Genomic DNA, 72,089 nt, shown 5'->3' on the forward strand with positions numbered 1-72,089 from the left:
GATATACCGACGAATACTCTTGCCATAAAAGTGCATACTAATTCCATTCATAAATGTGATTGATCTGATTAAGTGCTTGCTCTACACACCATCGCTGTGTAGAAATAAAGACCTATTTCTAATTCGTACATTTGTGTTGGATCCGTTTCATCTACGTGACAGTGTTCATCATAATATATTTATGCCGTGTACTGGGTGGCCGAATATTAAGTACAAAGGTAGTGGTAGTAAGTATCATATCTAGTAATACAGTCAGGGAATTGTACCCCTCAGTTACAATTGGTCCTTCGAGCCGGAGGGTAATTAGTGTAATATTAATATAGTGTTATTAATATTGAAATGGCCTATGATGAACACTCCACGAAACGATCCTCCTAACCAACGCCCGCAGCGCGAACGACGGCTCCCTCAGTACTTAGAGGCTTACGCTGTCAGTCAACAACCTAGTCTTCTACTAACAGTAAACGCGGTAAAACTAGAAAGTAAAAGTATGTCTAACCCCAACGCCCAGACTACCCCGACCATAGAGGCCCCTACGGGCTCTAATGTAACTGACCAAGTTCACGGTGGGGACCAGTGGGAACCAGACATGACTTCACACCCCGCCAGTACTGAAGAAGTAGTCCCCGATGAGTCCCGGGAGGAATACAACGCTACCGAGAGAGAACTCGGCACGGAAGAAGACGGGGAGAGCACCGTGGAGATAGAGCTCCAAGGCTCCGCAAGGAGTACCCCGAGGGAAGGCTCCCCTATACAACCGCCTTCTCCCAGCGAGGCAGAGAGGACCCTACAGCAGGCCTTCCTCATCAGCCTGAACGCCGCTGCTGAACGCGACCGACTGCAGATCCAGCAGCGAAGCGAACACGAGCAGATACGTCTAGAAATAAGACGCATTCAGATGGAAGAGAATGTGGCCCGAGAACGAGCCGGTGCTCAACGGGACGCAGCGCGCGACAGACAGCAGTCGCAACTAATAGAACAGCTGATCAGACGGACAACACCCTCTCCCTCCGCCAGAGGCTCCAGGAACTCGTCTAGACACACCTCCAGGGCGGCATCCCCTAGCCGAGTAAACAACCCTGAACTTGACCAACAGACGAGGTCTATACCCCCCACAGACCACCTCCCCCCACCGGTCCAAGCGAGACCTAGCAACCGGGAAGGAGCAGCATATCCTGTGGAGAGGCTAAACCAGAGACTACAAGCACTGGATGACCTAACTGAAGACGAAGAGGAAGAGGAGGAGAACCACGCCCGAAGACAGCACAGTACTCTACCGGACCAGGAGGTCCGGTACAGCCCAGGCTATACTCCCGCGGAGCTGCGCTACAGACCCCCGACTCTATACACGGGTGAGCACGACGCACGACCCGCACCGAGGAACAGCACCTGGACAAGCGGGCCATGGTACACTGCCGGTACCAGCCCATACCAAGGAGCGGGAGGAGACTCGCCTAGGAGGCCTCTCCCCCAACGCTCGCCGATGTATCCACAGTCAGCGTCATACATTGGCACGCCTATGGTACCCGACTTCACCCAAGAGAACCGGGCCCAGTATACAGAACTCCGCATGTGTCTGGAGACCATGTTGGTGGATGTATTGGATGAACGCCACAAATACGCCATCCTACTGAAGCACTTAAAGGTACCCCGCGCACATAATATAGCGCTCGCCTACGCGACTTCCACCACCCCATACACAGCAGCGCTGGTAGCATTGGACCAGAGGTATGGGCGCATATGGGATTACGTGATCCAGGAGATCCGACACATCGACCGCTTACCCCCAGCAATAGACAATCGAGCACTGGACGACCTGTCCATCAGAGTGCAGTCCCTGGTAGGGATGTTGGGAGCGCAAAGAGAGAAGGGGAGGCATGAACTTTACGCCAACTCAAATGTGGAAAAGATTCTGGAGAAGCTGCCGCCCGCTCGTCAGGAGCGCTTTAGGCGGCAGAGGGACCACAGAGACCCGAATGGCCCCGAACCGAACCTCCTCGATCTAGCAGACTTCCTGGCGAGAGAAGTCAGCAGCCTACGGCTAGATACATTCGGACGGAGCACCCCTGGCTCCAGAGAAGGAACCAGACGACTAAATGATGGAAGAAGATCGGTGACTGTGATGCACCAATCGGAGTCAGTACCGAGCAGCAGGAGCCACAGTACCCCCTCCAGAACGGAGAAGTGGAAGATAGTGTGCCCCTACTGTGAGAAAGAACACTGGCTAGCGCAATGTGACTCCTTCCCCAAGCTGAACGCGGAGGAAGCAGGTCAATGGATAAAGTCCAACAAGCGCTGTTTTCGCTGTGCGCGCTCACACATGGCAGCCGAATGCCGCTTAAAGAAAAGGTGCACCAAGTGCGATGGAGCCCATCTGGACATACTTCACGACAGTAACAGACGGCGCCCTTCACCCGCACCATCCAGCCGCAAAGCGAGCGTCATGTACATCGATCCCGCCAGCAGCAGTGGAGCCCGAGTACTCTTAAAAGTAGTGCGTGTGACACTAAGCTACCAGAATAAAGTCCTGGACACTTACGCCGTCCTCGATGACGGGTCAGAGAAGACCCTGCTGCTCGCCTCCGCTGCGGCCCAGCTAGGGCTGCGGGGAAGCGAAACCCAAATGACAATTCGGACAATAAGACGAGATTTGAAGACGATAAAGGGCGAGAATGTCTCATTCTCTATCGCAGCAAGCGGCCAGCCTGAGCGACGGTACCAGATTGCAGACGCTTTCACCAGCCAAGAAATAGGACTGTCGCGGTACACATACCCCGTCGCCAAGCTGATGGAGAAATATGCACATCTGCGCAAGTTACCGATCCCGCTCATAGACAATGCTATGCCGACCCTGTTGATAGGCTCCGACCATGCAGACCTCATTGTCCCGATAGACCGGGTTCATACCGGACCCCGAGGCTGTCCTGCAGCAGTCGAGACCCGTTTGGGATGGACTCTCCAAGGCCCGCTCGCCAAATCTCTCAACCGAAGTACAGCCACTAGATGTCTCCACTCCCGAGTCACAGAGGGAGAAACCGCACTCCTGCAACACGTAGAGCGGCTATGGACCTTGGAACAAATGCCCTTTAAGAACGGAAAGAAAGACATTCGCTCTAAAGATGACATTTACGCCATTCACCTCCTCGAGACAGGGACCAAGAGAGTCCCGGTCAACGGCGTGTTGAGATACGCCACGCCACTCCTGCGGCGAGAAGGAATGCCTACTTTCCACGCCAAGACAGACGCCACAGAACGGTACCTGCTGAACACGGAGCGGCGCTTAGCCAAGAACCCCGCCCAAGAGAGTGTATACCGCGCTGAGATTGAGAAGCTCATCACAGCGGGACACGTCACAAAGATGGACATTAAAGAGGCTGACCAGACCACTGAATCGTGGTACGTGCCCCACCACAAGGTCCATCACAACGGTAAAGACCGCGTAGTATTTAACTGCAGCTACCAGATCGGATCCCAAAATCTGAATAAAGAGTTACTGCCCGGTCCCACACTCGGCCCCTCCCTACTCGGCGTTCTACTCCGCTTCCGCCAGGAAAAGGTGGCCATCAGCGGGGACATTAAAGGAATGTTCCTGCAGGTGAGATTAGTAGAGGCGGACAAGCCCCTGTTACGGTTCCTATGGAGAGAGAAGCCAGGAGATGAGCACCCAGCCATCTACCAATGGGAAGTCCTCCCCTTCGGAACGACGTGCAGCCCCTGCTGTGCTACATTTGCACTACAGAAACATGTAGCAGAGGACCCAGCAGCGGACGAAGAGGTCCGACACAGCGTAAAGAACAGCTTCTACGTAGACAACTGTCTACAAAGCCTTTCAACCCAAGAAGAAGCCGAGGCTCTCCTGATTAAACTCCGCGCCTCATTGATCAAAGGCGGCTTTGATCTCAGGCAGTGGGCCAGCAGCGATCCGCAAGTACTGCGCAGCCTCTCCTCCGAGGACAAGGCAGCCAGCAGCGAGACCTGGATGGCTACAATCCCGGGAGAAGCCCAGGAGATGACCCTGGGATTGGTGTGGCGATTCAAAACAGATTCGCTTCACTACAGACACAAGCCCCTGACTACGGAGCAGGGAAGGCCGGCGGCGGCGCCGACCACCAGACGGAGTGTGTACACAACACTCGCCCGACAATATGACCCGCTAGGATGTATTCTACCGTACACCACCAGGGCAAAAATGATTGTACGAGCATTGTGGGACAAGGACCAGGGCTGGGACGACCCCATTCCCGCACACCTTGCATCCACCTGGAGAGAGTGGGAGATGGAGCTCCACTCACTCCCAGGCGTTAATATGCGCCGAAGCTACTTCCCACCCACGGTGAGGCCAGAGACATGTAAAATGGACTTACACGTCTTCAGTGACGCCTCAGAGGTCGCATACGGATCAGTAGCCTACTTGCGGGCCCAAGACCAGGGGGGAGAGATCTACACAGCATTTGTCCTCGCCCGCTCGAGAATAGCCCCACGCAAGCAACAATCTATCCCACGTCTAGAGCTCTGCGCAGCCCTAGCCGGAGCGCACCTAGCCACGCTCATCCAACGTGAGCTCACCATACCGGTGTCTAGAACAATCCTGTGGTCAGATTCCACGACAGTACTCGCCTGGATCAAATCGGACTCATGCAAGTACAAAGTCTTCGTGGGAGTCAGAGTCACCGAGATTCAAGACTTAACCGAAGAGTTAACCGGAGAAACAGAGTGGCGCTACGTTGATACAAAACAGAACCCAGCTGACGTCATCACCCGGGGGATGCCCCTGGATGACCTCACCCGTCACAATGCTTACAGTGACGGCCCCGCATTCCTAAGACTCCCGGAAGGACAGTGGCCCATGCCTATCCCGAGGGAAGCAAGTCCAGAGGAGGTGGAAATTAAGAAGTCTGTGTTCTGTGGATTGAGCACCGTAGCCTCCACCGACCCTAACATAGACGATTGCACGTCCATAGAGAGTGCACAACAAAGAACATTCCTGCGGTACCACCCGGAGTGCAAGTCCCCCGCTGATATGTCAGCAGCTAACTACGAGGAAGCAGAATTGCTTCTACTGCAGCGAGCCCAGAGAGACTCGTTCCCCGATGAATTGGCCTGTCTACAGGGAGGAAAGCCCGTCCCATCCGACAGCAGATTAATTCATCTGGCCCCCGAGAGCGACGCTCATACCCTCATCAGAGTGGGTGGTCGCCTACGCAGAGCCCCCAATCTACCGGATGACATTAAACACTACCTACCGTCTCTACAGACCCGCCAGAAGTGGGTAAAGGAGAGAGACAATTTGACAGAAGGAACAGTCGTCATGATTATTGATCAATCACTGCCCAGAGCTATGTGGCCGGCCGGCCGCGTAAGCAAAGTGATCACCGGTGCCGACGGCAAGGTCCGAGCAGCTGAAGTGCTCGTCCAGGGTCGCACTTACACCCGTCCCGTGGCGAGGCTCATAGAACTGCCTCGACTCCCAGACACAATCGATGATGACCATGACCCTACAACCCTATGACTTTGTGAAGTTGACTGACCCCTACAGCAAACCCTTATGTGTAAATAGACAACGCGATTAATCTGTCTCTGTTTAACTGATTAGGTCTGGGACCAATCAGGGGGTGGCTGTTGTGAAGGGCCAGATTAAACCGAATATATATATTTATTTATATATATATATTTAATTGTATTTGTATATTCTCTAATATTCCCTGATATCCCTTGTATATTCCTTGTACAATATGCATTGAATATCCATTCTAGCCTACTGAACATCCCATAATAGTCTCCATTCTACTATTGGTCGAGACCTTGGTGCCAGGCTGCCATACCCCTCAGACCCAGTTCAAACGTACCGCTCCACATGTACGAACAAGTCCTAGTTCCGCGTAGGAATCTGGCTACCGCACCACTAATGGGACTATTTGTTCATAGTGCGTATATATACTGCGCTACTAAAGTAGGACTTTTCTTTTCAGTCCAGTTTCTTACCCTCCAATAGAGTCACAGACGTAAAGCCTCCCCGCGACGCCACGTGTGGGAGTAAGGCCAAGTTCGCCTACCATCGGTATTGAGACATCGTGTATATTAATATTTGAATAGTCATATTTGGCACTATATCGTCGAGTTGGACGTAGTCTATTAAGCTAATAATAGTCTGTTAATATATAGTGCTTCGTGCGGTGAGAATACTACCGTAGTCAGTACCCCATCGTTTCGGGCAGAGTACTGGCTGCTTACCCAGGGTGGTTGACCCCACGTGAAGCTGCACCCGAGGAGCCCCAGAGCCGACGAGCGAGTGGACCTGTATACCGGATTATTCTACCGACGACAGCCCGCCTTCCCAGGCACGGATTATGCTTTGTATACTTTGATTATTCCATGGATAAAGACCCCCGACACTGCCGTGTGTTGGAACCCCCCCCCCCCCTGGAGAGGACGCAAGGTGAGGAGACGCTCTGCAAGACGAGGTCGCTTCACGTCTCTCCCCCGTGGACCGGAGAGAGCCGGCCCACAAAGAGTCCACCTGCTTTCATCTGTGGTCCAAGGATCGCCGGCGCATTGAACGGCACTACAGTGGGTTCACCTGGGATACCCTTGGCCGGATGAGGCAGCCGGATTCTACCCCCCCCCCCCCCTCCTACTCCTGTCGGCTTACAAGCGACCGGATTAACCCCCCCTAGTGTGTCCAGTATATAATCATTAAAGTATCATTGCTGTTATTCCTTAAACTATTCCAGGTCGTATATGTACCACCTGCGCCTTCAGAGATTGGACATTATCTATTGATATACCGACGAATACTCTTGCCATAAAAGTGCATACTAATTCCATTCATAAATGTGATTGATCTGATTAAGTGCTTGCTCTACACACCATCGCTGTGTAGAAATAAAGACCTATTTCTAATTCGTACATTTGTGTTGGATCCGTTTCATCTACGTGACAGTGTTCATCATAATATATTTATGCCGTGTACTGGGTGGCCGAATATTAAGTACAAAGGTAGTGGTAGTAAGTATCATATCTAGTAATACAGTCAGGGAATTGTACCCCTCAGTTACAGTGTCTTTACTTTACTTTCCGTGGGACCTCTGTTCCTTGTTTGAGTGAACTTTCCCTTTATACACACATCACATTCTTTGTTAGGTCTATGCTTTTCACCATTAATGTGCATGCCTACTGTCACCGCTTGCAGCTTCAGTATATCCTCGTAATTACAATGACCCATGATCTCATGCCATGTCTGGATATCATGACTGACATTACACATATCATTTTCGTTACATTCTGTTTGTAGATAATACATTCTCTTGTACACCTCAATGTTAAATCTCGTACCGTCAGGCTCTACAAGAACATCTTTACCTTCATTGAAGAACACTTTGGCACCGTTTGCAGTAGCAGATTTTACAGAGAATAGTTATTGTGGGAACGAGGGTATGTAGAGGGCGTTCTTTAACGTCACTGTACACCGGCGCCCCTCACTGTCTATGAGGCATACCTGTGCGTCTCCTCTCCCCTGCGCCAACCCGAATGTGTGCTTCCCGTCTGCCAGCTCCATGCTGTGTCTCTCCGGCTCGAAGGTGCTGTCAAAGTTCTTGAATCGGTTCCTGTCATTGATAATGTGGGACGACGCACCTATGTCCACGATCAGTCCCTTCCTTTGGACCTGCTGCTGCTGCGTTGACTGGGTGACGTATGCTGTCTGCGCCCCGAAGGTGAAGTCCTCTCTTCCCGCTGCTCTCCGGGCGTTGTCTCGACTCGCCTCACGTCCACCGCCGCCGCCATCTTGCACACAGCCGCCATCTTGCACGTGCGCGTACCGAGCGCTCTGTTCGCGCTTCTTTCTACACACTCTGTCCGCGTGTCCCGAAGTTCCACAGAAACTACACCAGACTGTTTTTGTGCATTTATCTTTTCGTGACCCTTTTCTCCACATCACCAACACGCCATCTCCGTCAGGGGTCCGGCCTTTCTCTTTGGCGCTGCTCGGGCCTTCATTACCCTTTCTCCCGCCTCTTCGGCGACCGGGTCTGTGTCTTCTGAGGCCTCGAAGTTCCGCAGCTTGGCCTTGAACCTGGACCGCTGAAATAGATGGTCTCGGGTGCGCGCTAGTGGGAGCGGGGGGCGTGACACACACAACGTCGTTACTGTAATGCTTTCATGCTTGCTTGAATTTTGGGCAGATAAAAATACACAGCAACAACTGGACAATACCCACAAAAACGATATTTATGGGCAATTTGCGAGTTCAGACCTCAACCAAACAAGCATGTGGAGCCTCACAGCTGAGCTCAGTGGATGAAAACATGAAGCCACGTTACAAAGCACAACACTTCCCTGGCTCGCATTAGGCCTGGCAATTTTTTTTGCCATTGCTATGTCTATACATTGGTTTCTTGTTCGAATGCATTTATTTCTATTAGACCAGTGGTGCCCAACCAGTCGGCCGTGATCGACCGGTAGATCAATGACATTCAATATAATTGATGCGAGCAATGTTACTAGTAATAGGCTAAGCTAACTAGCGTTAGCCGTTAGCTTAGCGTTAGCGTTTGCCATTGCTATGTCTACTATACTTTCTTGTTCGAATGCATTTATTTCTATAGACCAGTGGTGCCCAACTGCTCAACCAGTCGGCCGTGATCGACCAGTAGATCAATGACATTCAATATAATTGATGCGAGCAATGTTACTAGTAATAGGCTAAGCTAACTAGCATTAGCCGTTAGCTTAGCATTAGCGTTTGCCATTGCTATGTCTACTATACTTTCTTGTTCGAATGCATTTATTTCTATAGACCAGTGGTGCCCAACTGCCCAACCAGTCGGCCATGATCGACCGGTAGATCAATGACATTCAATATAATTGATGCGAGCAATGTTACTAGTAATAGGCTAAGCTAACTTAGCGTTATCGTTAACCCTGCAAAACGCTCTAAAACGGACCCCTGAACACCAGTTCCATTTGTGAGAAAAGGGGGGTGGGTTATATTGACATGGCTTGACAACAGAGGTTCAAATATAACTTTTTTTTTTTATATATATATATATATATATATTTTTAAACATGACATAAAATTAGACACACGAGCATTAGCAGTAAACATCCAACGTAAATCACAGAACTATACATTCCATTTGAATCAATATAAATGTAATTTACGAGATATATACCCAATACTTGCAATCCAATCCAATACATACATATGCTCTTGCTCGCTCTTCCCCCCAGGACCCCCTCTTGGATAATCCATCCATTTTCATTCGTTTCTAACCAGGAATTACAATTCATATGCTAGCCTTTATTCTCTCCACCACTTTTTTTTTTTTTTTATTGATCTTTTTTCCCCTCCATTTTCCTCCGATTTTCTCTCATCCCAATGTTAGTCGTTATGCCAATTCCCAATCCCCTTCCTGGTCGCTGCGCACTTACCCCCCACAGTCGGTCTGGGAGAGTGGAGGCTACCACGTGCTTCCTCCGACACACGTCCAGCCAATCACCGCTTCTTTTCACCTGGCAGCGCGGATATTCTCTGAGAGGGCGTAGCGTGTGGAAGGATCACACTATCCCACTCAGGTCCTATCCGCGCTTAGCAGGGGCCCCGACCGAACTGTAGGAGTCGCTGTTTACAACGACCCGGACCCACCCCGCCAGCTTCTCCCACCCTCTAATACTGCCAATTGTATTAGTGTGAACGGCCAGCCAAGCTGGTGACAACCCCGGAGCTGTGAGCTGGATTCGAACAGGCGAATCCTAGCGTCTCCGGGGTTGGTGACGAACGCAATCTCCGCTACGCCACCTAACCGCCCTCTCTCCACCACTTCTAACCAGATTGCAATGCTGGTTTCACTGACACCTAAAATTCTTGCTGTAGATATCTCCAGATAAATCACATCGAGATAGGTAAGAAGTAAGAACCCATACCTTCCGGCACATTTTATCCGGTTGAATCCATCGTGATGCTATCAGCTTTTTAGCTGCTGTGAGACCGGACAAAACTAGTCTCTTTAGCTGTATAGAGGCTGCAAACTGAAAAACATCATTCAACAGCAATACAGAGGGATGTACAGGTATGTTCAGGAATACAAATTCTGATAATTGCAGTGTCACTTCTTCCCAGAATATCTTAACATGTGGGCAATCCCAATACATATGCATAAATGTACCCTCATCACCATTTGTACATAAGGAACATAGATAATCTTGTCTAAGTCCCATTCTGTTCAATCTTATAGGAGTCAGGTATGTCCTATGAATATAATTAAGATTAATTTGTTGATGATCCGGGTTGCGTGACGCAATTCGAACGTTTGCCCAGACTTCTTGCCAATCAAAATCTACTTCCAGGTCTGGTATATCCCTCCTCCAGACTGAGTCTCTTTCATAGAATAATTTGTGATATCTGTGGTGCTCAATTGGTATTTTTAATGGGACTCCATGAGCCTTCAAACATTCCAATAACTGTGCATAGAAATAATATGTGGAACTGGTGAGGTTAAATTTGTTACGTATATCTTGATAGCTACAAAAACCCCGTTTGTTGAAAACATCTCCCAATGTATGCCCTGCTTTTCCCATTTGGGGTATCTGATAGGTTGTTTTCCAATAAGGAGTGCATTGTTATTGAATAGGGGAGTATGGCTATGCCATTTATGTTGGTTAGAATATTTTTTCTGTGTTTCACGCCATATCCGAATCACATGTGTAATAAGAGGGCCAAATTTCAATTCGCATTGCTTAGTTCAAATATAACTTCATATTTATTGGTTATTTGTTTATTTTATATCAGCATCCAGTCTCCACCGCAGTGTTAACACTCTTCCTGTGTTTACATTTTCGAGCATGACATCATCACCTACGGCAAGCTTACAAGCTCAAAACGCAAACCGTAAACAGAACCTGGAGCGAACCAAGACTGAAGTGTGTACACAAACTAGAGGGGGGAGAGGGGGGGGGGGGGGGGGGGGGTTTGCACCCGAAGACGGAACGAGACGGAACGGAGCTGATTCGACCCCGATGGTGAGTGAGAAAGCACTCTTAGACTCTCTCGGCCTTTGTCCTTTGTGTCCCGGAATATCAGCCCCAAGCTCGTGTTGTCTAGGAGTGGTGCTAGCTCGCAGTATGCGTCAGCATTCAGCTTTGTATCCAGGGCTTGCACGGCCGCCGTTATTTCTCCCGTGAGGCCCGTCAAGATGGTTTTCTTCAGCCCCACTCCGTGCATACAGCACAACATTCGCTCTTCCCAGAGCTCGTATTCTTCTGCCCTTCCGTTGAACGTGGGCCACTTGCTCCTTCCTCTTGTCGCCATCTTTTGATGGTAGCGTAGCTTAGCTGCCCGTTAGCTTAGCTTTAGCATCGCGCGGCAGGGACGCGAGAAGTCCGCAGGGAGTGGGGGTGCTGAGATATCGATAGTTTTTGATTCGTTTTTTTGATTTTTGATTAGTTTTTGATAAAAAAAAATTTATATAATTTTTTTTTAATATAAAATATATATATTATATAATTATACTTGTAGTTGTATTGTCTGCGAGACATCGCCACCACGCAACACGTCAAAATGCTCGCTATCTGCAAACAGCTCCACTGTCTGTCACGTCATAACCAACACTCTCGTTCACTAGAAGATATTATGATGAATTGAAAATGGGGGACGGACGGTCCCTGATGTAAACAAGACGAAAGTCTTTCTCTGGTCTGCATCCCCTTAACAATTGTATGTATTGAGCTGTACTGTACTGTACCCATTCTGCAATCTGTTAATAAACTTTTCAATCAAACTTTTCAATCAAAACCGCTGCCCAACTCCGCGCTCTGAGCGTTCTGATGCACACATCACAGCCCAGCTTACCCCATCTGGCTGTTGCGCCCTCCCTCTGCAATTCGTTCCCCGCATACATGATCGCCGGCATGCAAAAGGTGTTCGATCACCCTCCCGGGGGCTCGGATAGTTCTGCTGGCTTGTTCATATATTCCTTTACTGCGAATTCAGCGTCCCAAAAGTTAACTATCCCAGCCAGGGCGCAGCCGCTGTGTCTATTTTTTTTACCAACGGATTTCCAGGCCGCGTCTATTCGAATCCCAACCGGTTCATGCGTCGGCTACACGCTGATAATAACACTGCATTATCGAGACAGCGCCCCTATGACGATCTGAATGAATTCCAAGAGTAGGGTAAATCTGCAGTGCCGTTCCGCTCTGTGACATGAGTAGCCTCGGTTACAAATTTGGAATAAAATCCAAAACAACCTTGCAGTTGCAGTTACACTCCCATCCAGCAGGGGGTGCTGCAGCCCCTGCCGCACCCCCCCCTTCTCGTGTCCTTGTGACGCGCGGTTCTCCCGCTGCTAAACTAGCCTATACTTTTCAGCTAACTAGCTATCCTTATTTTTGCTCTTCCGTGATCTGGGCCCATAACCTGTTGACAGTCACCTGGGGAGCAAACAATAACTGTTCATGACGACAAGGTCCTCTTTAGCCTTAACCGGCGTGGTTTATTTTCTTATGCACATTTGTACCACGAGACCTACTCTCCGTGAGAGTTAGAGTGAAAGAGATAGAGGGGGAGGGAACATTCCCTTTTATACCTTCTACCTGACGTCAGCTACAATAGCTGCGTCTCCTTACGCCTATAGCACCCTCTTGTGGAACAGTTAAAGTGCAGTTACAATCATATTAACACTTACACGCCCAGCACTGGGGGGGGGGGGGGGGGTACTAGACATCACTCAGGTGTATTATTGATGCTCTCATTGATACTATGTTTGTTTCTGAAGTGTGTGTGTGTGTGCGTGTGTGTGTGTGAGATATATATAGAGAGGGGGGGGGGGGGGGCTTTGGTAGACTATTGCATTGGTCCATTCATTGAAGATGAACGCAATGCGACATCCTTTACTAGGCTACCCACCAACAGTGCAGGTGCTGAACTGCTGATCCGAATGTATAGGTAAAAACCATATTATGCGTTTTCATCAATAAATAAATGGCCAAAAAAATTCTCTGGGGGCCTACAAATACATTCTTTCAAGGGGCCCAGATTCTACAGCTACGCCCCTGCTTACACTTGACTTAACACTTTGGTTTGTGTGTGTGTGAGATGTGCCTGTTTGCGCTGTTCGTGTCTGTGTTCTTGTCCCATCTTTGTACCATCAGAGGATCAACTATGCATCTATATGGCAATTTGTAAGCACGTCATGTTGTCATGACTAACGATTTAATGGCCCGGGCCCCGGCGTTCGAGACGAGTGCTGCTGGGGCTATCCCGTTCCGTCTCTCTCACTCTCCCTTTCTCCCCCCCTCTCTCTCGTAAACAACGTGCCGGTCTGCTATTACTCTAGGTTGGTTTACGCAACGTCCCTATTCCCTTGATCCTCTTAAACCGATGTAGGCTATACCCTCTTAGATGACTCATCGTCGCTTCATAACGGCGAAGGAGATAATAACACATTTTAAATTCTGTTATTTTCACAATACAATAAGTTTGATGATGGACTGGATATGTGAGTTGCCAGCGGAACATTTACCGGACAGAAATAAATAATAAAACCAACAAACCAACAACGGGATTGTGTAGGTCTCCGGTCACTATCCAGGAGCTCGCTGCAGAGTGTGACGGCAGGGTTTCCAGCAGAGCAGGAGGACAGACAGCGAGGAGGTTTATTCTAACGGTTTATTCTAACGGCTGGTGTTCCAGCAGAGCGCGCACATCGAGGGACAGCGAGGCGAACATGTAGAATATTGCAGCGGACCAGCAGGAGCGGATCAATGCGTCATTGGAGACCCAGCGGAATATGAGACAATTCTTCTGTTTTCTTTAAAAAATATATATATAATTTCAGTTCCTCTGAACATTGACACGATAATAACAACGATTCACCGCGTGAACACACCGAGCATTCCGGGAGATTTAGATGTCAACTTTTCTTATCCGCTTCTCGTTGGAATTTCCATGAGTGTTATATCGGGTTCACACTTGCTGCTGAGGAATTGTTACCGGGATCATGATGTGGACCCCGACAGAAGACGAGAAGATAGGAGTGGGTGAGTTGATGAATGGAGCATTTTTGCACACTATTTTTCTGTCTGCACACACACTCCACTGTAGCCCAGATAATCCTGAATTACAGCAGGCCTGTGCCACTGGCTGTGTCCATTTATTATTCTGAGACCGTTTGAGGCTATAGTTTGGTTAGGTTCCATATTGGGCCAGAGATTATTGACAGTGAGCGATGTTGTAGGTCAGCAGTTGAATAATCGTATCCCTCTCTTTTAGAACTATAGCGAAACATGATTTTGTCACGCACATTCATGTTGCGCTTGGATGGTACGCCCTTGGTAAATCGTTTATGAATTGGATAGCACTACTATACAACAGGTGCGTTTCCCGTTGACGAGGATAAACATGGCCCTAACATTATATTTATTTAGCCCTATATAGGCTGTAGGCTACAGTAGTATGCTTGCTGGATCAATGCAGGCTAATAGAATGGACATGTGAGGTTGGGAATAGATAACATGTTTTATGTATGTATTTAGGGGTGAGTGGTGGGCGTTAATTTAGCCTGCATTAATAATTTCAATAGAAAGTGTTGAAATCAGTGCCGGTATACTTGTTCAGCCAAGACAGGTTTAGCCTACTGTAGGTGTAATCTTAATAAAATAAAGTGCTCTCAGAAAAGTACGAGGGATGGGGAGTCATGTCTGATGGAAGGCAATCTGCGGGCCAGGAAGGGACCAGTGTGAAGGAGCTGTAGTAATGTTATTAGCATGTGTGTTCTCTCTCTCTCTCTCTCTCTCTCTCTCTCTCTCTCTCTCTCTCTCTCTCTCTCTCTCTCTCTCTCTCTCTCTCTCTCTCTCTCTCTCTCTCTCAAACACACGTACACACACACACATACTGTACACACACATGCACACACACAAACACACACACACCCCACCCAACCTCTTCCAATGTACAGTTTTTACGTCAAATGTATACTCTCTTTTCTGGACTCTTTTGTATCACAAACAGTACTGTATTTGCAAATCTGGTATGTCATAAATGTATAGATGTAGCAGTACTGTCTATCTGTATGTCATGTATGTCATAATTATGTCCTGATGAATTGAAAATGTGGGACCCTGATGTAAACAAGACGAAAGTATTTCTCTGGTCTGCATCCCCTTAACAATTGTGTGTATTGAGTTGAACTGTATTGTACCCATTCTGCAATCTGTTAATAAAGTTTTCAATCAATCAATCAACACACATAATGATAACCTTTTCAGATCCTGGCACATACAGTACCATCTTCTACAGAAGCAATGGTTGAATTGGTGTACTGGCTTGTTGGTTGGTCATGTCACTGTTGCCAAGGGGTTTTATCTTTAAAAGACAACCTCTAAGGAAGTGAGGAAAACATTATTCTCAAAGTGACAAACATAATTCCCCCCCCTAATGGTCCAATTTGTTTTGATTGGGTGTCATGTGACCTACAGTAAGGTTATGGAACGCAGCACACCAAGGAATGTCACAAGTAGAATCATGCACCCTGCCAACGTTTCACGCTATTCTATTCTATTTAAAAAATAATAATACTTATGACCCCCCTTAGCTGATGTCATAGTGACTGCTAGTCTCACTGGCGTTATGTACAGAACAGAAAAACACACAAACACACAAGTAATATAATAGGAATAGTAAGCCTTGTATAATATTAGTGTTCCATTATAACACAGTATATTGGCAATAGTATTAGAGTATCATAATCACATAACAGTCAATATTGTTGTCGAAGTAGTACTATAGTAGTTGTAGTAGTAGTTGCGGTAGTAGTAGTAGTAGTTGTAATAGTGGTAGTAGTATGGCTAGATTCATAGCAGTAGTATACCACAATAGTAGCCTATACTAGTCAATAATAGTCAATGTAAATGGTAAATGGACTGCATTAGCACTTTTATCCAAAGTACTTTACAATTTGTTCCTCACATTTGACCCATTCACTCACACATTCACACACAGACGATGGAGGCAACCATGCAAGGTGCCAACCTGCTCATCGGGAGCAGTTAGGCGTTAAGTGTCTTGCTCAAGGACACTTTGACAGTGGGAATCAAACTGGGAACCTCCAGATTACCAGACGACTGCTCTACCTCCCGAACCACTGTCGCCCCAATGTAATAGTATAGTATAATTGTCCAGCATGTAATAGTGTTTTAATAGTAAGAATGTATAGATTATATGAATAAGAAATATTCAATACTATTCTATTCTATTCAATTCCATTCTACTTCTTTCTAAAGAGCCCAAGGTTCCCACAGTCAGCATTATTGATTGGCAGCTGTCAGCCTGTTAAATGGACCAATCAGGGAAATTCGACACCAATGACAGCGGTGGGTGGGAGGGAGCAGGGACATGCTGACAGGAAGTCGATCCCGAGGAATCATGATTGTGGCGTTTTGTTTATTGAAGCAACGTTTTCTGAATTTGAATGAGAAGTTATTGTTTTTTTTGTTTTGTTTTTTTTATTACTGTCAGCCGCAGCTGTGTGTGTTTGTAGGACGTTATTGGGTTTATACAAACTTGTGGTTGTGTGCCACTGTAACACCCAAGTTTACAGCTGTACAGCCCTGGCCTATATTTTATTTCATAATTATACCATATTATATTGTGCTCAACTTAGTTCATATTTCATTTTATCTTACTCCACCTTTTTATTGTATTATCTGTCTGTTAATGAAAACGACCAAAGCAAATTCCTTGTATGTGAAAACTACTTGGCAAATAAAGACCTTCCTGATTCTGATTCTGATGATGCATTTCCTTCTTTTGCCTGTGGGATTCACTAAAAACTAGAGCTGTGAATCTTCACTGGCCTCACGATTCGATTCGATTACGATTCAGCTGTCCACGATTTGATTCTACGATGCATCTCGATGCAGCTCAATAATATATTAGATCCTCAATTTTATAATCTATATTACTGCACATGGCAAATTTTTCATCAATTAATACAAGCAGTCAGATAAATTAACTTTTATTTAGAAAGTTCTTAAATCAGAATGTCAAAATAAATGTCTTTACTAGTGTTGCATGATACAGATACTAGAACGGTATCTCGATATCCAGCTGTTAAAAACGGTTCAATACTCTTTTTATTAGTAGGGGAGAACGGGGGACGTTGTCACACTTTTTACTCTAGTGTGAATTGCTCATAATCAAAACATCTTTCAATAGTCATTCCTACATTTAATTGAAGCTTAAGATGTTGGCTTGAAATGTGTATCCCTCTCATTTTCCAATGTATTGTAACAAAGAGTTAATCACCTATCAAAGACACTCTGACACATTGTGACAACCAACCCCATCATGGGGATGGTTGTCACACACTATGGGGTTGGTTGTCACCATGTGTTTTAAAACTTTTAATGGGAAAATCTTAAAAAGAAGACAAGATTTAGATTTCAGATAATGATTGAAGAACTGCGTCTTTAGTCGAAGGCGAAAGATTGGACGGGTTTCGGCTGTCCTAACTGGGGTGGGTAGTTCATTCCACCATTGTGGGGCAAGGACTGAGAATAGACAAGAAGGCAGAACTAAATTTTAAAGTTGAATTGCATTGACAAGTTGACAAATACATAACTTAATGTATCTTAACATGAACATAAACAGGAAACATCTTTAGGCCATCTTATATAACAAAATAAGAACACATTAAATCGGCCTAACAATAATAGCCTACACAACATGTGACAACCAACCCCAAATAAAATGTGACGACCAACCCCAACTGGAATGTCTTGATAGCATCAAGGCTAACATCCATCTAACAACTAGTTAGCTAGCTAACAACAATCTAAACTATAGGTATCCCTTCACACTTTTTAAGGGTAATAATTGTTTCATTATAAACCAATTGTGTAAAAGCCTAGAAGAAAAATACTGAGGAGCGGAATATTTACAAATGGACATGAAAAACACAAAAAGTCCTTTCACCTCAAATTCAGCTGTTTCGCTCCAAATATGACAATGTAGGTGAACTCTGACCCCAATTCTGGACATTTAAATACCAAAGTATGGGAGACAGGATCCTCTGGTGGTAAAATATAATGAATGTGACAACCTACCCGTGTGACAACGTCCCCCGTTCTCCCCTATCAGTATCAATACTTTTAGAATAGCCTGATGCTGTATTTTCTATGAGTTGAGTGGATGCATGACCAGAGCACTAGCTTTAATAATACAATAATATAATAATAATAATAATAATAATAATAATAATAATAATAATAATAATAATAATAATAATAATAATAATAATAATAATAATAATAATAATAATAATAATAATAATAATAATATATTTGATTTGTAGGGTGCTTTATAGTTGTGGAGCAAATCCCAAAGTGCTACATTTTAAAAGAACATAAAAGCTAGCAAGAGAGTACATTTAAATTTTTTATAATCGATTATGTTCTATCACTGCATCGATGCAGAATCGTCCACATCTGCATTGCGATGCATCTTAGAATCGAGAAATGTCCCTACTAAAAACGTGGTATCTTGGCATGTACTAATGAGTGGTTCAGGTGGAGCATGATGTTCAATGAGGTTAAGGTCAGGGTTAAGGTAGGGGTGAGTTTATACATGAGAATACAAATATGTACTGTAGCATTGTGCTGAAACATGCTGGACTGAAACATGCTGGACTGCACCATTTCAATCAGATGTTTTGTGTGTGTGTGTGTGTGTGTGTGTGTGTGTGTGTGTGTGTGTGTGTGTGTGTGTGTGTGTGTGTGTGTGTGTGTGTGTGTGTGTGTGTGTGTGTGTGTGTGTGTGTGTGTGTGTGTGTGTGTGTGTGTGTGTGTGTGTGTGTGTGTGTGTGCGCGTGTGCGTGCGTGCGTCAATATGATATGCTATAGTATCCTTATGTATTCTGATTAACTCTTTGGCAGAGTTGGATGCAAATAGTGAGAAGCGACCCAGGATGCAATAGGTCAGATGATTAAGGATGGCCTGCCCATAGTTAACACAAAATTATTAAATATGGGTTCAAATATCCTTTTCAGCTGTAGAACCTCGAGTAAATCTGAAGGAAACGAACAGCTGACCTGCCCACCACCCCCTTATGTTCAGATAAAACTTTTTCAGTCTATTCTTTTTGCCAAAACATACATTTGTGTGGAACTTGAGCGTTTTTAATGAGGGATAGCACATCTCATGTTTGCACAAATTATTAAATAGCCGACATCCCCCTTGTCACCCAGTGAAGCAGCCTTCGCTGTTTCCGTGTGTCTTCTGCTTTTCAAAACCCAACCATTTCCGCAAAGCTGGAGAACACTTTTACATGGGGGACACTTCCTGAGGGACACCTCCAGCTTGCATGATTGAACTCATCCCTTTTCTGAAACAATGTGCCATAAATCTATGGGGGAAAACAATAACACACCCACACTTCCATTGCTCAGGCACAAACTTTCTTCACGTGTGTTTTGGCTTCCTGCCAAAACACAACTACTTCTGTGAAGCAGGGGGGCAGTGTTACATATATAGACGCCTCCTGCCTGCACTATAGGGCTGTCTGTGAAAGACATTTTTAGTCAAGGACTTTGTTGACTAATCAATTAGTTGATATAATAAATATAAAATAATATAAAAATCTGTCAAATTAGAATTTTCCGCATGCAATAATGCAAAAAGCCTCTTTAAAGGGGAGATGAAGCAGTGAACAATGTGATCCTAGTTTGTTTGTTGTGTACCTTGTGTAAGACAGGGTCCTATAATAAAATGTGAAATCCTGCTTATGTCTGAAAAATCAAATATAATTTCCCTGTTTTCGCCATGGGCGCGGCCATTTTGTTGCTGACGTCATGGGGCTGGTTTGGTGTATACACTGCTGGTTAGCTGCCTATAGTGAATGGGTCAGTCAGTAAATAAAATGTTGCCTACAAAACAACGGGACCGCGGTGGTTCTTTTTGTATTGCTCCTGGCTGTTCAAACTAATTTTACCTTGTGAAAGAGAGGAAAGTTGGTTAATTTCCACAAACTACCAGTGAAAAAAACAGTGTTGTTGGCACGTTGGCTCAGGCTGGCTGCACTCAGGCGGCGCGACCAGCCTGTTGGACAGGGAAGGAGGATCTGCAGCGAACACTTCATTGCCTCGGATTATGTTGTTGGGGGTGGGAGGTTTGTCCAGAAGACCACTAATCAGCTGAAGCCGGACGCGGTTCCCTCGGTCTTCGACAGACAGACCGGCCCAGGCAGTTCAGCGTTGCGGAGCATTCAGCCTGCTGGCTACCTAGCTCCACTTCAACCAGCGTCGCGGAGCATTCAGCCTGCTGGCTACCTAGCTCCACTTCAACCAGCCGAGCGTCGGGAGCTCCAGCAGCTTGTCGATGTGCTAATAGCCTGGAGCTAGCTACCGTTAGCTTGCCGAGGCTCCAGCACACCGACAAGCTGCTGGAGCCAGCTACCGTTAGCTTGCCGAGGCTCCAGCACACCGACAAGCTGCTGGAGCTAGCTACCGTTAGCTTGCCGAGGCTATTAGCACACCGACAAGCTGCTGGAGCCAGCTACCGTTAGCTTGCCGAGGCTATTAGCACACCGACAAGCTGCTGGAGCCAGCTACCGTTAGCTTGCCGAGGCTATTAGCACACCGACAAGCTGCTTGAGCCAGCTACCGTTAGCTTGCCGAGGCTATTAGCACACTGACAAGCTGCTGGAGCCAGCTACCGTTAGGTTGCCGAGGCTATTAGCACACCGACAAGCTGCTGGAGCCAGCTACCGTTAGCTTGCCGAGGCTATTAGCACACCGACAAGCTGCTGGAGCTCCCGACGCTCGGCTGGTTGAAGTGGAGCTAGGTAGCCAGCAGGCTGAATGCTCCGCAACGCTGGTTGAAGTGGAGCTAGGTAGCCAGCAGGCTGAATGCTCCGCGACGCTGGTTGAAGTGGAGCTAGGTAGCCAGCAGGCTGAATGCTCCGCGACGCTGAACTGCCTGGGCCGGTCTGTCTGTCGAAGACCGAGGGAACCGCGTCCGGCTTCAGCTGATTAGTGGTCTTCTGGACAAACATCCCACCCCAACAACATAATCCGAGGCAATAAAGTGTTCGCTGCAGATCCTCCTTCCCTGTCCAACAGGCTGGTCGCGCCGCCTGAGTGCAGCCAGCCTGAGCCAACGTGCCAACAACACTGTTTTTTTCACTGGTAGTTTGTGGAAATTAACCAACTTTCCTCTCTTTCACACGGTAAAATTAGTTTGAACAGCCAGGAGCAATACAAAAAATAGGTCATTGGACAATGTAACTGCAAGCATTTGTTTGGACATATGATTTTATTTGAACAGAAACATCTAAAATAACATCTAATCCAAAATGTCAGTAGTGTGGTGTGTGCTAAAATAACATCTAATCCAAAATGTCAGTAGTGTGGTGTGTGCTAAAATAATATCTAATCCAAAGTGTCAGTAGTGTGGTGTGTGCTAAAATAATATCTAATCCAAAGTGTCAGTAGTGTGGTGTGTGATAAAATAACATCTAATCCAATAACATCTGTCCCCACCCGAACATCCCACCCGCCCAGACAAGTACAAACTTAATTAATTAAATTGTAGAGCACTGTGATATAAAGTGTTACCAATATTTGCTTCGATGTCTAGTCCTCTATTCAGTGTGTGTGTGTGTGTGAGAGAGAGAGAGAGAGAGAGAGAGAGAGAGAGAGAGAGAGAGAGAGAGAGAGAGAGAGAGAGAGAGAGAGAGAGAGAGAGAGAGAGAGAGAGAGAGAGAGAGAGAGAGAGAGAGAGAGAGAGAGAGATCTGGGGCAGCTGTCCATGGTGCTGAATATTTGCACGGGGGCTGTGTTAGTCTGGAGCCTGTATGCTTCTTAATGTTAAATGAATGTGGCTAGCTAACAAAACACTGTAATATTAGTTTAATAATACATGTTACATAATACATGTTAGTTTGTCTAATACTTACTCACACATCCACAAATAGTCGGTGAAGGGTCTTCCTTTCTTCCTGATTGTGTGAACATTGCGGAACAGCAGCTTCAACTTGTCCATCTGAGCTGATTTCATTGAGACCAGGGATCTGACCGCAACACTCTCCTCTAACAGACCAGTCTTCGCCCGCTTGGTAGCTAGAGTATGTATGTGGCCGTTTGATATTTCATGATCCTTTACCGTTTCTAATTTTAAATTGGTTGTGCCAATAACAAACGACAAGCTTTTGGACTTGTCAGTGCCAGACGCAGGGTATGGGGTAGACCTCGCATACAGTCACGTCATCCCCCAATAACCAATAACCAATAGCCAATAACAGCTTGCATATATACCGGTAGACAGTACCTGGCGCAAGCTGTTTATTGCAGCGCAACTTGAGCGACCGGAAATAAACAGCTCGCGCCAGGTATATATAATGCGCTTGTGCTGGTTAGACTATAGGCTATGTTACATAACGTTACGTATGTAGTACTTGTGGTGCGTGCATTAGTGCATGTTTTGGGGATTAATGAGAGGACAAAAACAATAATTATTAATAATAATAATTCATTTTTAATTATCTTTGTGCGGGACACTAATTGAAATGCGGGACAATATTCTTCTCTTGCGGCATGCGGGACAGAGGGCTGAAATGCGGGACTGTCCCGCACAAATCGGGACGTTTGGTCACCCTAAGTCCAAACCAGTGGCAACTGGTGAAAATTATTCTACAGTAGGTGGGGCTGTGCCATATTCAATCAGTTTCAGTAACTACAGTATATAACCAGACCTGCAAACTGATGTGAAAAAGCTTTGTTTGTAAACCAAACCCCTCTAGGGGTTTGTGGGCATTGTCCCCCAGAAGATTTTTTTTGATTTTAACATGTAAACGAAGCACGCAGAGAAGAAAATAAATGGAAAAGACAATCCGGGTCTGACTGTCTGACAGCACTACAATAACATTTTCATATCATAATATCATAACGCAGAGGCTGAGACTCACTTTATTTTGCTGCCGGTAGTACATCGCGTACGAATTTGAAGAGCCGTCACGTGACACGCTAACCCTTTGAGAAGCTTTGTGGTCCGGGCTTGAACTTTCCATAAATGTGTCCATGAATCCATTTAGTTTAGTGATGCACCGATGTGAAAATTGTGGCAGATACCGATAACCGATATTAATATTGCTGTTCTGGCCAATACAGATATTTACAGATGTCTATCTCTGTATAGAAAACACTTTTTTATGATAATCAAATAAAGAGCTATTTTCCAAAACGCATTTTCTTTTAACTTTTGTAATTTATTTTCAGAAATGACTGATATTTTTTAACTATTTAAGACCAAAACATGTAAAAAAAATTCAATGAAATATTTTTTAATATCGGCCCTATCTTCATATCGGACCGATACCGAAAAAATGACCATATCGACCAATATTATATCGGTGGCCGATATATCATGCATCACTGTCTGAATGTATCTTGTGTTGTGATTATTATAAATTGCTGACGACGACAACAACTATTAGTGTTAGTTATTTCCTGGTTGACGTGATTCGGGATGTGATGTCACATGAATGCCATGCTCAGCCAATAGACAATTCATTTTATTAGTGTGAATGTATACATTTTATCCAGTGCACATTTGGATAGTATTGTAATATTGCGATATCCCATGGATATATATAGCTGTTTTTATACATTTATACATCTCCACCAAATTTCTCCTCTCAAATGGCTTTTGGAGAAGAGATAATATTGAATTTGGGGGCAGCTGTAATCCTGTCTTGAGTCCCTGCGTTCATCATTGTCGTCATCACATCAGTCCGCACCCCCTAACATACCAATGACTCTGCTTGGGGTGCTAAATGAATCGCCCTTTAGGCATCATATTTGAAGACGCTGATTGTCAAAATTGTGTTGCTAGGTGCATTTATGTTTTTTTCAATTGGCTGCGTTCCGCACTGACGCCCAGTCAGTGGGGCGATGTTTCTAGGGCCCCAGAAGAGAGAGGGGATCACAGGAAGCACAAACAATGATTTATATTTTATATATTACACGTTATTGTGCATTTTAAACACAAACATACTTCAAATGTGTAATTATTATTTATTTAAAAATGTTTTATTATATATTTTTAGTGGTCGAAATCTACTATAATAGAAAGATCCCAAACCACTTTCCACCAGGGGGGCGGCACCCTAGCGCCCTCTATGGACCAGCCGCCACTGGTCCAAACCGACCTATTAATGGACTATGAGTGCAGCCCTACAGCTCTAAACTAAACACATCCCTTAACTACAGAAACACCTTATTCCTTCAGGGATTTCATGTGTGTATTTTTCTGTCTGGAGCTGGAATGGGTTTTGCATACCAAGGCGGATAGAGTGGTAACTCATAGAGCTGGTCCATTGGAGCCCAGTTGACTAGGGCCTGGCAGTAGAAAACAGCTATTCACTCTGCAGCACTGGATGAATGGGGCTTTTGTGGCTCCCATAGAGACCTCTGAATGCAGCTCCAGCCCCCAAGGGCCGCACAGCCACTGCTGGGTTCACACACTCACAGCCACTGCTGGGTTCACACACTCATCACAGCCACTGCTGGGTTCACACACTCACAGCCACTGCTGGGTTCACACACTCACAGCCACTGCTGGGTTCACACACTCACAGCCACTGCTGGGTTTACACACTCACACTCACACTCGGAAACATAGACAGACATGCATAACAACACGCAGTGTTACGGTGTGCACAATACTGATACACACAGATGATAATGTACGAGTGCGTTCATACACACACACACACACATGTATGCACATACACTTGTCAGCACTACACAAGTGCTGGCTCGTATTAAATGTGATAGAAGTGACTGTTGACATCAAGCGTTCTGGTACTAGAACCCAGTAGTCAAGCATTCTGGTAGTAGAACCCAGTAGTCAAGCATTCTGATACTAGAACCCAGTAGTCAAGCGTTCTGGTACTAGAACCCAGTAGTCAAGCGTTCTGGTACTAGAACCCAGTTGGAACTGCAGTTCGCATAACCTATATCCTTTCTTACCCCCATGACCTATATACTCTTTTATAATAAAACACAAGATACTTGTGCCCTAGTGATGAGGATAAATCCAATCCCCTTGCCAAACATATATGCTACTCATAGTGGTCAAATAACAAATATGTGTGTATATGAGTGTGTGTGTGTGTGTGTGTGTGTGTGTGTGTGTGTGTGTGTGTGTGTGTGTGTGTGTGTGTGTGTGTGTGTGTGTGTGTGTTAAAATGTGCTCCAGTTATTGACATAATGTCATGATGTATGTCAAGTAAAATGACTGTCACATTCAAGTCAAATTCTGATTCTGACGTGCACCTGGCCCCAGCCACGTGCCCCCCCTACCAGAAATACCATAGTGTGTTGTTCTGCTAAGAATAATTATGTTTCAAATCCTTCCTCCTTTAAAATACCTTTAGTTAATGTTGAATGAAAAACAAAATGTCAGACCACCTTGTGCACACTAACACATTACACCTGGGGAGCTTTTTATAAGAAATGTTGCTGATTTTTGATAGAAATAACGGTGCTTAGGTGCTTAGATCATTTTGACTTGAGGACCCCCTTAAATTAATACACTCAATACTCTCCAGCTCTCCAAAACTTCAAGTAAAACACATAATGTCAGCGTGTCTGCAGTATTGAAACCAACCAATAGGGAAGACCTCCAAAATTAAATTGTTCTCAGTAAACTGCAGCAGGTAGCAGGCCATGACGCCCATGTGTCACGGCAGCGCGAGAGAGCTGCAGCGCGGAAATAGGCTGTCTATTGCCTCGCGCTGCAGCGCGGAAATAGGCTGTCTATTGCCATTCTCTAAGACAAACTCTAACCTTAACCAGCTCCTTAACAGCGCCTAAACTTAACCCTTCTAACCATAACCAACTCCGAAACAATGCCTAAGCCCTAACCTTAACCTTAACCTTAACCATGCCTAACCTTAACCTTAACCATAACCAACTCCGAAAGAATATTGCCATTCTCTAAGACAAACTCTAACCTTAACCAGCTCCTTAACAGCGCCTAAACTTAACCCTTCTAACCTTAACCAACTCCGAAACAATGCCTAACCTTAACCTTAATGCCTAAACTTAACCGGCGAAAGAATGCATGTTAAAAAAGAAAAAAAATTATTGAAGGGATTCGAACTTGTCACCAACGGACCGCAGGACCGCAGGCCCGCAGCGCTGCCAGTTGAGCTAAGCTTCGAATGAAAATCATCTGGGATTACGGCTACATAATGCTGCAAGCTCTGCCGCAAGCTCTGCCGCTCTGCGGCTGCCGTGCCTGCCGCGGGGCGTGTCGCAGCCAATCAGGGAAAACGCGGAAGCACTCGGGCGTACTCTTCCTCTGGGAATAAGCAATAAGCATCCTGTATATTCGTAACCCATAAACTGCATCTCTGAAATGTTTATGAGGCTGATCAACACTTGCCATCTTCCTTACACAGTTGCAAACAGAATACAATTAGAATATTCCAAACAATAGAGGCTTTTCACAGAATGTGTAAAATCTCCATTTGTTTGAAGAAACTATGTAACCATTTGATGTCTTAACACTTTCAGTGCCGGCCATTAACATGGTAAAGCATGGTTAAATGCCACCACCCACTTCAATGATAGCGTTGTGAACGCATAATCTCTGTCTTAAATTATGGCTATGTGTCTAATCTGCCCGTCGTTTATCAATGACTTGTTTGCAGTCAACATTGTCGAAACGGATTGTTTTTTAATCGCTTCATTTCCGTTTGATAGCATTTTGAAAAGCCCTCGTTTTCAAGGAAAATATAAAGATTCCGTGATAAACGGCATTTACTGGAATATTCTGGCATACACAAAAACGTTGTCAATTTTCGGCCTATTTATGAATCGTTTTCAAATAAATGCTAGATTATCGATAGTATATGTGTACTTATGCACGCTATAGAAGCGGGCTGAAATATCGATTCTCTCATTTCCTGATCGCTAGCACAGCCACACACACACGCATAGGGCAAACGCTTATATCTCTGTGAAAATAGCTCTGATTATCCTAAGACTGGTAAAATAAATTCCTTACCTCAGATCAGATGTTATCCAAAAAGATTATTCCAATTCCTGATCGCCATTCCAAATATCGATCGCGTTTATTGATTCAGCGTTGGCGGCCACTCAGCGGTCGGCATGAACTAACGACAAAACGCGTTGCTGGCATCCAAAGTGTTTTAATGCTGGATCTTGTAAACAAGTTGGGGTGGAATTGTAATAATATATTTTTACAATGTTTTACCAACTCTACCACTCCACAAAAATTCTTCCAAAAAGTGCTTACCAATGATTACAGGCAGACATGTTGGAAAAAAGAGAACTACACAAACATTCAGTGCAAGGCCTCTATTCCTCTCTATCATCAAGCAAACAGTGCAGCAACAAGATATTGGACTCATATGATGGTTACATCTGTATGTCTCACAAGCATAACTCAAGAGTTACAAAAAGGGACCTGTCACTTTTTAACCTGTTTAATAATCATTTGGCGGTTCACCCACGGAGCTTTCACACCTGCCTTGTCTAGTTCAGTTGAATAGAACCCTGGTTCCTTTACCCTCTTGGGCGGTTCTTTTGGGAAGGTGTGAACACAGCAATCGCACCAAAACAACTGGATCGGGACCTTGTTGAAGAGGTGGTCTTGGTTATAAACAAACTCTGGTGCGGTTAGTTTGAGGTGTGAAGCAACCGCACCAAACGCAGGAAAGGACCCGAAAAACATGCATGACTGGACAGTTTCTGTGTTTCATTTCCTGTATATTATGTGGGATTTCTCATCATCATAACGTTATTATTTTTGCAGCTGGTATTGTTCAAAATAGCCAAATAATGTGCTACTACACAAATACCTTGCATGCATAATTCAGGTGACAGTAGTCTAGAAAATGGCGATCTTTTCTTATGATTAATTGCAAATATTTTCATGTTGAGCCATAGCTTGTGGATGAATAAGCACAGAAATGTACACCATGCCAATGTTAATGCTTTATTTGTTTTAAACAAGACGATTTAGAAATGGGCAATGGGGAAATGCATTGGGTTGGACAGAGGGTGGAACACGAAAAACGGCAATGACGTAACCACTACACCTTGTATTGATGTGTCAGAATAAAAGCCAAAGTAATAGGCTATGTTCTCTCTGTTCTTCTGAACCTCTCCTATGTTGGTACATGATTAGGGGATGGGATAATTATGGCCTTTTAATTACATCAAAGCTACGAATATACATGGCTTCCCTTTGCCCACTATATTCACACAGTGGCCATTTTGCTCTTGCATAATGCTCAGGGTGGGAACAGGGTGGACAGGAATCCCACACTGAGGATTACATAACAGCAAATGGCCGCTGTGTGAATATGGTCCGTTCAATCCCTATTTGTATGATGAATATTTGATGTGCGTGTGTGATGCGTGTGGTTTGAATTGCTCTGTTTAGATTATTATTTTAATAAGCTTCAATTAAGCTTGATCCCGCTCAGGGCATCTGTCTGTCTGTCTGTCTGTCTGTCTGTCTGTCTGTCTGTCTGTCTGTCTGTCTGTCTGTCTGTCTGTCTGTCTGTCTGTCTGTCTGTCTGTCTGTCTGTCTGTCTGTCTGTCTGTCTGTCTGTCTGTCTGTCTGTCTGTCTGTCTGTCTGTCTGTCAGGACGTGAGTCAGACCAATCATGTACATGTAATTGTTTACAAATTCAGATTCATGCCTCTTGAATGCACCGCTTTTATAGATCATGGTTATAGTGAATAATCTCAACAGGAGAAGAGATTAAATCCCTTTTTACAAGATGGTCGTAAAATCAGGTCAATCTCCATCAATGGAAAATGCTGGCAGTTATAGTACAGAAAAAAACTATTCTAATAATAATGTATAAAAGAAGCGTATGGTGAAATAATCTAGATTTGGAATATATTTTCTGAGAGGGGGGGCAGATGGGGACATATTGTTTCATAGATTGAAGTGCATGACGGGCAGAAAATAGGCTAGAGAATGAAATAGTTACAGAGAGAGAGATAGAGAGAGAGAGAGAGAGAGAGAGAGAGAGAGACTTGCATAGAGAGAGATAGAGAAAGGGAGATTGCTGAGCTGTTGATGCTGTTGTGTTTTGAGTTTAGGATTAGTCCACTAAATAGGGGGGTGATGTCACCAACACAGTCCCCATCACAGTCTGTCTATGGGCCTCAGCAGAGTGTGTGTATGTGTTTGTGTGTGAGCGTGCATTTTCTATGTTTTAACGATTTTGTGGGTTTTAAAATGCACATACCTGAATTTGCTTGTGTGTAGAGAGAGAGAGAGAGAGAGAGAGAGAGAGAGAGAGAGAGAGAGAGAGAGAGAGAGAGAGAGAGAGAGAGAGAGGCAGGGATGGATACAGTTGATCAGTGGAAAGGGCAAGACAGATAATATCATTACTGTGCTACTGCATCAATCACTGAGCCACCATGAATAAAGCTACGTATGGGAAATACTGTGTGATGAAGTAGCTCAAATGTTATTAGTGAGAATAATGAAAAACTGAATAGTGAGTGGTTTACAATGTTTTTGAAATTGTGTCTATTACAAGGCATATATGTACTCTAGTGGGTAACGTGATATTTAGGTTAATCATGTGTGAAAAACCATATTTATTTAACCATGGGGCAATACATGAAGACAGCAGGGGTGGGTCTTGGACACACACACACGCACGCACGCACGCACGCACGCACGCACGCACGCACGCACACACACACACACACACACACACACACACACACACACACACACACTCACACACACACACACACACACACACACACACACACACACACACACACACACACACACACACACACACACACACACACACTCTCTCTTTCCAAATCCCCCAGGATAACATTCTTATATCAAGTTCAAGTTTGTTTATTATTTGTCATAATAAAATACAGAATACTTTATGATGCAATGCTTGTTTCTGTATGAGCCCCTGAGAGTGTGCTACATACAGTAAAAAAAGTAAGTAAAAAAAAAAGAAGTAATTAATAAGTAAGTCAAAAGTAAGTAAAGGAATATTCAGTCAATATATATATACAATATACAATACACAATACATACTTCAATGTTGTTTTTCGGAGAGAGATACAGAATACAGTATTGTCTACATGAAAGAAAAAGACAAGTACCAATTTAGCTCCATGTCCTTACGGCTTCTGACCATAACGTTTAGTGATGTTGTTGGTGGAAGTTGCGGTGTCCTCTTGTTCCATGTTGTGTTCCGTCTTTCCCAGTTTTTGGAATGTGTCATTTCCTTTGTCACCTCATTGGTATAGCTATTTCTTTCTTTCATTTCACTGGTCTAAGTCTTATCTTTCCTCTAATCTTTCACCTCTTTTTTGCAGATAAACAGACAGACAGACAGATACTTTATTTTCCAAGTTGGATGTTTGAATGGTACTGTCCATGGTGTTGATCAGCAATTTAGATGTAGATATAGTGTGTACTGTAGTACATACAAGGTTCACTAAAAGGGAATACAGTTTAGTGTTAGATATTCAGTAGGTTCACTAAAGGGGAATACAGTTTAGTTTAGTTAGATATTCAGTAGGTTCTAGGGGTGTAACGGTACACAAAATCCACGGTTCGGTACGTACCTCGGTTTTGAAGTCACGGTTCGGTATTTTTTCGGTACAGTGGGGGGGATAAAAAAAATAGCTTTTCATTTATCTATTTATTTAACTGTATTAAACAATATAAAACAAATTGGCCATAATTGACTGAGCTGAGGTTGATCACATGATGTACTCGAGTACTCGTGGAGGAAAACGCTGTACAAAATAAACGTCTTTTCCGGTGTTTTAGACTTTTATTTTGAAGCCCACCGACCGGAGCTTTTCCGGTGTTTTAGACTTTTATTTTGAAGCCCACCGACCGGAGCGGAAGTATTGGTGTTATTATCCCAGCTGCCTAGCAGAACGTATTGAGCCGACAACTTGTCTCGTCCGGTTCTGTGTTTTTGAGCTAATGATAAAACAAATGTTGATTGTTGGTGAACAACTAACTTTAGGTTAGTTTTAACGTTAGCTACTAACGTTAGATGCAGCTACTACAGGCAATCAACGATGAGGAGGAAGCGTCAAAGCCGTATAGAATAGCCCTGTGCTGTGTGCGTACTTAGGCACGACTCGAAACTCGAGTGTTATAATAAATTAATTCATGTTTAACTTGTCCCCGTGTCCAGTCCTTTGACTAGCCCCACGGGTCCGTTCATTGTAAACAATGATGCATGTAATTGTATTAACGTTATTGTGTGTTGTAGGCAGCTATGCTATACATTGTATTTCGTTTGTTAGCTATTTAGCTAATATTGAATAGCATCAATGACGCTAGATCTTTAATCTTTATTTAGCAGTCCAGTTTCTCCGGGCAGTAGCGAGTAAATACTTGGGTCTACACTACAAATAACGCTACTTGGTTAAAAGGAGCAACACTATTGAGAAATGTAGTTAAGCTATGTGCTCACAGGAGCTCCCGTGCTGTGCAATAGTAACGTCAGCGGCCCGCCTCCCCACACGTCCGGTTAGTTGTGCACGTTATATTAGGGCCGGGGGGATTTATGTTCCGCAAAAAAAGTTTCCATACCGTTGCAATCGCTCGGTGCACAGCCCGTACCGTACCGGAGGACCACATTGAGGCGGTACAGTACGTATCCGCGTACCGTTACACCCCTAGTAGGTTCACTAAAGGGGAATACAGTTTAGTTTAGTTAGATATTCAGTAGGTTCACTAAAGGGGAATACAGTTTAGTTTAGTTAGATACACAGTAGGTTCACTAAAGGGGAATACGGTTTTGATCAAAGGAAGCCCTGTGGAGTTTAGATGTTTGAGTACTCCTCCATTCTCCTTTTGGACTCACTGCCCCCCCCCCCCCCCCTCTCTCTCTCTCTCTCTCTCTCTCTCTCTCTCTCTCTCTCTCTCTCTCTCTCTCTCACACTCTGTTTCACACTTTCTCCTTCTCTCTTTCTGCTGTTTTCTCCATGATTTCTCTTTTTATCCGCCCCCGCTTCTCTTCTCCATTTCATTTTTGTAATCTCTTTCTCTGCCTGCCTCTCTCTTCCCCCCTTACATTATGTACATCTCACTGTAAATCTCATTGTCTCTAGTCTCTAGTTAGTTTGCATGTGGATGGGTTTAGCCTTTGAAGCAGGTGTTACAAGTTATGACGTTGAAATTTAATGTTTGAAAGGGAAGCAATCTGGTAGCTCATAGCCAGACGGTTATGTGGGAAAAACTTCTGTCTTTCAAAGTTTCAATGTGCCCAACTGGGGTTGTTTCCAAGTAGGGTGCATTCCTGTGTGTGTGTGTGTTGTGTGTGTTGTGTGTTGTGTGTGTGTGTGTAGGCATGTGCGTGTGCTCATGCCTCTCAAGAGCGTTAAACGCAGCAACATTCTGATGGAGAGTTCCGTTGTTGTTATAGTTACCCTTGGTGCCCGTCGAACCCTGGCAAGGCTGGTTCTGCTATCTCCATAACAACCATGGAACTTCTCTGTAGTTATGGTAGAGTCAGTAAGGAGAGAGCACACTGATCACACTGCGACAACACTGAAATACATGTGATGTTTAACACAGATATATAATGTGTTCAAACTACATGCATACACTGCATGGTTGTGGTTGTGGTGGACAATATTCTATTCTATTCTATTCTAAGCTATTCTATTCTATTCCATTGCCTTCCATTATATTCTAAATTATAATAGGCATAGGACATAGAGCCCATCTTCTGAAATTAAGACAGACAAACAAGAATGGCCTATGAAGATAGAAGATAGACGGCCAGGGTATAAGGTAAGGAAGAGACAGACAGGTGGGGTAGGGAAAGACAGAACAGAAAAGGAGAGAGAGAAGAGAGGGAGACAGAACGAGATAGACAGAGGAGGACAAGCCCAGAGGCCAAGTCATTACTAGAGAATATCTACCCAGAGTGTGTCAAGCTAAAGAAAAAATGCACCTCTATCTCTGTGTGTGACGTGTGTGTGTGTGTGTGTGTGTGTGCGTGCGTGCGTGCGTGCGTGCGTGTGTGTGTGTGAGAGAGAGAGGATTCGAGTGAGAGAGATAGGGAGGGAGAAAGATGGAGAGAGATAGGGAGGAATAGAGATGGAGAGGGAGAGAGAGATAGAGAGAGAGAAAGAGGGAGAGAGTGAGAGAGATAGGGAGGGAGAAAGATGGATAGAGAGAGAGGGAGGAAGGGAGATGGAGAGGGAGAGAGAGAGGGAGAGAGAGATAGAGACTGAGGTGGTTATTATTTCCCCACACTATAAACCTGCGTACACCCTTAACTGCACTACATTTAATATATATATTATATACACAACTGCATGCATTCCCCCCCGCAGAATAGAAAGCAGTCATCAGCTGTTCTAAGTGTCTCTGTCTAAGTGTGTGCAGTGTTTCCAGAAATGTGAACCCAGCCTGTCTGTCTGGCAGTCTTATCGATTGGACGTTTATAATAGGCCTGCTCATCCGACTGGGTCTGTAGACCGGCAGCAGCCTGACTGGGCTGCGTTCATGAAAACACGATGTTTCATGGTGCTGACAAATGTGTTGCCCCCCTTTTTTTATTGATTGGAGATGAAACTGCTAACAAAACGGTATCTGGTGGTAGCTTAGACTTAGAGGTTACCAAGAAGCAGACTTGTCACAGGAAGGAACTTGCTGGTTTGGAACCCCGGAAAGCTAAAATCTTGGTCAGTAGGTTTACCGTTAAAGGGCACCTGGTCAGCAGTATGTTTACAGTTAAAGTGCACCTGGTCAGCAGTATGTTTACAGTTAAAGTGCACCTGGTCAGCAGTATGTTTACAGTTAAAGTGCACCTGGTCAGCAGTATGTTTACAGTTAAAGTGCACCTGGTCAGCAGTATGTTTACTGTTAAAGTGCACCTGGTCAACAGTAGGTGTTCACTGTTAAAGTGCACCTGGTCAGCAGTAGGTGTTCACTGTTAAAGTGCACCTGGTCAGCAGTATGTTTACTGTTAAAGTGCACCTGGTCAGCAGTATGTTTACTGTTAAAGTGCACCTGGTCAGCAGTATGTTTACAGTTAAAGTGCACCTGGTCAGCAGTATGTTTACAGTTAAAGTGCACCTGGTCAGCAGTATGTTTACAGTTAAAGTGCCCCTGGTCAGCAGTATGTTTACAGTTAAAGTGCACCTGGTCAGCAGTATGTTTACAGTTAAAGTGTACCTGGTCAGCAGTATGTTTACAGTTAAAGTGCCCCTGGTCAGCAGTATGTTTACAGTTAAAGTGCACCTGGTCAGCAGTATGTTTACAGTTAAAGTGCACCTGGTCAGCAGTATGTTTACAGTTAAAGTGCACCTGGTCAGCAGTATGTTTACCGTTAAAATGACGCTGCTGCTGCCATTTTAAGTTAAAACTAAATACATAATATAAAATAATGTAAATATTGCGTACGAGTACATGAGCACAGTATCGGCCCCGGGGACATCCTCAGTACCCAGAGCTCCTCTCCTGTGGAGAATAGACACCTGTTAGGTTACAGGCTGAGAGGTAGACGGCCCAATTATCTACCCCCCCTTTTCTTCTCACCTCCACCTCTCTGTCCCTGACACACTTTCACAGTAATTCACTGTATGTGTCTCCCATTTCTGTCTGTCTGTCTGTCTGTCTGTCTGTCTGTCTGTCTGTCTGTCTGTCTGTCTGTCTGTCTGTCTGTCTGTCTGTCTGTCTGTCTGTCTGTCTGTCTGTCTGTCTGTCTCTCTCTCTCTCTCTCTCTCTCTCTCTCTCTCTCTCTCTCTCTCTCTCTCTCTCTCTCTCTCTCTTTTATGTATCTTAGTGTACAGTATATCATCATTTTGTCTTCTCTCTTTCCTCTCCCTCTTTCATTCTGAAACATCTCCAACTGACTGTTTCTAAATCTGTTTCTGCACCCCCTCCTCCCTCCCCCCATCTCTCGCTTGTTCTGTCTAATGCATATTTCAGATATAAATGCTATTCATAGATCTGACATCATCATTCCTCCTCTTTGCTCATCAAACTGTGCTCTCTTCTACACACCCTATGTATCACAGTCACAGATCAAGCCTGGGGGGTCAATTCACTTTAAATGATCAACAATTCATAATATTAATTGATATCATAATACACATGTATATATTTTGTATTCACCTACTTGGTCCTACATGGACAAGAGAAATCCTGTAGTAATTATAATTCTTTCGACAATTCCAGATATTAGACAATTGTTTTTTGGTCTAAAAATGAAATCCGATAGGCCCACCACTAACAAACTAACAAAATACTTCACAAATCTCACCCCATGGTCAACGTTACCACCCAAAGCTTTCTGACATGCAGTGAGGAACCTTGTTATATTCTCACCATCATACATATCTAACCCTAACCCTAACCCTGATCTGGGTGTTATAGGGCTTCAACAGCATGCAGTTTGCTCATCCGGTTCAGTCTATATCCAATATCAGACTAGATATTCAGGGAAATTGCTGAGAGAACAAAACAGACTGGCTTTTCAATAGAAGAAGGACACATAATGAGAGCTGTGATTCATTGCATTGTGTAAACTCACCTGGGATGCCAACTTGGTTGGAAATGTGTACAATTCAGGGAATTGTGATGTTGTGCCACTATCAATATTTCCCTCCATTTTGCGTGTGTGCGTGTGTGTGTGTGTGTGTGTGTGTGTGTGTGTGTGTGTGTGTGTGTGTGTCTTGTGTCGTTCATGGCAGTGTGTTCTCACTGGCTGTATTCTATGCTGTGTCCCCACTTGCTTTGTGTGATAATCACAGCTGTAAGCCTAATGTTGATTCATGCCCTCCCTGTATGTGTGGTGGGTGTATGGAATTGGATTGCTCTTGATGTTGCGTCTGTGTGCTCATGAATTTACACCTATCTGGTCTGAGAATGCACAATGTATTTGTGCGTGCGTGTGTGTGTGTGTGTGTGTGTGTGTGTGTGTGTGCGTGCGTGTGCGTGTGCGCGCGTGTGTGTGTGTGCCCCACAAGCTAGCAGTCAGACAGTATCCTATTCAATTACTATAATGGGAAGATAATGGGCCCCATTTGCTGGCTAATGGGCTGACGGGGGTCAGGCTAAAGGCCCTCATACAAGCCTGGGGCCACAGTACTACAAGACCCAGGACTACTGTTGCTCACTGCTAGACACGACAAGGGTCAGGTGGGTATGGTATGCTATGTGTTCGTGATGGTGTTGTTTCGCCTCCCACTCAAGGCCACTCAAGTGATGCTGTTTCTACTGAATTCTGCTCACTGTTGCTATAGCAACAGTAATGAACCAACATGCACTTTGCCGTTGAACTTTGTTTCCCACTCAAGGCCTCTGTTGCATGTCCTCCCCTCGCTCTCTGTCTCCTCTTTGGGCAGTCTTCACCCTGTGTTGTCTTGAGGTGAGCATTTTTGAAGTGCACAGGGATGGAACCCTTAACCCTAGCAGTGCTACACAGCAGTGTTGTCACGATACTGGAATTTTGAACTTCGATACGATAACTTGAAAAGTATCGATATTCGATACCATTTTCAATACCATGGGGAAAAAGGTTCAATCTTAAAATGTAAATTTTTTTTTTTTTATAAGTTTTGCTTTTGTTGCTGGTTGATTCTCCTCAGCTTCTCTCTGGTACTATAAGAGAAGATAAATATAACACTTTTAAAACCATTTGTTTATCTTTAGATCACACATTTAAAAATAACTGTTCATCTCACTTCAATCATTTTTATTGCAGAACATGGTATTTTCTCAAGCAGACAGATGTAAACACTGTAATCTGTGTTGCATGTACCTGACAAACTGAACTGTTTGTATTACAGTCATATTCAGACTTAACTGAATGCACATGTGTGTGTGTGGACTACTGTACTATTACAGGTATTGAAATGAACAATGCAACTTCCTTAGACAAAACAGCTACGCAGGGACTGTAACCTCTGACCCTGACAGTGTTAGCGCCACACACCAGTGACACCACCCATTGAGCTACACAGGACCACAAAGCCTTGAATCTAAAACTGCTTCAGCATATAGGAACATAAAGTGTCCAGTGATGCTGTTTCTACTGAATTCTGCTCTCTGTTGCTACAGAAACAGTATTGAACCAACATGAACATTGTTGTGATGACATGGAACGTGAAGGAGAGAATGAATATGTGGAGGAGAGGAGTAGTCAGCAACAGCAGGTCAGCATTAAGTAAGGGATAATCAACAAGTGGTTTTTGTTAAACGGTTTTATGGCATGATGTGGAGGCGAAGAACTACTCGACACGCAGCGGTTGATTAAGTTGTTTATTCCGCTTATACCATGGCCACTTGCCAAAGGCTAAAAATATGTACCCTTTATTAATATTTTCAACATTAAAATATAAAGAAATATGTTTTCATGCTTTGCTCACTGCTGACTTTCATTATAGTCCCTCTGCGAGACCTAGCAACTGCTTGACAACCACTTGTCACTTGACTGATGTCAGTGACAATGAGGCAGAAAGTTATCTTTATGCTAGTAAACCTTTCTGTGAATAACTTGCTTGCCAGACATCTCATTGTCTACAAATCAATAACTTTCTTTTCTCATCAAATATGTGTGGTATCTCTGTCAGTCATAGCCTCAAGTAGGTTAATTGTTGAGTTGAATTGCGATGACGGGATGCATAACGTTAGCTCCCATCATCAGTGCTATTGATAGGGTCCACTGAAAACAGCAAGGATTATGACACTTTTATACTGTATGTTCACAAGTATGGCACAATGTGAAAATGATGACTGAAAGCCTATTTTTAGGCTCCTCAAATATCATCATTCATAAAAAAACATGTATGTAATATTTTACAATGTTGAGTAATAATCAACCCAAACAGGGTATGTTATGTTGCTGCATATTTATGCTCTGTCATCTTTGAGATGGTGAGATCTGAGGCCACGACACGATACTTCATGGTGTTTGATGGGTAGGTATGTCTTCTAGCTCTGGCTTGTCGTTTGCGTTTGACATACTATGAGGCGCGTGGGCTGAACGAACATCCGGCCCTGCGCAAGTTATATTTTGGGAAGTGGGGGACTTGGAGTTTTGAATGAAGTTCTGCACACAAAAAAAAGTTCTGCATGTGCGTTAGTGGTTAAAGTAACGTTGCATTCGTTTGGTACACAGCGCGTACTGAACCAAAGGTCCCGTACTGAACCGGTTCGGTACAAATACGGGTTCTATCTCCTATTGTCTACATCTCTCTCTCTGTGTCTCTCTCTTTGTCTCTCCCTCTGTCTCCCTCTCTCTGTCTCTCCCTCTGTCTGTTTCTCTCTCTGCCCCTCTCTCTGTCTCTGTCTCTCGGTCTCTCCCTCTGTCTGTCTCTCTCTGTCTTTCCCCCTGTCTCTATGTCCTGCCCCCTCTCTTTGTCTCTCGGTCTCTCCCTCTGTCTGTCTCTCTCTGTCTTTCCCCCTGTCTCTATGTCTTGCCCCCTCTCTCTGTCTCTCTCTCTGCCTCTCTCTCTCCATCTTTTTCACCTTATCTAGGTCTTTATCCCACATCTCTCTCTCTCTCTCTCTCTCTCTCTCTCTCTCTCTCTCTCTCTCTCTCTCTCTCTCTCTCTCTCTCTCTCTCTCTCTCTCTCTCTCTCTCTCTCTCTCTCTCTCTCAATTCAATTCAATTCAATTCAAATGGCTTTATTGGCAATTTGTACATGTTGCCAAAGCAAATTATTAATAACATAAACATGGATTACAAAACAGATATTAATGTCATAGTACACAGGGACGTGCACAGGACTTTAGAGGGGCAGGTGCTCAAAGGTTGAAAAAGGCACTACACTTGTGTGTATATATTAACCGAGCGCGCATAGCGCGCAAGCACGATTTTTAAGGGCCCTTTTCGGGCGGGGGGCCCCCTTTTTATGCTTTTTGGGGGGTTTTAGTGATCAAATATTGAATACTGAACTATAATAATCAGTGCAGGAGCTCACTTATCCTTGAAAGACACTTTTATCACTGACTTAAAAGGCCCATACATCTCCATAAATGTTCAGGGGGGAGGGAATAAGTGCTTACCCTACAGACCCCAAGAAGTGCTGTATATTCTGTATTGTTTAATATAAATGCATTTTTTATTCCAATCCCAATTTGTATTTGAGATTCCCAAATCCCATCGGATTTGACTTCTTCGTGTCCCTCAATGAGTGTAATACCAGCATTCAACTGTATGCGCCACAGCGGTTTCTATCATCATCATCATCACCACCCACGCTATGCATACAATATATAGGTCCGCGGAGAGGCACGCTGAGGAGGCCGTGCAAACTGCAATGGAATATGGGGCATCTCTCTCTCTTTACCTAATATTTTGATTCTATCCTGAATTTTTCAGTTGGAAAATATATGTGTAACGGTAATTTTTTTTTTTTTTTTTTTTTTTTTTCAAAAGGGGCACTTTTTTGATGAGGCTCAAAAAGGCAGGTGCTCAAGCACCCCTTGGCCTCTATGTGTGCACGTGCCTGATAGTACATACAAAAATTATCATCATGTCAGGTGACTGTCACTCAATGTCCCTCAGTCTATGGCAGGCAGCAACATAGGCTGCTGCTAGCTCACAGCTTGTTGAGTCCTCCCCTAGTAGGACTGGTAGTTTTCCTGTATCTGGTAGTGCAAGAAAACCTTTTGTTATTAGTTAAAAAAAATGTAAATGCGTTTCTCTAATATATTTATATTTTTCACATTTGGTGAGGAAGTGCAACTCAGTTTCAGGCTCACTGAGGATGCAATGACAGCACAGCCTTTGCTCTGCAGGAAGCCAGGTTTTCATGTGCCTTCCCTTTTCAACAACGAGGCTGTGCTCACTCAGTCTGTATTTTGTCAAGGTTCTTTTTAGTTGTTGATCAGTCACCATGCTCAAATAATCTGCTATGGTGTACTGTCGATTTAGAGCCAGATAGCACTGCATTTTGCTCTGTGCTTTTGTTTGTGTTTTCCAATAGGTGATGTAGTTTTGTTCCTGAGGTGTGTTAACACTTTGAGTGCCACGCCGGGTTTTCCTTTTTACCCCCTGAATGCCACCATCGGCGCCAATGTTAACGTTAATATCGCCTAATCTATGTTTTAAATTATGTCTATGTGTCTAATCTGCCCATCGCATTATCAAAGACTATTTTCCAGTCAGTGCTGTCAAGGCAGATTGTTTTTTTATCGCGTCATTTCCGTTTCAGAGCATTTAGAAAAGCACCCGTTTTCAGATAAAAAACAGCCCATTCTGGACCATTCTATGAAAATCGTCTTTTACTGGAATATTCCACAACGTTGATATTCGTCTGCCTTTTTATGAATCGTTTTCAAATAAACGCTAGATGATCAATATTATACGTGCACGCAAGCACATTCGGGCCGCGCACGGATAATCGCCGCGTTGATTTCCTCTCGGACTTTTACAGTGAAACCGAAAGAGTCCATTTCACAAAACAGCCTATAACTTCATCAAAATTAGTCTGATTATCCTAACACTGATAACATAGAGTCCTTACCTGACATCAGATGGTATCCAACTGGTATATTCCAATTCCGGATCACCATTCGAAAAAATCGATAAGTGTATAGATCCAACGCGATACAGTAGAACTCCATGATCCGCAGGGCTCAGAGGATCCAGAATGAACTCTGATAACCCCGGCTGGATCAGTGGACTGGAAAATGTGGAGTGGAGTTTTTTTCCCCATCCATTTTCATTGAGTCCATTCCAAAATCCCTTATGTCATCTGAAAGACGATAGGGGGCGCTTTTTTCCACATATAATCTCCGGCGGTGCTCGTGTATACTCGGGTAGGCTCGCGTGATGCAATATGATTTCAGATCGCAAAAAAAAAAAAAAAAAAAAATCCGAGAAATCTCGTGAGTGGCTTTCAACCACATAAAAATAAACCCGAGATATCTCGTGTGTGGCAGTTAAAGTGTTAAGAGAGCAGGTTTGTGGTCTCAGCCTCAGGACCAGCTGGGTAAGGGGGTTCCTGCTGCTCCTCAGCTCTTGGCACTGCAGGGCTTGATAATGGTACGAGAGGGGGTCACTTTGTTTTAGGTGTGTCCAAAAGTTAATTGCTCTTTTTTGTATTTTTAGTATTAGTGGGTAATGGCCTAATTCTGCCCTGCATGCATTGTTTGTAGTTTTCCTCTGGACATGCAGGGTCTCAAATGGGGTGTTTGTCCCATTGGGTAAAGTCTTGTTTTGTAAGTGGACCCCACACCTCACTGCCATAGAGTGCAATTGGTTCAATAACACATTAAATTAATTTTAACCAGATTCGAGTTGGTATTTCTGTTTGTATATTTCTTTTTATGGCATAGAAAGCCCGGCGTGCTTTCCCTCTCAGCTCATTGACTGCTTCCTTAAAATGTCCAGTTGAACTTAGTTTTAGGCCTAAATAGGTGTAATGTGTGCAGTACTCTACATGTTTTGTACCAATTGAGAACTTTGGTAGGATGTCCTGAGATCTGGATCTTTTTTGGAATATCATTATTTTGGTCTTTTTGGGGTTTACTGCCAGGGCCCAGGTCTGACAGTAATGCTCTAGCTGCAGGTCCAGGCTCTGCTGTAGGCCGTCTGCTGTGGGGGACAACACAACCAGGTCATCTGCAAAGAGCAGGCATTTCACTTCTTGATTGTGGAGACTTACTGTACACCGGGGGCAGAGGACTTTTCTAGTATATTAGCCAATTCATTAATATAGATATTGAAGAGTGCCGGGCTGAGGTTGCAGCCCTGACGAACGCCTCACCCTTGGGTAAAGAATTCTGTTCTTTTTTTGCCAATTTTTACGTTGCACATATTACCAGAATACATTGATTTAATAATATCATATGTTTTGCCCCCTACACCACTCTCTATAACTTTATAGAACAGTCCTGTATGCCAAATAGAATCAAAAGCCTTTTGGAAGTCAATAAAACAGGCATATATTTTGGTTTTATTTTGGTTTATATGTTTATCAATTAGGGTATGTAGGGTATAAATATGATCGGTTGTGCAGTGTTTTGGTATAAATACAATTTGGCTTTTACTCAAGACATTGTGCTTGGTAAGGAAGTTTAAAAGTCTGGTATAATACTACAGAAAACCTTCCCCAGATTACTGTTCACACAGATGCCTCTGTAATTATTAGGGTCAAATTTGTCGCCGCTTTTATAGATTGGGGCTATGAGTCCGTGATTCCAGATGTCAGGAAAATATCCTACACTCAGGACCAAATTGAATAGTTTTAATATAGCCAATTGGAATTTATTGTTCATATTTTTCATCATCTCATTCAAGATGCCATCAGGTCCACAAACCTTTTTAGATTTAAGAGTTTGTATTTTCTTAAGCAGTTCCTGCTCAATAATTGGGGAGTCTAATGGATTTTGATTGTCTTTTATGGCGAGCTCCAATTTAGTCAATTTATCAAGAATTTTAGATTGTTCTGTGTTTCCTTCAATTTGAACAATGTGGTATAGTGTTTTAAAATGGGTTGTCCATATATCACTGTTCTGTATAGCCAATTCCTGGTTTTGTGGTTTGTTTATGTGTTTCCAATGTTGTCAAAAGTTGTTTGTATTGATTGCCTCCTCAATTAGTGTCAGTTGCTGTTTGTCATATTGTTGTTTTTTGATTCTGAGTGTACGTTTGTAGAGTTTTAGGGTCTCACACTCTCTCTCTCTCTCTCTCTCTCTCTCTCTCTCTCTCTCTCTCTCTCTCTCTCTCTCTCTCTCTCTCTCTCTCTCTCTCTCTCTCTCTCTTTCTAAGTCCAAGTGATGGGCTTATGGGTATTTCCATTGACCTGATTTGTCACTGCATGTCTGGCAGTAATGGGGCTTGTGTGTGTTAGTGTGTATGAGTGTGAGCTAGTGTGTGTGGCATTTGTTAATGCACATGTTTTAAGTGTGATGTGTTGCTAATGCGCTGCCCATCATGAGGCTTAAACACATGCACCATTTCTTCCTCTCTGCCAGATTAATCCCATTATTAACACTTTACATGTCTGATGGAAACTAAGCACTTAAAAAAAAGGACCAAAGCATCAAACTCTGAAAGCATCAAATTGATATAATATTGATCACTGGTCACTGAACAATCATAAACATAACAGTAATAGTATACAGTAGTCTCCAGTTCCTAACGCACACCTTGATGTCACTGCTGTAGTGACTTTTCAATTGCAATTGCTTCAAGGAAAGAACTCACCCCAGTCCAGGTACTGTACAGTATATGTATTATTTTTTCATCTCTTTTTACACAGCCTGTAGATAATTACTCACCCCAGTGCTATTTAGAGTGTAGAACAGCAGGCCTTGTGCTGTGCTAAATCAGGTGTGTTCTTTTTACGCAGCCTATAGACTAATATGTAGGCTGCCCATAAGATTTAGTTGTTCTCTGACAATAAAGTTGAATCTAATCTAATTTAATATTTGTGTGATGTTCTGAAAACAAAATCAGCTTTATAGAGCAGTAAAAAGTTGACGCATGATACTTATTATGAGCGTTGGAAACTAAACTGGAAAATGCTCACCTCTCTCCAACAAATTTAAATAGAATCAAATAGAATAGAATATAAATACTTTATTCATCTCGAGGGAAATTTGGCACTACAAATCGCTCATAGTAAACATTTAGGTAGACAAAACAAAAGTCACTAATAAGAATAAAAATAAGCCTAAGAATAAAATACGGTCCAGTATATACATTTCCTATGTTACATTCTAATATAAAATATACAGTAAAATATACAGAAATATACAGTAAGTGTAACATTTTACTATGTTGGTTTAAAAGTAAAAGTCCAGAAAGATAGTACTGTCACCCTGTGCTCAGTGATGGAGTGAGGCACAGTGATGCATTATAAAGTCTGATGGCTGTTGGAATGAAGGACTTCCTGTGCCGTTCAGTGCTACATCTTGGGAGTCTTAGTTTAGCACTGAACGTGCTCCTTCTGTCAGCCAAGTCTGTGTATAGTGGGTGGGAGGGGTTGTCCCTGATGACATGGAGCTTAGCAAGGCTCCTCCTCTCCGCCACCACCGCTAGAGAGTCCAGCTCCACCCCTACCAAATTAGCCCATGTTCAAGATTGTGTTTCTAAAGTCTAATGAATTCCTCATACATAAGAATGATAAATGGCCTAAATATGAAATATGTGGACTGTTTTGCATAAAGAGGAAGGGGGAGTGGATATCGCTATCTCTGCTAACGCCTGCGAGTTACCAGTAACTGCATTTGTCATACCAGATGACAACTCGTGACAACTTTTGAACAGATCAATTATATGGGATATCTCCCAGGCCTTTCTGTGTGGAGTTTGCATGTTCTCTCCGTGCTCGCAAGGGTTTCCCCCCGATAAGATAAACCCAATGGAAAAACATGCACAACAACAGATCGCTAACGCTGTGGCGTCCTTGACGAAGACGGGCAGGAGCACTTGGATTGGTCCCCGGGCGCGGCCCTCGCCGACGCCTGTCTGCTCCCGGCTGCCCTTGGGGGGAAGGACGACGGGATGGGTTAATCGCAGAGATGAATCGCACCGGCGATCCTACAAAGACAATGCATGCGTGTGTGTTCCGGTGTGTGTGTGTGTGTTGAGGATAATTGCATGCCAATTAAAGACCTCCGAACAGGTCCTGCATTATTATTATTTATTATTATTATTTGTTGCCTGTCGATAGCGACAAAATCGAACAAAATCCGTTGAGCGGTTCTCGAGTTACATGCCGGTATTTGAGGCTTGTGCAAAGTACACGGTATTGCGCAAAATACCACTCCCGACTCTTGGGGCTCTAGTTATGTCAATCATTTGGCGATCTCGAAAATGATTGTGGAGGGTTGTAGCTAGGGATGGGTATCGTTAGGATTTTATCGATACTACTAAGGGGATGCAGACCAGAGAAAGACTTTCGTCTTGTTTACATCAGGGTCCCCCATTTTCAATTCATAGAATGTGGGTGTTCTGAGCACCGCAAATGCTCCAAATTATTCTATGCTCTGTAACAATAGAAAATGTGTGCTACTGTAGCAAGTGCCTCTATTTTGGCTTGTTGGTATGATGGCAACCCAAGAGAGTACTTCAGCCAGTAGGCTACACACACACAGACAGGGAATGTCGTCACTATGGAGTTATTTTCTGTGTCAGATCTATCTATTTTCGAATATCGATCGAATATTTTACTGGACAGACACAGAGAAACACCACTCAGTGAACAGGCTGTAACTATGTTGGGTTCAGTCTGGGGTCACACAGGACAGAATGACCCAGGATGTCCTTCATTCCAAGAGGCAATTGTGATTAGGAACGGCTTGTCATGCTTTCATTTCTAGAGGGTCTGAACATTAATTTCAGATTAATACTGTTGTTGTGGGTTAGGATTGGCTTGTGATGCTTTCATCTAGATGGACTAAACATTGGTTTCAGATTAACACCAGATGTGTGATCGGGCCAGATTCATGCCCCCCCCCCCTTCCCCATGTATATGTTCAGATTATATTTACAGATTATATTTTGTGTGTGTGTGTGTGTGTGTGTGTGTGTGTGTGTGTGTGTGTGTGTGTGTGTGTGTGTGTGTGTGTGTGTGTGTGTGTGTGTGTGTGTGTGTGTGTGTGTGTGTGTGTGTGTGTGTGTGTGTGTGTGTGTGTGTGTGTGTAAGAGAGCATCTGTTTATCTGCACAAGTGTGTTTGTTGTGTGTGCGTTTGTTGAGTGTGTGTGTGTGGTTGTGTTGGTGTGTGTATGTAAGTGTGTATGCACAATACTCATATGGTTCAGCGGGTCACATATAGTTCATAATGGTGGTAAAAGCAGGTTAACAGTGGAGTGCTTCCATTTATCATGACTGCCAGAACTACAAATCAGCCCAGGTGCCTCATGGGAATTGTAGCCGGTGTGTAGTTACTCTACATATGGGCCTCCTCAGGCTTTATTAGAATGTACTCGTTAACCCTTTTAAGCCCTATTTACGGTACTGTAGGTTGAGCAGGTACTGTATATTACATACTGTACATGCTGCAAATCACACTGACGGAACAGTATACTCTGTCTGTATGTACTCTGTCTGAACAGTATACTCTGTCTGAACAGTATGTACTCTGTCTGTCTGTACTCTGTCTGAACAGTATGTACTGTACTCTGTCACGCATGGATAGGCACCGTTACCACATGAGTGTACTGTGGCATGGATACTGGCACACGCATGGCAGCACACACACACACACACACAAGACACTCTATAGACAGATGGCCTACAGTGAGAATGTATCACAACCATGAATACTCACAGACACACACAGTCCTTACGGCATGTGCTGGAAATGGGTCACACACACACACACACACACACACGCACACACACACGCACACACATACAGTACATACACATATACACTTACAGAAAGAGAGAAAGAGAGAGAGATATATATATATAGAGAGAGAGAGTTAATGTATATCAGTGACATTAAAAGCCGATGAGAGAAAAGAGCTATTACAGAGAATATCATTTCTTTGTGATTTATAGGCCTTCTTTGATTAGATTCTCTGGCGGGCATTTTTCATTTATCTGAGAAGTACAGTGGATGTAGAGGAAAGGTACAGTGTGCTCCATTCACACTGACAAAGTGATTGATGTAATTTTTTGTGTGTATATTGTTTGATAACTTGTTCAGCCTGGTTTCTTAAACTGTGGATGGGGGTCCGAAAATGGTATTGCGGGGTAAACTGCTGGTGGGGCCCTAATATACAGGACCAGATTAGCATTATGTTGTAATGACCCTGCACCCAGGGGCATTATGGGTCCCCAGGCTGAGAAATGTAACAACTTGTGATTTGCCTGAAAAGCATTAAGACTCAGAGGACTAAATAAGATTAATAAAAAAACATTACCTTAACACTTTCAGCGCCAGAGGGCGCTGTGTACCATGTGGTAAGAAGGCCACTGCGAATACATGGCGGTGTTTGCAGGGCTCAAACTATATTAAATATCATAGCTATGGATATAATACTATTGCCCATTTGACATCGAGAATCTATCGTTCAATTTGTGAAAAAGAAATAATTTGTTCATCCACACATTCCCGTTTTATACCGTGGTGAATATAGAGTAATCCTGTCTAATCCCAGAAAACTACGCTATGCAGCGTTTAGTGCATTTAACTCAAAACCGTGCCGTTTCTCGCCTGTATCAACAATCAATCTGAAATCAATGCTATATTATCAGTATTATGTTTCATCATGAATGCATGAAAGGGGGGGGGGGGGGGGGGTCGTTTTTCCATGCTTTGATCGCCACCAACGGAATACGTTACACACACACATTACACACATACGGTCGGATTGCTGTGAATGGATTCTTGGATCAACGCAAGATTGATACCATATAGCCCTTACCTTGACTAGGATGTACTCCAAAAAGAATATTCCAATTTTCTGATCGCCATTCCAAGTATTGATGTCGATCGTGTTGCCAACATAATCCACCAAAGAACATGAACCGGGAGTGCTTGATTCTCCTCAATCCATGCATTATAAACGCTTGTCCTGCCCGACAAGGAAAACCCGGATCGGACTTTTTAGATTGACGCACAGCCCAAGCCAGAGAGTTTCCAAGGATGTGCAATACCGGCCGCAAGGCGGCAGGCGGCGGTATTGGACGTTTGTGATCTCAGACCCATTCCCAATGATAATATCAGGCTCCCTCGATGGATTATGAATGGGAATAGCGAATAAAAGAAATAACAACCAAAACCAGACTATACGGTCTGGCGCCGAACGTTCGGCGAGTTAACCCGACTATACTCGGGTCTGGCGCTGAAAGTGTTAATAAAATGCTTAGATATTTATACCCATGGTCACAATTTACTGGTTTTTTCATGTCTGTTTTATTTATTTATTCTCTGTTATTGTGTCTGTTTCATTTAATTACTCAAATCAAATGTATTTCTATAGCCCGAGATCACATGGAATTGCCCCCATGGGCTTTACAAGTCTTCTTGTACAAGTCAAGAAGAAACATCACAAAAGATAAAAAAACAAACCACCATAAAATCCAAATATGCAATACTTGGTATATGACTTTCCCCAATGAAGATAAGGAACGACTCACTACAAACCTAGCAATATAAAAAAGAAAAAGCACCACAGGCGGCGTGGAGGAGAGAAACCTCAGATGGGCTGTTCAAAGGGGATCCCAGGATGTCGGTGATAATATAGTGTTGTAATGGATGATAGATGGATAGAGAATAGCCGCTGCTGTCGATGCTGTTAGCCACATCAAGGACGGCGCAGGGAGGATCACACCACCTTGACCATCACACCACCTTGACAGGCCCCGCAGGGCGGGACCAGAGAGACAGGGAGACAGGGACAGGAGTTAGAGAGCTCCTGTGTTCGCAATGGGCAGACATAGAAGCAATAAATACTTGTAATAAGAATATATTATATGCGTACATAGTAGCTATAGAATCAAGGTATATAAGACAATTATAATTAAAAAAAAAAAATTATTATCTTTTTCTCCCTTCTTTTTCCGTTTTTCTCCCATCCCAATGTTAGTCGTTATGCCAATTCCCAATCCCCTTCCTGGTCGTTGCGCACTCTACCCCCTACCGTCGGTACGGGAGGCGTGTAGTCTTTTACCAACGGAGTTGCAGTTCCGCGTTCGGGTTCCGCGATCTGATTGGCCACTGACGTTTCTCTCTGCGCCAATCGCGTTACGCTAGTTCTGCCTCTAACAGCCTGCAGCCTGCTAGCATTATCCAAGTCCGACATCACTTCAATATACTAACTAGCTATTCATATCAATCGAAATAACGTATTGTTTTCATCTCTCTATATTAACGTGATTCCATCAACACAACATAAATGTTCAAAACACGACTTCATTATTGCGCAATCTTGCAGTGATTTGAAGCTTATCTCTGCTCTGTTTACGTTGGGTGGACGAGCAGTGAGTTTTAATATCTTGATTATTCGGGTAGCTATAATCCGCCTAAGGTCAGGAGGTGGTCATTGCTGCATACAGAGTGTAGCCATGTGTGCTTTCGAGCTGTTTCTACTGTATCTAGGTTTGAGCAGCTGACAGGTAGCCATTCAATATCGAGCTCTTGTGGAGTGGAGTTCCATAAGAACGGCAGCCACGACAGACGACTGGTGTTGAAACATACCAGCTATTAGGCTACCTTCTACAGCTGTTAGGAAACTTACTGCACATAAAGTCATAGGCGGAGTTGGGGTTCGCCAGAACTAGCAGGCTGTTAGAGGCAGAAATAGACGGAACGCGATTGGTGCAGAGAGAAACGTCAGTGGCCAATCAGATCGCGGAACCCGAACGCGGAACTGCAACTCTGTTGGTAAAAGACTACACGCGTCCGGGAGGGCGGAGACTATCACATGCTTCCTCCGACACATGTGTAGCCAGGCCACCGCTTCTTTTCACCTGGCAGCGCGGACTCTCACTGGGAGAGTGTAACGTGTGGAAGGTCACACTACCTCTCCTAGATCCTTCCCTTGCTGTGCAGGCCAGGCGCCCCGACCGAACTGTAGGAGTCGCTGTTTACAACGACTAGGACCCACCCTCGCCGGGTTTCCCACCCGCTAACACTGCCAATTGTGTTAGTATGGACGGTCGGCCAACCCGGAAGCACCACAGCTGGATTCGATCCCACTGTCTCTGTGGTGGTAGACAGACGCTTAGTCCGCTGCACTACCCGGCCGCCCTCGACAATTATAAAATGTAAGTAATAAATAGAACTAAGAACAAAGAGGCATATGTCATTTCAACTTGAGGGCGATGTAGGGTGGATTCATCGTGCCTGTGGTAGTCAGACTCAGAACCGGTTTGGGGATGAATAGCTGCTGCAGCCGACGCTGTTAGCCACATCAAGGACGGCGCAGGGAAGGGGGGGGGCAGGAGAACCACTCTGAACAGGATGAAGTAGAGCGGGCATGGTTAGACGTTGTAGGTCAGACAAAAGACGGCATGAAGCTGATCCATGGAACCAGTGGTACTCATATCCAGTAGGAGGTAGAACAGTCACTGCAATCTGTATATCGACACACTAACACTCGAGACATCCACTCAGAGAGACATGGACAGGGATTCGAAAATCAAATAAACAGACATCCTAACTGAACTAACCAGATTAGACTTGGATCAGGGTAGGCTGAAAGCAATGTTCCCTCTAATATTTTTTCGGTCTGAGCAAACACTCAAACCTCCTGAGCAGACATCAGCAACTACTGAGCAACATAAGTCACCTGCCGATTAACCGGTTAGTTGATAAGCGGCGGTTTGTAAACAAATCTGAGAATCTTAATTTCCCTCAATGTCTAACATAAAACTATATACATTTTGCTGATACACAGAGAAATAATACTAAAAGGCATATTATATTCCTTAATCAAATATTTATTTGACCATTGATTGACGATACAGAGCAAAGTCCTTACTTTGGCGGCGGCAGTGTGAGTCGTGTCACTAACTTTTGTCTTTTTAGGAGGCTGACTTGTCATTATTTTATTAAGTGAATTATAATGCGACTTCAAGGGTGACCATATTGTGATTTATTTTTAAAGAGGACACTGCCTTCAGCCTCAAGATACTTAATGATACTCAAGGTTTACTCAAATATGCCTTATCATTATAATATATTTAAAGTATGCCTCCTCTGTATGGATATAAAATTATTGTTTATATTATTTTATATAACAAAATAATATCTCTCTATAACGTTAGGTTATGTCTATAACCAAGTTCTATGAGTTATGGTGACGCTCAGCATCATACTTGCACTGTACTTCACACGTGCACTGAATAAAAAATTCCACCATGTACCTTTACATCCCAACATTCGTCTGGCCACACCCCCATCCGCTTACCTTCATAAGCAGGTGTGTGGTCACCTACTCGCCTCCTTCCCAAACTTTCACCACAAGGCGAGATTAAGGGCCGCAGCGGCGTCTGATGCTGAGCGTCACCATAACTCATAGAACTTGGTTATAGACATAACCTAACGTTCTATTTCGTTATGGATCTCGCTCAGCATCATACTTGCACAAGGGAGGCTGAGCGAGAGCCATAGCCCGACAAATGTACCCCGCTGAGGCCCCCCACAACCATCAGATCGGGGAGGACCGAGCCCCCCGACCCTCCCTAATGGAGGATACCCTCCCTATTGGAGGCTTACGGGAGGGAGACGGATCCGACCGTGCGAAGAGGCACTCAAGCAACTCAACGCACAGGGTGAGCAGACCGTGGCTTGACCCCACGACTACACACACGCACAACCTGCATGCCACCCGGGAACGAACGGAAGGAACAACCTCGTTACTGCCCCCAGAATCACGGGGTCAAGAGCAAACCCAACCCTGTGGCAAGGCCGTAGCAGCGGAGCGTGAAGGAAGACCCAGACCCACTGAAGGGACTGGATCCCCTGGAAAACGGGGGCCCGGAGAGGTCAATGACGCCAAGCATCAAGACCCCACCAGGTGGTCACTTAGTGACACCGCCCCCCACATCGCCAGCGTATTCGGATAAGGCCCCTCCAAGAGCGGGCCCTTTCCCCCCAATAGCACACCGCCTGGCACACTGACCCTGCAGAACAGGCAGTCAACATGGCCGTAAGCACACAAAAAGGTTAACCAACGGAAGCAGGCAGCGCACTGGGGAAACCAGGCAACAGGCTGTAACCTGAGCCTGGAGCACTGCGGACGAGACAGGCGCCAAAGGAGTCAGCTGAAAACAGCCGCCCCGGCGGAAGGGGCGTATGCTGGCGTTGTTGATCACCATGACAAAGCCTCCATTAAAAAAAACCCACCCAGAGGGGTTGAGGCAGAGAAGGCTGACATGATTGGAAGACGTCATGAACGTGCAGGGGCACACTCAACCGGTAACCCGGGAGTTGACTCTGCTCCAACACACCAGGGAATCAACCACCCGCTCTGTACAGACGGTGGTTGTTCCTATAACCCCTCAAGAAAAAACTCCAAAACACACCTGCGGGTATACACTGACTATACCGCAGTACAAGTGTTTCAGTTTTCAAACAAGGGTTATCCCAGGCCTACGGTATCAACGAAACTTTACTTCGGACCGGGCCCGGCGGCACGGGAAGCACAGGGTTACCAGAGGAGGTCCAAGACCACCCCAACAGCCCCCTCTTCGCCACGCGTGAGAGAGGAGCGAAAAGAATGGAGAACCAGCCCTAAGCACACCGCACTTGGTATTCCCAGGCGGTCTCCCAACCAAGTACTAACCAGGACCGAACCTGCGTAGCGTCCGAGATCGGACGAGATCGGGCGTGTACAGGTTGGTATGGCCGTAAGCCATTACGATAGTGCAGAGTACAACATGTACCCAACAAAGGGTCTCCATAACGCCTAACCCTGTGACACCCGGACCGACCCGGCATTTCCCCCCCCCGAAAAAAGCACAAGTCCCTCAGGGTACCAGAACAGCAGATCTGCATCCCCGGCGGACAACGGGTTAACTGACCTGGACCAGCGTGACCAGACCAGTCCCGTGTCCTAACCACGCCGACATGCCCACTCCAGGAGAGGGGGTAGGTATGCGTGTCGATCTAAAACATGAAAAGAGGGCGCCACCCAGACGGTCCCATTTGGACCGTGCTCAGTGGCCCACCCCTATGTTCTGATCTATTCCGTTAACATCCCCCAGATATGAACGAGAATTCATCAAGACAACCTAGTAAACTGGCGCACAGAAGAGACAAAACTCCATCCCAGTTGCCCTATAAAAACGCTGTTTTAACAAGCAACCAAGGCGCACTTAGCTCCTGTGTGATTCCGTCACAGAAACACACCTGAGCCAGCACTAAGTATGCGTCGAGACCCAAACACATCAATGGATAGTCTAGCAAGACACCAAACATTGTTCCTCCAAGTCGCCTGGGAGAACGACACGGAGCTGTTGTGCTTCATGTACCTTCCTCTTTTTATTCAAAAAAGAAAGAACACAGACTGACATGAATCCCTCGTGACGCCGCTGAGGGTAATTTTTTTTTACATTTTTACATCCCACCACCCTCCCATAGGGAGGAGACGGAAATCCCCAGAGAGACTTCCCACGCGAGCTGTATAGATTGAAAAGAATATATTGCCACATTGAGCCATGTAAAATGTGGGTTAGGGCTCTCCGAGGAGGAGGCACTGAACCAATACACACTCAATAATCGAATTGAATCGAATACACACACAATAGAGCAGGACTCCTTTTTGAAGTTCTACTCACCTTGACAATCTGAGGAGGAGGCTGAACTCTGAGGAGGCTCCCTCACAGGGAAGGAGAGTCCTAACACACAGAAGGCCCGAGTAGGAGCTTCGTGAGGAGGAGCCCTGATCACTCCCTGAAACAGATCCATCATATGGACCTGAACAACTCACGGAAGTCTTACCAACAGAGACGCGCACAGTGACGTACTCTATGGCGGGGGAATTTCTGCGGTGCACACGCCCAATCTTCCAGGGCATGGGACCAGGAAACTACCCCCCCCCCTCTTACCCTGTAACGTGCCAACAGCAACGTGACAGGAACCTTGAAGGACAGGAGGTTTTAACCCCTGCCCATCAAAAGGGGAGGAAAGGATTACCAGTTCACCCCTTTACGACCCCACACCCATGATACGATGTAATGACAAAAAAGAGCATGACACAGTCATAGTCAGCTACATGAAGCGTCTAACAGCTTCACACAGCTCATGTGCTAACCTGCTATCTGATTTTTACTAAGGAAAAAACACAGAATAGAGAGGGCCCCCTTAAGAGCCCCGGTACCAGACTTACACATGTGCTTCTGTGGCCAACCTAACCCAGTTATAGATCACAAGACACACACAACCCTTTATCACCACAAAAAATGGCAAGTACACTCTTGCTACAGAGGAACGCCGTTTTTCATAACGAGAGAATACATAATTCTCGATTAGTATCGGCCACAGGCCTTGCTAAGCACACACGAAAAGTGACCAAACAATCTTTTCTTTAGGAAAATATAGTTTCTCAAGCGGTTTAGCACAACCCCAGCAACTAAGCTAAGGGTTACATCGTATCCCCACAACACAGTGACACAATATATTGTAAACAACATGTCTGAGAGGAGGGTGGGGAAGCCCCAGGGAACCGGGGGGAACACCCCTCCTACCTTACCCTTGATACGGCCCAGTTGAACAGGTAAACCTGTTAATATGTGAACACACTGTTCATTGTCATTACAGGCTGAGAAAAGAATTCATTCTTCACTCATATGTCACTAAGCATGGCTTTATAGGTTAATTAACCCCCTTAGTTGTGAGTACACGGTACATGAACACACATGATGTTCTCAACATAACTAACCAGATCATTTTTACACATGTAACAACAACCCGATTTGTATGGAGAAGCTATACCAGTGACAAGACAATTCACACACAACACGCGTCGTATCCTCAATGTATTGCAGCAACACCCGTTTTGGAAAACATCGTTATTACAAAACATTTAGAAGGGAAGGAAGAAGACGTGTTTAAGGTCTGGTCGGGACCTTCCTACCGTGAGCGCAGGCCAAGCAAACTGCAGTCTGGCTAACGGGGCACCGACGGTAAACACAGCATTCCTGTGTTGACAACAAGGGCAGCGTCCCGCTACGGTCCATGTTGACGCAGTCCTCGCCGGCCGGGCTCCCGGTAGGTTCGACTAACATCCTCTGTCAAAGATGACGTCGTAGTCAGAGTGTTTAAGGCATGTTATAGTCACAGAACGTTCAACAGTGTAGCATTAGGCTAACAGCCGATCGGCTGATAGCAACAAGCTAACGTATACCAGCCTGGTAAACACAGCAAGCTAACGCCGCAGCTAACAGCTGCGCAGCTAACAGCTGACTGGCAGTAGTCCATAACTAGCACGCAAGCTAACCAGCCATCACCTGAACTGCATACAATGACATAACAACAAGCCACACTTCAGACAGGCTGCTGTCCCAATCCCTTCCCTAACAGGGAAAAGAAACACAGTTGTCAACGGTGATCCAGACACACACGGGGCCCTTTGAGCATGGAACTTCCGATAAAGAAGATCTTATGCCCACATTTCCTCGTTAGGGTAAACTTTCATTTGTATATGAAAGATGGGGCCTGCACGGGACAGAGAAGCATCCGCTCTAGAATCCTGGGATCACCAGAACCTAGCGCGGGCCACTAGATTAGCCATCATGGGCGTCAGGCCAAGATCCTCCGATCGCCGTTTTAAGCCGAGCAGAGGACCCTAGCCTGCGGTCGGCGTTTCGTAAATTGTTAGCTAACCCCCATAGCATCAACAACAACCAGAGCTCGCAAGCCAACAGTACATACCCAACCTGGAAACCACCGCTTCTCACAACAGTCGGTGCGTCCTACAGTCCAGCTGTGTTGCTGGAGGGTCTTTACCCCATCCAGCCGCAGCAAGGAGGATTGTAGTTGGGAAGCATGTCAGCGGCGTGAGCTCCTAATACGAAAAAACCGGTGGAGGTTTAGAATGATCATCATCTTCCAGACACTCCAGTAACGAAGACAATATCGCCGTATTTTCTCGAAAATAGTGAGAGAGAAAATAAAGATATGATGTCAACGTATCTCTTGTTTTCCAACTTTCTTCTACTAACAACCTCATCAAGTGGGGATCTACCGAAGGCACTTCCTTGTGGTGAAATTGAAGAAGGAGGCGAGTAGGTGACCACACACCTGCTTATGAAGGTAAGCGGATGGGGGTGTGGCCAGACGAATGTTGGGATGTAAAGGTACATGGTGGAATTATTTATTCAGTGCACGTGCACGAAGTGAAGTACAGTGCAAGTATGATGCTGAGCGAGATCCATAACGAAATAGAACCAAAGTTACTCAACATGCTATATTATGCCTAAAGTAATCTATCTGACAAATCTCAAGAAGATAACTAAATCAACCTATGACAAAATAATATATATTTTCAAGTCTTACTGGACAAAATAAATAACAAGAAAAATATGAAGTAATGTTCTAAATAATACCTCTTCTGTATTAGAAAATCCAGCTTTAAAAAATATATCTTTGTATCTTTTCAATGTAATGTAAATGATAAAACAGCAGTAACCTCACAAAGATAATAATTTAAAAGTGCACTATGCAGTTTCAGATTTGTTGCAATTAGTGTACTACTCCTTAGAATGATTGTATCATTCTGTATCTCATCTCTCAATACTCGCCCGCTCGTGCTCTGCGCTCACAAAATGCAGGGCTTCTATCGATTCCTAGGGTTAAAAAGAAATCCACCGGCCACAGAGCCTTTGTCTACCGCGCTCCCTACCTGTGGAACAAATTACCTGCCGTCGTCAGGGGCGCCTGCTCTGTCGAAGCTTTTAAATCCCTGCTTAAGACCCATCTTTTCTCTCTCTCCTTCAACCTACCCTGTCCCTGATCTCACCTGGTCAGGGACTGACCCTTAGATTAATCTGTCTAGTTTAGTTAGGATGTCTATTTGCTCCCTTGTCTGCTTTTCTGCAGACATAGGAGAACCTTTCAACCTCTGTCTCTGTCTTCACAATTTTCTTATGATTCTACTGTCACCATGTATGCATATGCTCACTACTTGTATTCATTGCTCCATCTCCGCCCACTACAAACATGGGAACTCTCTAACCCCCTCCTATTGCTAGGTATTAGTGAGTTTGTCCTTACCTTCGTGTGGGGTATGTCTGGGAGTGTTGCATTTATAAATTTTTTTGCATTTATTTAATATTTTTTGGACCTTATGGTGTTCTTGTTTTGTTCTTGACTTATTGTGATGTTTCTTCTTGGCTTGTTTAAAGAAGAAGTGTACAGCCCATGGGGACATTAACGTACTAGTACAAGGGTACTACGACTATGCTTGCACCTCATGGTACCAAAGCACCTCAAAGGCGCTAAAAACTAAATTACAAACATCACAAAACAAACTGGTCAGACTACTGCTTGACCTTACTCCTAGAACCCACCTCACCCCTGCCCACTTTGACAACCTAGGATGGCTTAGAGTAGACAACAGAGTACAGCAACTTGCAATGGGCCTGGTCTACAAGATACACTACACGACCAAGGTACCCATGTACATGTCAAAATACTTCCCAAAGGTCAGTGAATACCACGATCACAACACCAGAGGGAGCTCCACAAATCATGTTAAACCCAGATTCGGCTCAAACAAGGAACTAAACACGTTTTGCAATTATGCCACATCAATGTGGAACGCCCTACCCAAAGGAATGTGAATCACTACCCACTTTCAAAACCACTCTCAAAGAACACCTACGGGAGACTGCAATTCGAAACTGGCCCATGTAAATGTCAATCAATCAATCAATCAATCAAACGTGTGTTGTCGGGCCTTACAAATACATTTGATTTGATTTGATTTGATCATAAGCATCTTATCAAACCAAAACATCATTTTGAGGCATCAAAATAGTTTTCAATTATTTTCTTTCTCTCTCTGTATAGCTGCATTCTTCAATCAATTCGGTCAACTTTGCCATCAAACTCTCGCCTCGCACTGCTTTGTTTGTAATGTTTTTCTGTGTCCATGTGAGCTTTGAGATCGCCAGCACCTTTATTAGACACAGAAACATATGGTCAAGCTTTGCACGCGTTGCACTCCGCTTCCAATTAGTCTCGACCGGGACGATAAATTGGGAATTTTCTCTGCAGTTTATCTGTAATGTACATTTTTGCGTTTGCATTGTGAGGAGCCAGCAATGCTGGTCGGATCTGTCCACTTCCTCATCTGTTGTGTGTGTCTGAGTGAGCGCGCAGTAGTGCCGCCCACAAGGCACTGAAGGCGGGGCTTCTCTTGGTAACGTCACACGCAACAGGTTACCGTAGTATTCGGTGCAATGCGCCAGTCAATTTAACTACATGCATATTTTACACAAAAGTTTCTGTGCACGACAGATTTCAGATGTGCGCGGGAGCGTTTTGCCATGTGCGCACGCACGCGCGCACGGGCGCACCTTAGGGGGAACATTGGCTGAAAGAGAAACCTCTTAACTCTTTCTGCGCCAAAAACTACTATACTCGGGCGGCCGGGTAGCGCAGTGGTCTACCACCGCCGAGACAGTGGGATCGAACGTGCGCAACGACCAGGGAGGGGATTGGGAATTGGCATAACGACTAACATTGGCATGGGAGAAAAACCAAAACATTTAATAAATAAATAAACGACTATACTCGTGTTTTGTCGCCAATGCTTGAGCGCCAAAAACGTTTTTGGATCCTTTGATCCCCGTTTCCCTCGCTCAGCGCTCCCTGCTGGGTCTCCCTGGCACAGCTGGAATTGCAATGACGATCGAATCCCGCCAGGTGGCAGTATCGCCTACCTTTTGAACTGGGGATATCAGTGGTCTTCCAGTTACCTCCGGCTGCTTCCGTCTCGGAGTGGATCACGACATAGCAATCGGTGGAAGATTTGGTGCCTCAGAGCTATTCTTTCCCGTAAGGTAGCCATACCCAATATACACAAGTAATTATAATCGCCATGGGATCGACTGGGATTTATTAATTTTGGAGTACCTTCTGACTGAGGTAAGGTCTATTTTAGGTAACCTGCTGGTATTTTTTTTTACCTAAAACATGCTTCTGTACCGATCACAGTGTCATATTTTACCGGACCTAAACCATGCTTTTGGTAACGATGGCAGTTTCGAGTTAAAATGCGCCATATCTCGCAATCTATGAAAAAAGACCGGATTATTTTGGAAAGGGGCGATGTTTAGCATGGAATAGCGCACAAACTACAGTATGTCGAAATTAACTGGTTAGTCAGTATTGGACTATGAACAATGCCTGTCAAATGAGCCGTACTATTGTCTCCATAGCTATAATACAGAACACACGATGGGTCCGCAAACATCGCTAAAATGGTCAATAACGCTGGCACCATTGAGTAGAGATGGGGAAACAGCGTGGCGGTCAATGAGTTAAGCCCTAGCCATATTTTCAAAAAAATTGCGTAAAATACATACCTAAGTAAATGGAAGATTGCTCCACTTCTACAAGGACCATTTGCATGTTCTTGGTATCTAGGCTAGGGACATCTATGGATCTCAGGGAATGTATTCCCAGTGTCAGAAATATTGTGTCTGTTACTAGGATTGAGTAAATTGTAATGAACCAAAGGAGAATATACATTTATTTTATTTTTGGTGAATGGTGAATAACACCATGCTAACATTGAGCATTGAGCTCATTCAGCACCTTCTTGAGATCATGTGTACAAACAATCTAAGCAAATGAATAAAGGGCAGATGATTTACAGGTTGTTTTGGAGATACAGTACTGAATTTTGCCATCCGGACACATGCAATTTGAAATATGAATATAGGCCTATAAATTACCTTATTATGGCCAAGTCACACATCTATGGATCGGGCCAAATCTCCTCTTTCCAATGGCAGAGTTTAATCTGGATTTAGTACCACCAGAATGAAATCTACTGTAAGTACAGTTACTTTTTTGTAATGTAATTGCTCCGCCATTTTTCCTCTGATTGAGCCTTTATTTCCTAGACGTTCACAGAAAGGTAAAGAAACTAACTACGTTCTATTTTATGGCAATAATGTTCAGGTTTTTTATGCTGGAGCTCTGAGAGACATGTGATCAAGTATCACATTTGAGGGAAATGTCCTCAAACAGGCCTCTCTGATTTGGGGGGACAACGACTAACATTTCAGTTTTATCTGCGTTAAGGAGTAGAACATTTTGCGACATCCAGTACTCTCTATTTTATTGTGTCTGTTTCATTTATTTATTCTCTATTTTATTGTGTCTGTTTCATTTATTTACTCTATTTGATTCATTCTCCATTGTATTGCATGTGTACCAGAGTGCTCCTATGTCAGACAGCAGTAGCTTGCGCTCACTGTGTTCCTCTTCTGTATAAATAATATAGAATTGATTGTTTAATGGCACATTTTGAAGGCCCAATTTGCTGCTGATGAGTAACTGTTTTAAATTGTTAGCTGATGCCCTGGTGACCAGTAAACGTCCTGCTCAGAATCGATGAGATATGTAAACCAATATCCCTCCTGCTTCCCCCAAGGAGTGTGGCACAACTGCAGGACTTCACAGGAAGGGCACGTCATTGAGCAGTGCTGACTGAGGTTGTGGGGTGTAATCCCTGTGGCCAAGTCTTGAAAGTGATGTGTCACATTTACATTCTCTGGGGCTGTCAGACTGTCTCACATCGATAATATCAACAACTACAAACTTCTTGAAGAGCACAACCTCCCAGGACACAGTGTTTTATTACCTTTGTTTGTAATTTTTTTAGTGGTTTTTCAAAATTAAAGTAAGGGTCTATCAGTTTTGAGGTTTAAACTTAATTTCATCTTATTTAATTGTATTTGTTTATTTGAAAGGACTGTGCAGTCGTGTATGTTCCATGGTTAGAGGTTAGGGTTAGGGGGTACAATTCCCACTCGGGCACTTAAGTAGGCACTTACTTGGTGGTGCAGTAAGACACTGGATAAAAGCTTTCACTGAATGGCTCACACTGTCTTGTTAAAGGGACAGATAGCAATGATACCATGCACCACAGTTACAGCATCTCATTAGGGCTGTCCCCGACTAAGGATTTGGATAGTCGACTTTGATTGGCCGAAATGAGCCGATAGTCGACTATTAGTAGACTATGAAAAAAAATATATATATAAAAAAAAAAGTATAATTTCTTTTAATAAATTTTTTCATTCCCTTTGGGCTGTGGGGGTGCTTAATGTCTGAAGGAGTCAATGGAAGGCTTCTTGTCCTCTGTGAAAGCATGCAATTGGTCCACTGATGGATACATCTTGATATTCTAGTGTGTTCATTAGATGGGTGAAATCCTCTTTCAGTGCCTCTGTGCCTGTTTTCTTAGGCAGTTAGCCTCTGGTATGCGTGCCATTAGCGTTAGCCACGCTTCTAGGCCTCTTTTCTTTTGGAAAGAATGATAAAAAAATTATTATTTTTATTTTTTGCATTCGACTAAGAGGTTGGCAGTCGACTAGCGCTCCTTTCGATCGATTAGTCGACTATTCGACTAATAGGGGTCAGCCCTACATCTCATACATGTGTATTTAACGGAAGCTATATGTCCAATACCAGTTACTTGAGGAGCTTGATGACGGACATCAAAGGTCAGATAGATAGTAGACATTGATTCCTATCCTAGATAGCAGACTTTGACTCCTTGCCTAGATACTGTAGCAGACTTTGAGTCCTAGCCTAGATAGCAGATTTTGATTCCTAGACTAGATAGCAGACTTTGATTCCTAGACTAGATAGCAGACTTTGATTCCTAGACTAGATGGCAGACTTTGATTCCTAGCCTAGATAGCAGCCTTTGACTCCTAGACTAGATAGCAGCCTTTGACTCCTAGACTAGATAGCAGACTTTGATTCCTAGCCTAGATACTGTAGCAGACTTTGACTCCTAGACTAGATAGCAGCATTTGACTCCTAGACTAGATAGCAGACTTTGATTCCTAGCCTAGATACTGTAGCAGACTTTGACTCCTAGCAGGCACGTTGGAAAAACAGAGTCGGGACACATTTCCTTTAGTCTTCTAGCCTGTACCCCCCAGACATGTTGCTGGCCCCGTCAAAACAGTATCCTATCAGCCTCTCCATGGGCAGGTCGAGGCGTAAAAGAATGTCTTTTATACACAAAAACAGCGTCTCGGCTGTTGTGTCTGGGGCATTGTAAAAACCCCAAAAGAAGTTCTGAGCTTCCAAGTTGTCATCGGCGAACTGTATATTACACGAGAATTGTTCTTTTCCAGTGGTTCCGTCAGCGCTCAAGCCAAAGAATGGGCTTTTGGATGCTTTGCCTATAATTTGTCGCTGAATATCATGGGCAAACAGCTGTAAGATTTCGTTTTGGATGTTGTTGGACATCCAGTTGTCTCTTTTGGAGCCAATTCTTCAACTCAGGATCAGACTCGGTGCGCACTCTTTCCATCATCAGCTGCCATAACACTCCATCCCTATTTGCATCACCCCTCAGTGGAAACCCCTGGCGCCCGAGGAATCGTATGCAGCTGAACTGCAGCTCTAGCATTTTCCTCGCTGTAATTTTTTTTGCAATCGTTTCGGAAAGCAGTGCATTAATTGGCTTACTTTTCAGCGCTGCACATTTTTTACTCGCATCTGAATGAATGCGAGATTTCTCATGGTCCCGTAATTTCTCCATTGCTTTCCTCCAATTGGAAAAGCCTGTCTCCTTTACAAAGGCGCTCTCGCTCTTGGACACCAACCTTTTCACAATCGCTGACCTACACACACCGCACACAATGCTGTCACGTTCAGCAATGTACTCTAGCCACTGCCACTCTTTGAACCAGGCCGCCCGCCTTACAGGAGCGAGTGAAGCTCTCCCCAGGTTATTTTCGGGCAGGAAATACATAATTATCAAGTGGTCTGAATGACACATCATGATCTGCATTGATTTTAGTAGCACATAGCCTGATTGTGTACATACAGTAGTGTAATGAATGAATGAAAACTTTATTTAACAGATTGGAGAATGGCTACAATACAGTACGGCTCAATACACACAATATTAAAATGGTGAAGTGCTTTGAGCAGGATAAACTTATAATATACAGTGTTACAGTTATACAGTTACAGTATATAATATACAAATATATAAATACCGTCATAAAAAAAAATATGTAAAAAAAATATATATATATATAATTTTAATTCTTTGCAATAACTGCAGCACCCCCCGCACCCCCCCTTCCAACGTGCCTGACTCCTAGACTAGATAGCAGATGTTGATTCCTATACTAGATAGTAGACTGAATCCTAGACTAGATAGCAGACTGGTTGCTACAATATTACTCTCCACTATCTGATTTAATGGACAAATACACAAGATTCACAGCCACAACCACTGACGTAAAGAGCTGAGTAAGCAGGAGGAAACACATGCACACACGCACACACACGCACGCACCATACAAAAAAGGGCTGAGTAACATTACAGTAGAAGACCTTGGGACAGCTGGGAGTTTGGCATGGGTTGGGCACAGGCAGGTTTGTGTGTGTGTGTGTGCTTGCTTGCTTGTGCGAGTGCGCACACAAATGTGTGTATGTATGTGTCAGCAGGTCAACCCTGCCCTCAGTGCATTGTGGGAGGCCTAAACTGGCTGAATCAGGGGAATCATATGGAAGCAAATGAGTGCCATAAGTATTTGAATTTAATCAGACACCGCATTTATAGCATTGAAAATAATTACTTTGAAAACATGTATAATAACTTTGAAAACATGTATCTGAATTTTTTCAGACACCGCATTTATAGTTCCAGACACCGCATTTATAGTTTCAGACACCGAATTTATAGCATTGCAAATAAATACTTTGAAAATCATGTATCTGAATTTTTTTGCTCAGAGTTTACCAAAAATGCAGTGTTAACACTTTGGGTGCCGGGAGCCGTTTTTAGACGTCTTTGCTGGCCATGCTAAAGTTGCCGGGGGACGCTGTACGTCGTCTTTATATCAATATTTCAAAAATCTGCGATCGGATTCATAATGTCCCTCCGCTGGCCTGAGATTCACCAGCAGGACCCACTGAGCTCTCTGGCGGTTCAGGAGCGCCATCTGGTGGCCGATCGGCGCAAGCGCTTAACAGGAAGCGCACTAGAGGTTTTGCTAGACGTCCGTATTGCTTCCGGCCACTCGGTACATGTCCCGTGACTCTAGCTCGTCACTCTACATAGCGATCGATTGCCAATAACTCGATAAACAACATGATTTGGACGTATATACCATTATACAAGCTGGAGATGGACCGGGTAATAATATATCCCATAATGATAACATTTCTACTCGACGATGATCGCCCAACGGCGCGCGGAGACTGGGGTGAGTTTCAGCGTGTAACGTTACCGTCTTCGATAATAACTGATATTATCAACATTTGACCCACATTAGATGATTGGTATAACGCTGCCCACGGAATTATAAACGCCCCCTCGCCCATCCGGTCAACATCAGATGACGTGTAGTAACTTCTAGAAGTACGTCTAGTTGGAATTTTTTATATCGCGCTGATTGCCATCAAACTGTATTTCATCATCAATATAATGCATTTGGGGCTATATATCACGTTCTGGAGAAAGCTGCAGAAAGAGATGAAAACATACTTATACATTAGACCATACTTTACTATGAATATGTGAATGAAAAAGTTTAACGTTGCTACACAATGAACAATACATATAGGACTTTGAATGGGCCCTAATAATGGCAATGTAGCAATAGAATTTAAAAAGTTATAGCCCTGCAAAGAAGGGGACTTTCTCCATAGACAAATAGCGCTGGCAATCTATGGTATATCATTAATTTAACCTTAGGCAACCAAAGTGTTAATAAAAAAATTCGAATGCATAATAAAATTCAATGTAAAAATGCAGTGTTCATTAAAAAATTCGATGCATAATTGCGGTGTATATAATTCGATGTCAAAAATTGCGGTGTGTGGATTTCGACGTAAAAAAATCAACATCCGGGTTACCCAGACAGGATAAAGCAATCGAGCTGGATGTGATCGAACTGACTTCTGGCCTATCACTGCACGGCTTTGTCAGTCATGTGATCACAACAACCCAGGAAGCCGGGCTCCGGTAATAGTCAGTTAGTTCTGTGTTCCGTGTTGCAATAAACGTTCAACGATGTCAACAAAACGGTATCTTATTACCGCTTTCCTCCCGACGACAAAGAGAAGAGAAGGTGGCTGAAGCCTGAAGTTGATAAAGTAAGTTTGATCTCAATGATAAACAATAATTAACAGGTAGGCTAACGGCAGGCACCACTACGAATTGAAAATGGGGGACCCTGATGTAAACAAGACGAAAGTCTTTCTCTGGTCTGCATCCCCTTAACAATTGTGTGTATTGAGCCGTACTGTACTGTACCCATTCTGCAATCTGTTAATAAACTTTTCAATCAATCAATCAATTAGGTACTACTACTAGTTAGCTAGAATCCAAATCGAAAATCAAGAATCCAAATCAAAAGTCTTATATAAGGTTATGAGATGAACATGTATGTTATGTAGGTTATGAAATGAATATGTATGTAATATGTAATAAAAACGCAGCTCAACCCATACATTTGATCTAGAACCCCGTTTGTTGTCCCCTAACTGTTATACGAAGATGGCCGGCGGTCTCGTGACGACCAGAATACAAAACATTACCTGTTGTTATTGTTAAGTCGCTATCTTGTGATAGTAACATGGTCGTGGTGTGAATTACCTGGCTCTAAATTAAAGTATTTTTGGATGACACAACACAGTAATAAGAAGGATGGCAAGTGTATGATGGCATGCATGTACAATAATGCTGTGTATACCCTAATTATATTTATTCTTAATGTACTGTATATATATCCACATGTGTTTGTACATATAACTGCATATAAACCTTTTACATATCTGTAGATACTACTATATCTATATCTGTACATATCCCTTACCTACTCGTACTAGTTACGCTGCTGGCCAGTATGACTACCATAGTGTCTTTATACCTGCTGTATCAATGTACATAATAATACTACAACTCTGTACATACATATGATCTGATTAGCATTATTACTCAGTAGTACTGATTTATATATTTTAAACAATATAATGAATTAAGGTTTTGTTTTATTTGTCACATAAGGTACATGTACATTACAGTGAAACACTTGGTTCTGTATGAGCCTCCTGAGATTGTGCTTCATAGAAGTTTTTCTAGAAGTTAGACATCTCTTTGATCCAATGACCTTGTAGTAGACAGAAATCTATTTGTTTGTTTCTTCATATCACAGTTTACAATTTATTTTCTTTTTGCAGGCATGACTTCACCCCAACATCCCCTGAGTGGAACATGGAAAGAGTGTTGACCTTGATGTTTATCGTTGTCTTTCAACCATATTGTTTGTTACTGTTTAATAAATTGTTTGTTACTGTTGATGTTTAATAAATGTTTATCGTCGTCTTTCAACACCCTGCCTCAGACTCCTATCCATGGTAACTCCCAGCTATTACTAAAGTTGATTTCAAGACGTGACTCGGGGGCGTTCCAAGGGTGCGTTCCAGCAGAGGTGTTCATTGACTCCAGTGTTGAGTGTTTTTCTGCTGTGAAAATACATAATAAAGTTATTCCTTTCTTCCGTTCAGAATCAGCCAGCCTGTTGTATATTGAACAGCCCAGTATATGTATTAGGGATGCACAGTATGGACGTTTTTTCAGCCGATAACGGATCACTACCTGCTGCTCATGGCGAATACTGATAACTTCATAACCTGTAGTTTATACACAACTGAGGGTCTACAGATCTAAAGGACAACAACCAATCAGAGCACTTGTCTGCCATAAAAACATAATACATCTGTAAAATAACAAGGGAACAAAGGTGAATTGTGCCACATTTATTTTAAACATGTTTTATGTTTACTCTGGTGTTTAAATTTCTGTGAATATAGTTTGTATTATGTACTGTTTACATTTTGTACAATCGTCGTTTCTGTAAATGAAGGAAACCTCAGAGGCTTACGATTTTAAATAAAGGTTGAAATGAAAAAATTTGGTTACAGAAAAATACCTACAGGTAACCTCTCTTTCTCAGTCATCAGATAGAACATGCTCACAACATTGAACAGCAGCAATGTAGATCTCACAGACTGGGATGCAGCTCGTAGGTCAACAGCTTCTCTTAAAGCAGCCATTAGTCCATCAGTCAGTGGGCTCTCTGTGTTTGGGACAATGACACTAGAGTGGCCATCAGGAGCAAATCCACTGTTCTCCCACTCAATCTGAGGAATATCCACACCCTAAAACAACAGAAATAGAAAGCCTTATTTGTGGTATTAATTATCTTGATAGACAGCAGCAGTAAGGTGGGCACTTATGGCTTTTGAAATCTGTATGCTCCTACTCATTTATCTTTCTGTTTTCACATACTGTAACTCATTTTCTAGGACTATAAGCCCTAAACCACTGCCCATGTTGTTTAGCCGAAAGACGAAAGTCTTTCTCTGGTCTGCATCCCCTTAACAATTGTATGTATTGAGCTGTACTGTACTGTACCCATTCTGCAATCTGTTAATAAACTTTTCAATCAATCAATCAATCAATAGCAAATGTTCATGGCTCTTATTCTGACCTACACTTTTGTAATTCACTCAGCATATGAATTGTTCCCACATGTAAGAGAAATTACATTTTCTCATCAGGAAACCTTTCTTATGCATTTGACACATCCCAACTTTTGCCATACAGTATAACTATGCTATAGTTCAAATATTTTCACCTATTTACCTTGCTGTCAGATAGCCCTTTCTGGTGGGGAACAGGCTTTCGTCCCAGCTTCGTCCCAGCTCCCACAGCTGATTTGGGGTCATATGGCCTTCTGTTCTTATAGGATGATTTGCCCAGCCACTGCGGAATGTGTCCAGGTCATCGTGAAGCCGTGGCAGGAACACATAATGGCAACAGAAGAGGTGTGTAGCATTGCCAATGTTGAGGAACCCCTCTTCTTCAAGGTAGTGTACTGTAGAGCATCATAGTAGATGACTGTAACAGCTGTCCACATGTCTCGCCATAGCCTCTCTATCCTGGAAAATTGCGAGTTTACCAGAACATTTTAAAGTTAAAGGACAGGGAATGGCAATATTTGCATTTGTGGCAGATTTGACATGGAATTATTATGTATGTATAATAAACAACTGATCATGTAAGATCTCAGCAGTTTCTTTTGTTGAGAAAAGGTTTCCATCAACAACAAATGCACAGATGGATTTTATTTTAAATGCAATCCAATGATCTGATGTTCAATGTGTGTATTTCTTTATCTACCCTTTCATGAGTCATTATTGTCAGTCCAAAACAAGAGATTATGTTTTTGTAACATGTTTCTAAAACATTATCTCGTGTTATTTACATACTAAGACAATAGGTGTGACATACAAATGTAATTCGACACACACTGCCCAGCAAAAAATGTACATTTTTATTTTTGCAGCAAGGAAGAGATTGTTTAATTTGCATGATGAAGAGGTCACAGTTAAGTACCCTTTGACTGACATCAACTCCCACCGTAGAGAGGAATTTTACCTCACACTATTGCAAATAACAGTACTGCTTCTAGAAGGTATATGTGTAGCAAACAGTACAGTTCTGGCATGGCAGCAGTAAGATGGTGTCTTTCAACTAGCTTATATACAATATAATATATACAATAATACAATAAATTCACCAAACACTACACAATACCAATGCTGTAGACTGATGAAAATATAATTTATTTATCTGGCCTTCTTCCAAGAATTTGTCAAGAAGTTTGGTTTCCCTCTTAGGTAAATATTTCCTGAGGCAGTGGGGGGCCATTGAAACCAACACTTAATGTGGTCTTTGTTGTAATTGTTGGTATATTTTAGGGTACGAGCTGATCAGGGGGTGGAAAATGTGGACGTTCCACGTCTCATGTTTACAGTCCGTGGCACTGGAAGGGGCAGCTTTATATCTGGCAAGAGTGTTCACAATCAACGGTAAGCCCAAAAGATCAGAGATTGCTAGTTGAAAGACACCATCTCACTGCTGCCATGCCAGAACTGTACTGTTTGCTACACATATACCTACTAGAAGCAGTACTGTTATTTGCAATAGTGTGAGGTAAAATTCCTCTCTATGGTGGGAGTTGATGTCAGTCAAAGGGTACTTAACTGTGACCTCTTCATCATGCAAATTAAACAATCTCTTCCTTGCTGCAAAAATAAAAATGTACAGTTTTTGCTGGGCAGTGTGTGTCGAATTACATTTGTATGTCACACCTATTGTCTTAGTATGTAAATAACACGAGATAATGTTTTAGAAACATGTTACAAAAACACAATCTCTTGTTTTGGACTGACAATAATGACTCATGAAAGGGTAGATAAAGAAATACACACAATGAACATCAGATCATTGGATTGCATTTAAAATAAAATCCATCTGTGCATTTGTTGTTGCTGGAAACCTTTTCTCAACAAAAGAAACTGCTGAGATCTTACATGATCAGTTGTTTATTATACATACATAATAATTCCATGTCAAATCTGCCACAAATGCAAATATTGCCATTCCCTGTCCTTTAACTTTAAAATGTTCTGGTAAACTCGCAATTTTCCAGGATAGAGAGGCTATGGCGAGACATGTGGACAGCTGTTACAGTCATCTACTATGATGCTCTACACTACCTTGAAGAAGAGGGGTTCCTCAACATTGGCAATGCTACACACCTCTTCTGTTGCCATTATGTGTTCCTGCCAGTGCCACGGTGACGATGACCTGGACACATTCCGCAGTGGCTGGGCAAATCATCCTATAAGAACAGAAGGCCATATGACCCTAAATCAGCTGTGGGAGCTGGGACGAATCCATCACCCAATTCCAGTTTCTGATAACATGGAGGTAACTTTGTCCAATTTTTACAACTTCAATGCTTTCAATAGTATTGATCCCTCAGCCACTCAAAAACTGAAACCGCTATCCATGCTCTTGCAAACACCTACCAGACTCCATTGAACTTCCCCTGTATTTTCATCCCAGAGCACCCTTTTAAGAGAGCATACTGTAGGTGGCTATAAAGCCTGTTCCCCACCAGAAAGGGCTATCTGACAGCAAGGTAAATAGGTGAAAATATTTGAACTATAGCATAGTTATACTGTATGGCAAAAGTTGGGATGTGTCAAATGCATAAGAAAGGTTTCCTGATGAGAAAATGTAATTTCTCTTACATGTGGGAACAATTCATATGCTGAGTGAATTACAAAAGTGTAGGTCAGAATAAGAGCCATGAACATTTGCTAAACAACATGGGCAGTGGTTTAGGGCTTATAGTCCTAGAAAATGAGTTACAGTATGTGAAAACAGAAAGATAAATGAGTAGGAGCATACAGATTTCAAAAGCCATAAGTGCCCACCTTACTGCTGCTGTCTATCAAGATAATTAATACCACAAATAAGGCTTTCTATTTCTGTTGTTTTTAGGGTGTGGATATTCCTCAGATTGAGTGGGAGAACAGTGGATTTGCTCCTGATGGCCACTCTAGTGTCATTGTCCCAAACACAGAGAGCCCACTGACTGATGGACTAATGGCTGCTTTAAGAGAAGCTGTTGACCTACGAGCTGCATCCCAGTCTGTGAGATCTACATTGCTGCTGTTCAATGTTGTGAGCATGTTCTATCTGATGACTGAGAAAGAGAGGTTAGGTCTTTTTCTGTAACCAAATTTTTTCATTTCAACCTTTATTTAAAATCGTAAGCCTCTGAGGTTTCCCTCATTTACAGAAACGACGATTGTACAAAATGTAAACAGTACATAATACAAACTATATTCACAGAAATGTAAACACCAGAGTAAACATAAAACATGTTTAAAATAAATGTGGCACAATTCACCTTTGTTCCCTTGTTATTTTACAGATGTATTATGTTTTTATGGCAGACAAGTGCTCTGATTGGTTGTTGTCCTTTAGATCTGTAGACCCTCAGTTGTGTATAAACTACAGGTTATGAAGTTATCAGTATTCGCCATGAGCAGCAGTTAGTGATCCGTTATCGGCTGAAAAAACGTCCATACTGTGCATCCCTAATACATATACTGGGCTGTTCAATATACAACAGGCTGGCTGATTCTGAACGGAAGAAAGGAATAACTTTATTATGTATTTTCACAGCAGAAAAACACTCAACACTGGAGTCAATGAACACCTCTGCTGGAACGCACCCTTGGAACGCCCCCGAGTCACGTCTTGAAATCAACTTTAGTAATAGCTGGGAGTTACCATGGATAGGAGTCTGAGGCAGGGTGTTGAAAGACGACGATAAACATTTATTAAACATCAACAGTAACAAACAATTTATTAAACAGTAACAAACAATATGGTTGAAAGACAACGATAAACATCAAGGTCAACACTCTTTCCATGTTCCACTCAGGGGATGTTGGGGTGAAGTCATGCCTGCAAAAAGAAAATAAATTGTAAACTGTGATATGAAGAAACAAACAAATAGATTTCTGTCTACTACAAGGTCATTGGATCAAAGAGATGTCTAACTTCTAGAAAAACTTCTATGAAGCACAATCTCAGGAGGCTCATACAGAACCAAGTGTTTCACTGTAATGTACATGTACCTTATGTGACAAATAAAACAAAACCTTAATTCATTATATTGTTTAAAATATATAAATCAGTACTACTGAGTAATAATGCTAATCAGATCATATGTATGTACAGAGTTGTAGTATTATTATGTACATTGATACAGCAGGTATAAAGACACTATGGTAGTCATACTGGCCAGCAGCGTAACTAGTACGAGTAGGTAAGGGATATGTACAGATATAGATATAGTAGTATCTACAGATATGTAAAAGGTTTATATGCAGTTATATGTACAAACACATGTGGATATATATACAGTACATTAAGAATAAATATAATTAGGGTATACACAGCATTATTGTACATGCATGCCATCATACACTTGCCATCCTTCTTATTACTGTGTTGTGTCATCCAAAAATACTTTAATTTAGAGCCAGGTAATTCACACCACGACCATGTTACTATCACAAGATAGCGACTTAACAATAACAACAGGTAATGTTTTGTATTCTGGTCGTCACGAGACCGCCGGCCATCTTCGTATAACAGTTAGGGGACAACAAACGGGGTTCTAGATCAAATGTATGCGTTGAGCTGCGTTTTTATTACATATTACATACATATTCATTTCATAACCTACATAACATACATGTTCATCTCATAACCTTATATAAGACTTTTGATTTGGATTCTTGATTTTCGATTTGGATTCTAGCTAACTAGTAGTAGTACCTAATTGATTGATTGATTGAAAAGTTTATTAACAGATTGCAGAATGGGTACAGTACAGTACGGCTCAATACACACAATTGTTAAGGGGATGCAGACCAGAGAAAGACTTTCGTCTTGTTTACATCAGGGTCCCCCATTTTCAATTCCTAGTGGTGCCTGCCGTTAGCCTACCT

Source organism: Notolepis coatsorum (genome assembly GCF_963971535.1).
Source record: "Notolepis coatsorum genome assembly, chromosome: 6".
NCBI lineage: Eukaryota > Metazoa > Chordata > Actinopteri > Aulopiformes > Paralepididae > Notolepis > Notolepis coatsorum.